Raw genomic sequence first — 72,089 nt, 5'->3', positions numbered from 1 at the left:
TTATCCTAACTGGGCATTTGTCAAAGCCAGGAAGATGCCCAAACAGAGCACCAGCCGATCAGAGAGGACAACAGCTGTCTAAGCGTAAACCAGTGGTGATTCCGTATATGGCGGGATTGTCAGAAAAGTTGAGATGTGTATTTGTCTCAGTTGTTTTCAAACCCCAAAAAACGCTGCACCAAAACTGGTCCACCCCAAGGATCGGGTCCCCCAGCACAAACAGAGCAATATAGTGTACGCTGTTAAATGCCAGGAGGGCTGCCGTGACTTGCACATCGGGGAAACCAAACAGACGCTGGCCAAGAGAATGGCACAGCACAGGAGAGCTAACACGTCAGGCCAGGACTCCACAGTCTACACCCATCTACAGGCCAGTGGCCGCTCTTTCAATGATGAGGATGTGTACATCCTTGATAGGGAGGAACGCTGGTTTGAACAGGGAGTCAAAGAGGTGATCTATGTGAAGTGGGAACGACCATCCCTGAACGGGGAGGGGGGGGCTACAAGTACATCTGTGGCCATCTTACAATGCTCTGATTGCAAACATTCCCAAATCCTCTGTGAATAGTACGCATGGCCATTGAAACACTATGGTCACGCCTATTTGCATATGAAACTGATCGTTGGGTTTGGTCGTTATGCCACTGTGTTGTTTATAAGGGTGGGGATACCTGCACTCAGTTGAGACTGAAGAGGTCACTTAGATGAGCAATGAAATATTCCGCTCAATAAACGTGTCCAGATTAACTGATTCAGCTTTCTTTGACACTAAGGAAGGAGAGAAGGACTTGTGCGATTGGCTAGACAGAGGGACCGAGCTGGGAAGGATGTACAGCAGGTTAGGGCGATCAAGGATAGAGATGGAAATGTGCTGACGAGCGAGGAGAGTGTGTTGAGAAAGTGGAAGGAGTACTTTGAGGGGCTGATGAATGAAGAAAATGAGAGAGAGAAGGTTGGATGGTGTGGGGATAGTGAATCAGGAAGTGTGATGGATTAACAAGGAGGAGGTGAGGGCAGCTATGTAGAGGACAAACAGTGGAAAGGCAGTTGGTCCTGATGGCTTACCTGTGGAGGCATGGAGATGTTTAGCAGAGATGACAGTGGAGTTTTTAACTAGATTGTTTGACACAATCTTGGAAAGTGAGAGGATGCCTGAGGAGTGGAGAAGAAGCATACTGTTACTGATTTTCAAGAATAAGGGTGATATGCAGACCTGTAGCAACTACAGAGGTATAAAGTTGATCAGCCACAGCATGAAGATATGGGAAAGAGTAATAGAAGCTAGGATAAGAGGAGAGGTGATGATCAGCGAGCAGCAGTATGGTTTCATGTCACAAAAGAGCACTACAGATGTGATGTTTACTTTAAGAATGTTGATGGAGAAGTATAGAGAAGGCCAGAAGGTCTTTCTGACCTTCTCTATTGTGTCTTTATGGATTTAGAAAAAGCATATGACAGGATGCCGAGAGAGGAAGTGTGGTATTGTATGACGAAGTTGGGAGTGGCAGAGAAGTAACACTTTGTAACTGCTTTTTTGAAAAGCACTATATAAATAAAGTTTGCTAAAGTTATTTAAATATTTATGCCCCACCAATACATCCTCCTAATTTCCATACTAAAGTCTTCTTTCTCCCTGTTTTCAGACTGGATTATGGACTCCTCCGTGATTGCAGGCATTTTAACTGCTGTCTCAATGGTCGCATGGATAAATCGCATATAGGGTCATAATCTAATGTGGGAATTAATCAGTCTTTTTAAGCTGCTATAGAGACTTAAAGACTTAGGTTTCATTGACACATGGGGGACCCTCCATCCTACAGACAATACACTTTCTATTCTAAGGTCCACAAATCCTCCTTAAGGATTGATTATTACTTTATACCTGAACGTGCCCTCAAAAAAGTTATCTCATCCTGAATTGGTAAAATTGTTATTTCAGATCATTCCCCATTGTTTTTGGTTATGTCTAGTAAAGAACAGCAACCTTCAGGACAGTGGTGGTTAAAATGTTCTTTTCTTAAATCCCTGATTTCATCCAATATTTTACAGAGTCGTTTAAGGTCTTTATGACTGAGAATGATAGTCCAGCTGTTTCTCCTAATGTGCTATGAGGGACTGCTAAGGCTGTTTCCCCTGCTATTGTGATATCTTTTTCTGCTTGTCTAAAGCGTAAGAAGGGGACAGAACAGCAAAATCTTGAACAACAATTAAATAACCTTCAGGGAGAATTTGATATCAATCCCTCGGATGACTTGAGATCTCAAATCGAGACCACAAAAGCAGCCCTGATACACTCATGTCATCAGAGGCTCAGAAATCTCTTTTCTTTGCTAAACACAGAATGTATGAGTTTGGGGAAAAGCCTAGTAAATACTTGGCTAACCTAGTTAGGAAAAAGGCAGTTTCACAGGCTATTCCAGTGATAAAAGATGACAGACAAGAGTACATCATAGTAAAGATATCAAGAGAGGTCTTTATGCATGCTCAGTAATCCAGGTAAGGAAATCACAGAAAGGTGAATCACAGTGGACACAACGTTTATGTATAAATGTTGTCCAGATGAACTGATGCACCTTTCTGTGATATCAAGAGATGCTTTCAGGCATTTATGAATAATTATATAAATCAAAAGCTAAGTCTCAGTTTGAGGCCCTGATGCAAACATTTTTGCTATCCATTGAGCTTCCTCAAGCTTCCCAGATTCAGAAAGACCTGTTAAACAAACCTATTTCACAAAAGGAACTTATAATGGCTATCAATGACCTGCAAAATAACAATGCCCTGGGGCCCGGTGGCCTGACTCCTGAGTTTTTTAAATCTTTTCGGAGTCTTATTAGCTGACCCCCTGCTTAAAATGTTGTCCCATTCATTTGATTATGGCCATCTCCCAGGCACTATGATGGATATTAATATCTAACTGATCCTGAAGAAGGGCAGACCACCAGAAGATTGTTCCTCATACAGATCAATAACTCTGCTTGAATTTATAGCTAAAATTCTGGCTGAAAGATTAGAATGTATTCTTCCAGACCTTACCTCAGCAGACCAGATGGGCTTTATTTTAGGACGCAATTCCTGCAACAATGTTAGGCTACTGCTGAATATTATGGTACAAAATTGAAAGCCAAGGCTGTCATAGTCAGTCTTGATGCAGAGAAGGACTTCAACAGAGCTGAGTGGTCATACTTACTGAGTGTTCATTCCAAATTTAATCTGGGAGATACGTAACTTAATTAAGTGGATCTCTCTCCTGTACGATACCCCTCTTGTATCCATTCTCACAAATGGTTAGAAGTCCCCTACATTTTCGGGAGGGTGTGGCACTCGTCGGGGGGTGCCCAATCCCTCCTTTTTTGTTTGTGCTGACTATAGAGCTCCTGGCAGAGGCGATAAGGAGTGATTCTTTGGTAACAGGTATTGATGTGGGTTCCCAAAAGCAAAAAAAAAATTCTCTTTATGTTGATGACGTTCTGCTTTTTTAAGCAACCCTGAGGTCTTTAAGACCAGAGTTCTTTGACTAGTTCTCAGGCTATAAAATCAGTAACTCAGTCAGAGACTATGACCCTAACCCTTAACACCTCCTCGACCTCATCTATCTTTGCCCCTTTTCGATGATCACCTTGTGGGTTTGTTTACCTTGGTGTATCACTCCTTCCCTTTCTGGTCTTTATAAAGCCAATTTTATACCTGTAATCCGTAAAATTAAAGAGGATCAGGCATGCTGGAATAATCTCCCATTATCTCTTCTAGGTAGAGTAAACAATTTTAAAATAAGCATACTTCCTTAACAAGAGAACTGGTCCCAGTTCTCTTGACTAGGAAATCACTCTCTGTTTTAAATAACTCAATATCTTCTGTTTTATGAAAAAACAAACGGGCTAGATTGAAATTACAAAAGCTGAAACTCCATCTTGGAGAGGGTTGTAGGCCTTGCTGAATATTAAATAATACCAATGCTTGCCTCTGTCGGTATCTCTGGGAACGGTTTAGAAATGACCCTCAATCCACATGGCTTAGCTTGGAGGCTGCTCCTTTAGATCCAATTCCTCATCATTATATTATATATTTCTAAAAAGTGGATGTCAGACTATGTAAAGGGCAATTTTCTCCTCCACAATATTAAACGTATGGAAAATTAGTAGGAGGACAGGGACTCAGGAGGACTCTATCTCGCTTCTCACTCCCATTAATTTAAATCCAGATTTCGCCCCTGGCCTGGAGGACCATGGGTTTCTTTTCTGGTGTGGGAATAGTATCTGTACTATAGAGGACCTAGTGGGTAATGGTATTGTTAAATCTTTTAACCAGCTCAAGGACCAGTATGACCTTCCCATAAGTCACTTTTTAGGTACATGCAGATCTGTAGCTTTGTCTTCTCAAAAGTAAGGTTACACCCAAGTGGGTTGCCTCGCTCCTCTGTAGAAGAGGTCTTGCAAGATCCTGAGCCCTGAAAACTGACTACCAGGTTTTACAATGCTCTGCTTCCCCCAGCAGAGGGCATAGGTCATCTTGACTTGCTTTGGGAGGCTGACTTGGGGGAAGATGTATGTTTAAACTCATCTGGTTGCTTGTTCACCAACAAAGTCAAGGAGCTGCAATTCAAAATTATTCACAAGCTCCAGATCACACCAGTGCTATGGAATACGTTTAAGTCTATATTTTCCAAATATTTTAATAGATGCAAGGTTTCAGAGGGGTCATACTTCCATTGTATTTTTGATTTTTCCTTTATTAAAAATTTCTGGGGAAATGTTCGTAAAGAAATGAAGTGTTGATAGATAGATAGATAGATAGATAGATAGATAGATAGATAGATAGATAGATAGATAGATAGATAGATAGATAGATAGATAGATAGATAGATAGATAGATAGATAGATAGATAGATAGATAGATAGATAGATAACACCACAATGGAAGCAGAAAAGCTTTTCAGAAGAAATTCAATACACACACACACATTATAATGTGTGTGTGTGTGTGAATGTGTGTGTGCGTATGGGGGGGGGTGTTGGCACAACAGGTGTAGTTCTTCCAGGCGGAGGGGGCAAGGGGGTTCCGGGGGGTTGTGTTTGTTAAGGAGCCTAATAGCAGAGGTGATGAAACTGGCCCTGCCACTGGTTTGTTATGGATACAGGTGCAACATATCTCCTACCAGAGGGCATGAGCTGAAAGCAGGTGCTGAGGTTAGCAGGTGAGTCCCTCGCGAACTTAGAGCTTGAACCTCAAGGTGATCCCACTCCACAGCTTGGCCTTGTTGGTCTCTGAGAGCCCCACATACCAAGCCACAAAACAAAATGTGAGGAGGCTCACTATAAGGCTGATGTAAAAGCTACGGAGGGTGGGAGAAGCTACATCCAGATGCCTCAGCATGTGCAGGAGGTAAGGCCACTGCTGGCACTTTTTGAAGATGGTTTGTGTGTTGTCGTTGAAGCCCGCTGTCAGTGATGGTCCCGAGGTACTTGTAATTGCTAGCCCTCTCCACAACCTCTCCTTTGAGTGTCAGCTGTGGAGACAGTGTCAGCCTTCCTCTTGGAAGTCTATGAGGAGCTCCTTTGTCTTCCTCATGTTTATCTGGAGGAAGTGCTCCTTGCACCACTGGTGCAGCTTTTCTGCCTCCTCCTCAAAATGGGCAGGGCTGTCAGAGCTGTCGACCAGTGCCGTGTCATCTACAAACTTCATGGTCATGCTCACGCTATCTGAGCCCCTCAGGTTGTTGGTGTATAGTGATAACAGGACGGGCAAAATCGCTGTACCCTGGGGGGCGCTGTTGGACATGACGATGACAGGAGAGGTGGAGCTGTTGACCCTGAAAAACTGCTCCCTTTTGAGGAGGAAATCCAGTATTCAGAGGATACTGCAGCTCTTGCAGTTTGGCGTAGAGGATGTGGGGCTGCATGCAGTTGAATGAATGTTCGATAAAAACAAAAGCTAGATTTTAGACCTCTGTCCTGTATTGTTGGATTACAATCTACTGTGAATCTTTGACCTCATATGTTAAAAAAAAATGCTTGATGTTCTTTTGTTTGGTGCTAGGTGCGTCTTGCTTCAGTGGATTTGTAACAAACCTCCCAAGTGCTCATAGTGGTTACAAGGTATAACAGAGCTCATCCCTCTGGAAGCCATGACCCACTGGCTCAAGGACAAACTTTAATGTTCTGTAAAATGTGGGACCCCGTCTTCGGAACAGAGAGTGCACAGACTTTGCAGAGAGGCCTATATGGACTTATCTGGACAGACAATCCTAGAGAGGCTCATACATGAGTCTTAATCAAGCAGCATATCGTAACACTTCACTTCCTGGATATCTGGTTATGTACTCGTCCATTTGTCAACATGTTTTTTGTATTGTTGTTGCATATCTATTTCTTTTCTCCTTTCCGTCTGCATTTTTTTCTATTTACTTATTTAGTTTTACCATTGCGCGGGAGCTCTTTTTCAGTGTGTTTTGTGTAGTATAAGGTGCTCTTGTGTTTCCTTATAACATGTTTGTCTTCCTTACGACTAAAACCAATAAAGATATCTTGGTGGAAAAAAAATCCGCCTTGAGAGCATCAAACTGGCTTCTGGCCAGTCGGCTTAATAAATTCTGCTGTTAGAACCTGAGAGAGAACAAACTCCCTCCCTTCCTTGTTGACAGTGACAACATACCTTGTTTCATTGCTTATTTATGTGTCCAACAAAAAGTGAAGTGACACATTCATGGATTCATAACAAGCAGATTCCTATGTTACGACCTTGGAATTTGCTGCAAGCGTCCTGGAAGCATGTGCATTTCATTACAGATAGATTTAAGATCCTGGCATAATCGACATCCGTGTAGGCAGTGAAACTGAAACCTCCGAGAATGCAGGTTACACTGCAAGATGAAGATGAACATAGTGTTCCCCGAAGGATGACACTGAATTGCGTTCATGGCGTTTGAGAGTTGATATTACTGTGATGCAAATTTTATTGCCTACTTGTGTTAGCTGACAATTATTAAGGCCACCAGGACATAGGAAGTGGAAAAGTTGTTCCCAGAGCTTCAAAACGGGTTGGAACAAGCTTTGTCCATTCAACGTATCCACTAATGCACAAAAAAAGAAAAAGAAAAAAGAAGACGTCAGTGGTTAAAATACTGCTAAACCTGTGCAATTTAGCAGTATGGGATGCAAATGGACCTGCACTATTGTAATGTTAGAGGAACGTTTTTCTTTTTTTCTTTTTCTACCCAATTGCACCCGGCCACTTACCCCACTCTTCCAAGCCATCCCGGTCGCTGCCCCACCCCCTCTGCCGATCCGGGAGGGCTGCAGACTACCACGTGCCTCCTCTGACACACGTGGAGTCGCCAGCCGCTTCTTTTCACCTGACAGTGAGGAGTTTCACCAGCTGCTTCTTTTCACCTGACAGTGAGGAGTTTCACCAGCTGCTTCTTTTCACCTGACAGTTAGGAGTTTCACCATCTGCTTCTTTTCACCTGACAGTGAGGAGTTTCACCAGCTGCTTCTTTTCACCTGACAGTGAGGACTTTCGCCAGTGGGACGTAGCACGTGGGAGGATCACGCTTTCCCCCCCAGTCCCCCGCCCCAACCGACCAGAGGAGGAGCTAGTGCAGTGACCAGGACAAATACCCACATCCGGCTTCCCACCCACAGACACGGCCAATTGTGTCTGTAGGGATGCCCGACCAAGCCGGAGGTAACACGGGGAACTGGCGATACCTGTGTTGATAGGCAATGGAATAGATCGCTACGCTACCCTGATGCCCAAGAGGAACCTTTTTCATTCCTAAGTCCTAAACCACTAGGGGAAAAGAAAAAAAAACCTCTACAATATGTACACAATTGTGTGAATAACTCAGTGAAAACAACAGTGAAATAGAGGTACATATTTTCAACCTTCGCTGAATTGTAACTGTGACTTCTTTTGATCCAGATATAATAAGGCAGCGAATACAGGTTTTGGCACTGAAGCTGTTAGTATTTCTCCTGTGTGTCTATGGTAACTTTGTTAAACATGGCAATTGCCCATTCTCCAGACAGACACACATACAAAACAGTATGCTTGGAGTCTTGTAGGCTGTGTCCGCCAGCTTTTGGCTGCTGTCCTTGGTTGGAGTGCAGATGAGTCCCAAGCCACTATGTCTGCCAATCCAATAAATGTAACTGATTCTGCTTAGCATTGAAACACAGGCATATTAGGTTCATATCCACATTATTATTCCTGCGTCAAGTAATACCATTATGCTGAACCTTTTTAATTAGCCTGATTACCATTAATAGATCCCAAGCTTTAATGGGATTGGGCAAATCTTTGAGGGTCGTGCCAGATAACAAATGCTGGTATTTGTTTGATACAGTGTAATGCTCAAGTGGATTTACGTTTATTTGCTAGCAAAAGGTCAAAGGGAGAAATTGAGTTTAGACATGCTTTATTTAATTTGTGAGGCATGTTCATAAGCAGGGAACAGCTGATCCTGTTACATCATATACTGTTTTCATTGAGATTTGCATGTACGTAACACTAATAAGTACGGCACAATAGTATCAGCAGCTTTTCTTTTTTTTCTTTTTTTTTTTCTTTTGCAATGGCCAGACACATTCTCACTGTCTGTTGACTCAGATCCCATGTTAAATTACTCCACTTGCCATTAGCATTTCTAAAGAAGAGACAAACAAAGGGAATAGAATTGCAGCTGGTGACTAAACAGGATACCAAGAGGGAGTATGTTTGTGTGTTCTTTTAAGACTTGAAAAGTGGTGCTCAACCATATGCCATTAACGCAGAAAATTTTGCTAGTTTTCACTCCAACCAACACAACTTCTGCCAGCCAGGAGCAAAGTAAGCAGTGGATAAGCTGATGTAATTGGTTCGAGTTAAAACCTGTGTACTGTCAGTCAATGACACATCAGCTGTGGGCCATCGATGTCTGAGAGTATTAGTGCTCACCATTGTAGATTAAAAGGATATAAATGTTGCTTGCTGTCGATGTAGCATAGCGGTCTATTCCATTGCCTACCAACACGTGGCTCGCCAGGTTGAATCCCTGTGTTAATCTGGCTTGGTCAGGGTGTCCCTACAGACACAATTGGTCGTGTCTGCGGGTGGGAAGCCGGATGTGGGTAGGTGTCCTGGTCGCTGCACTGGCGCCTCCTCTGGTCGGTCGGGGTACCTGTTTGGGGGGGGGGGCTGGGGGGAATAGCGTGATCCTCCCACATGCTTAGTCCCCCTGGCAAAACTCCTCACTTTCAGGTGAAAAGAAGCGGCTGGCAACTCCACACGTATCGGAGGAGGCATGTGGTAGTCTGCAGCCCTCCCCGGATCAGCAGAGAGGGCTCAGCGACCACAATGGCTCAGAAAACAGGGTAATTGGCCAAGTACAATTGGGGAGTAAAAGTGGGGGGGAGTAATAAATAAATAAATAAATAAATAAAAATAAGACAAAGACATGGTGCTTGCTCGCCAGCCAGTGGCTTGTCCTTTTTAGGCTGGACCAGTGCAAAATTTTCATCAGACTGTGTTAGGGAAGGAATATGTTCATATACTAGTACATTATGATGGCAGAAGGGATAAATACCGAAACCAAATACCCCGAGTAGGCTGGCATACACAATTCTTGAGCCTCTTTCCCGAATAAATGCTGAAAATGTTGAAAGCCACCAGATTAGATGTTGCTTAATATTTCATTAACTTGTAAGTCATCATAACCTTCTGGTTAGCGAAGTCAACCCCATGCAGAGGGTCCGTGTTGGACCATGCAAGATACTTTACCCCCTACTTGCACTACCGTGCTGACCATACAACCAGAGCGTGGATAGAGACATTTTCCCTTTGGAGATGAATAAGTATCAGTGCCAAATCCAAATGACATTCTTACCCCTCAGAAAATACAACAATGCTAATGTTGAAATGCACTTTACTCTACACAGACTTACAGTCCTTGGCCCCTCGCCACAGGCAGACCTGTAGTGATTGAGCAGAAATCATATTTCTGATAAATTATTAAAGTTTTTATCGCATTGCTATCTGCAAAAGCTATTGCAAACGTTATGGTCAGAAAGTTTCTTAACTTTTATTGCTATTTGCGGTTTTAAGGGGTTTCTTAAAAACACCTGTGCGCCGTTCATGTTTCCCCCTTTAGAGAACTATAATTTTTTCCTGATGAATTTATCACAGTGTTTAAGTTTGGGGCTAATCGTTCATGCTGTCGCTTCCACAAGGGGCCGGTCTGGATCCCTGCCTCCCATTTCCTCCTTGAAAGTAAGCCTTTCCTGAACGCCTGGGCTTCTCATTCCTTGTCCAGATTGAGGACGCCTGGGACAAATTCCAGCTGGATATGACCAAAATCAACCAGATGTGTACAGTTAATGATAGCCTCCCAATTGAATGACAAAAGAATCTCGGTGGAATAGTGTCTTCTCCAATTTGCGCCGCCGGATTTAATTAAAGACGATGCCGCATTATTTGTCAGTCACACAACTGAGTCATTGGTGTCCAGCCAAAGCATGGTATTCTGAGTTTTGCTCTGTATATTTTAATAGAGCAGTTAAGTCTCTTCTCCAATTGAGATTGTCGAACACAAATGCTATCTTCAATTCAGAGGAAATGATTATCAAGCCCAGAACTATGTCAACGCATTAAAACTTCCTTGTAAAATGGCAAAAGGGCGCTGGCATCTGTGTGTAAATCACCATGTATTTGGGTGTCCTTGACAACCTGAAATATTAGGAAATACAGTGCTTATACAGGATGCTGATGATATGGGGACATCGATGAGAGGCGGTGATTGTGAGCTCCATGACCCAGGGGCCGTCTGACATGGTACATCTGGCAGTTTTTTTGTGAAGCGGAGATTGTTCACTGAGGTACAGATGCAGCCACATTAGCATTCTGTAAAGTCCTTGTTGTGAAATGCTTAGCTGAAGTCTGAAGTGAGAGCTGATGAGGAGCAATGACCGTTTATGCCTTGCGTCTCACACAACAGGAGGCTAACTGCACGGGAACAAGAGGCCTACAGGGGACACAATGGCTGAGCAAGGTCACATTTGGATTGGCCCATGGGAATTAGACCAATAAGAATAGCTGAAATAAAACTGTTTAAAATATCCAGCCTATGGAGACCCACTGACAGCTTGACAGAACCATCTGTGTAGACAAATAAGTAATATGCAAATATATGTGGAAAGTAAACAAGCTCTTGAAGGTGCAAAATGTAGTTCTGAATATTTCTGTTTCAGCTTTAGTATCAAAGTATAGCCTTTAAAGACCGCATGAAATGGCTAGCAAAGTGCTATTTGTTCCACATATTAGCATGTTTCCTGTGAAAACAGGAAGATAGGGAGGTACTTGTCATGGCTATTGACTGGTGTTTACAGTAGCCAATAGCGCTGAATGTGCTGCAGAAGGAAGGGGGCCCCGCGAGATGGTGTCCAACACCATGCCAGAAGGCGGGCTGGTGGAGCTCATAGGTCCTGTACGTCGGTCGGTAACTGGCAGAATTTATAGTCATGTGGGAGGGACATAAAAATTCAAGAAAGCTTTTCATTGGACGCAAAAGTAGTATACGCCCCCAATGAGGTGTCAACATTTTTTATCATTTTCCAGGAAATGACAAACTCTAACATATCATTAAGAATACCCACAAAACAACTTTTTTTCTTTTTTGGTCATTGTTGGGCCAGATACTGGCATATAGGTGACGATCAGTGCAAGACATATGTGATAAAAAGTACTCAAAACATCTATTTTGATGTCACGGGAACTTTAAAAGTCCCTTAAAGCTAACCTTTAAATGTCCTGCTGGAGCCTTGACAGTGACAACAAAAACTTGGAATATGCTCAATGACTGAGACATAAACAACTGCTGAAACTTGCTCGACAGTGTTGTCACAAATGACTTTTTAGTACCAATATAGTGGAAAGAAATAAGTAGGGCAAGCTCTGATTCCTCAGCCTTGCCAGAGATCCTTACAGTTCTGCATTTGTCCGGAGCAGATAACAATTGCATGACATTGTTTATCATAAACACATGTTTTGGGCTGAACCCTTCAAGTCCTACAAATCTTAGACAGACTGAAATGTCAAAGGCCCTTTGGGACTGTTCATTCTTAATTTTTCCGAGTCGAGAGTGTATAATTCGACCAAACAAGCAAATCCCACACCGCATTTCTGTTATGAAACCAAAAATGAACTGGCGGAGGGTACAGTTTTTACAAGTTTCTGTCTTTTATTTTTTCCGCACAGAAGTGGCCTGCATTCCTTGCTAGCTTCATCATCGATGGGCACTACTGAGGCCCACGCAAGCCTTTCAAATACAGCTGGCAGGTTATCTGAGGACTCAATCACCATGATGACTTGCAAATGTTTGTTGCATAAACTTGTTTATGCAGACCCCCCCCCTCCATGTTTTTGAGGTTTCAGGAAAATCAGTACTCATCAGTGACAACACTTTGACACATTGCAATGATCTAAAGTAGGAGTTTTTCTTTTTCACTTGCACGTCATCGCAAAGGATTTGAGGATTGAGATGAGACTCTGAAGTTAAGTTAAAGTCCACCCGAAATCAGAAATCAGATTTGAATTTTCATGTCTAAACACCTTGAACACGGCACATTCAACGACATTTTTGCTTTGGTAGATGACAAATATTTTGGGGTTTTTTATACCATTATGCATTGGTTCTCAATTTTCTCAAGAGCTGGTGAAGGCGTGGTGTAGTCCTCATTAATATTCATGACCTGACCTTTGAGTGACAAGTACAAGCAAGGGTTGGTGGTAAGCGTGGGCGGGGTTTCAAATTTTGACAATTTGGTCTAATAGGCCGTGTGTAAATGAAGGTGCCTGGTGACATCATGATTATCAGAAAAAAAAGACTGGCTGAGGGAAGCTGAACTAGGAGATGCTCCTCTAAAAAGAGACAAAAACTCAAATTCTGCCTTTTGTACTTATATTTTCTTCTCAGTAGAAAGACAGTACAAAAAAACGACAATCTAAAGTAATCAATGATGTCAGAAAATATTGATGCTTCAATTTTGGTTGTGTTAAATTAAGTTAAGCTAAGTTAAGATAGGTTAAGTTACACTTCATCAATCCCCAGTGGGGGGACGGAGGGTACAAGGGACAAAGAGTGAAAGTTCAACATAATAAAGCCTCCTGATGCTGAGAGTATCCAAACAGACCAGGGCAGAGATGAAAATAGGGAGAGGCCCGCCACATCCACCATTATGCAGAGAATCCTACAATTCAAAACAGCTTCACAAATCTGTGTCAAGGCTTCAGGGATCCTGTCCCAACACTGCTGCCATCAACAGTTCTCCTCTGTCATGCAGGAAAGCATCGTATGCCGTAATGAAGGCAGCAGAGAGCTGAGAAAGGGGTAGCCGCCACGTTAGAGAGGTGTGCTTATGTGACCAGACTGCTGCAGCTTGAAGTCCCAGACTGGCCTCGATGCAGAAAATAAAAGGAAAATCATGCTCCCCTTTACAAAACATCCTCTATCAGGTTGCCCTGAAGCAAGGCACTGAGGCGTCCAGTAAAGCAAGTTTTCCAGGAGGGCTGTTCAATGTCCAACAGTAGAAAAGAGAGCTGGAAAACCAAGAAAGGGGTGGGGGGGGGGGTACACACATCACTGAATTGGCTGAAATATTGTTCTTACAAATTTTACTTTTTTTTTTTACTTCTCTGCTAATGTTGCATAAAGTTGATTTTAGGCCATGTGAATAAAGAATAAAGACATTGTTTATTTTACAAAAATATCTGAACCAAATTCTCTAATTTGTTATGTTATGGGATATCTAGGCCAGAAGCAGGCTCGTGCTGAATTGTGTGAAATACTGGGGAAATTAAAGTTTGCTGGTTGGAAAGATTACTGGAGCAAATCTACAGCCAGCTAGTCAACCCAAAACGAAATATACAAATTCAATATAGGCACTTTTTTTCCCAACCATATTTTCCACTTTAAAATCAGGGGGATGTTGGGAGAGCAGTCTTCTATTATTATGATGTCCAACTATTAATACTCAAACGATCTTCTAATTGGGTAAATGCTTGGGTTAGTTGTGGAGGTTGTGGTATGAGGTAAAGCCTCTAGAGCTGCAACGTAATCCTTGTCTGTCAGGCAGAGAGATTGCATGTAAGACAGGTAAAATTAAATGCTACTCAATCCATCATTATCTTAATCCAGAGATGATTCCCACTGATTATGACACTTGTGTGTTTTCCCAAATATTGTGTGTTCACTGGCTGTGGGCTGAAAACCCAGGCAGGCAGATGTTGATGCAAGTCTGTATGGTTTAGATGTACTGCCCTCTGGTGTAGAGAAAGACTCCTCTTCATATTGTTTCAGGATTATTTTGTGAATACATCCAACAAAACAACTCCATGCTCTAAATTAGGTGAGACAATAACAGTCAGCTGTTAAATTGGTTGTTTTATAGAAGATCTTGGAAGAATTCTTACCGTTTTATATGCAAAACTGTAGCAACTACAGGGGTATAAAGTTGATCAGCCGCAGCATGAAGATATTGGAAAGAGTAATAGAAGCTAGGTTAAGAGGAGAGGTGATGATTAGCAAGCAGCAGTATGGTTTCATGACAGGAAAGAGCACCACAGATGTGATGCTTTGAGAATGTTGATGGAGAAGTATAGAGAAGGCCAGAAGGAGTTACACTGTGTGTTTGTGGATTTAGAGAAAGCATATGACAGGTTGCCGAGAGAGGAGGTGTGGTATTGTATGAAGAAGTCGGGAGTGGCAGAGAAGTATGTAGGAGTGGTGCAGGATATGTATGAAGGCAGTGTGACAGTGGTGAGGTGTGTGGTAGGAATGACGGATGGGTTCAAGGTGGAGATGGGATTACATCAAGGATCAACTCTGAACCCTTTCTTGTTTGAAATGGTGATGGACAGGTTGATGGATGAAATCAGGCAGGAGTCGCCGTGGACTATGATGTTTGCGGATGACATTGTGATCTGTAGTGAGAGTACGGTGCAGGTTGAGGAGAGCCTGGAGAGGTGGAGGTATGCACTGGAGAGAAGAGGAATGAAAGTCAGTAGGAGCAAGACAGAATAGATATATGTGTGAATGAGAGGGAGGACAGTGGAATGGTGAGGAGTAGAGGTGATGAAGGTGTATGAGTTTAAATACTTGGGGTCAACTGTCCAATGTAACGGGGCGTGCAGGAGAGAGGTGAAGAAGAGAGTGCAAGCAGGGTGGAGTGGGTGGAGAAGAGTGTCAGGAGTGGTTTGCAACAGAAGAGTAAAAGCAAGGGTTAAAAGGAAGGTTTACAAGATGGTAGTGAGACCAGTTATGTTGTATGGTTTGGAGACAGTGGCACTGACCAAAAGACAGGAGGCGGAGCTGGAGGTGGCATAGATGAAGATGCTAAGATTTTCATTGGGAGTGACGAAGAAGGACAGGATTAGGAACGAGTATATTAGAGGGACAGCTCAGGTTCAACAGTTTGGAGACAAAGCAAGAGAGGCAAGATTGAGATAGTTTGGACATGCGTGGAGGAGAGATGTTGGGTATATTGGGAGAAGGATGCTGAATATGGAGCTGCCAGGCAAGAGGAAAAGAGGTAGGCCAAAGAGGAGGTTTATGGATGTAGTGAGGGAGGACATGCAGGTGGCTGGTGTGACAGAGGAAGATGCAGAGGACAGGAAGAGATGGAAACGGATGATCCGCTGTGACGGAAGCAGCCAAAAGTAGTAGTAGTAGTTAGAAGAATTCTTACGATATTTGCTTCAAGGAAGAATTCTCCCTAACTGAACTATTTTATGCTTGTGAAAGACGTTCCTTAAAGATAAAGGAAGTTATGGAGGATTGGGGCAGCACAGTGGCACAGTGGTTAGCACTGTTGCATCACAGCAAGAAGGTCCTGGGTTCGAACCCCAGGCCCTCCCAGGTCCTTTCTGTGTGGAGTTTGCATAGTCTCCCCGTGCCTGCGTGGCTTCCCTCCGGTTTCCTCCCACCATCAAAAATACATGTTCTATGTTAGGGTTAATACCCCTGTCTGTGTCCCTGACCAAGGCAATTGAAAGAAGAACTGGAGTTGGTCCCGAGTCTTGCAGCTGTCCACTGCTCCTATACAGAGGATGGGTTAAACGCAGAGAACAAATTTGACTGTAACCTGTACAATGACAAAATAAAGTGGCTTTCTTCTTGATGGCCTTTATCTGACTAAGAAGTCAGCTTTTCAATTCAAGGACACAATTTCATTCTGTACAAACAAAACCAAAAATCACATGTTCTTCACATTGAATAGATTATAACAAGACTACCATAAAGTATCCCAAGGCAGTAACCATAGTACACATGAGGAGGACTGATTGTATTTTTGTATTTATTGTATTGTATTGTATTGTATAGCATTGTATAGCATTGTATTCATTATACAAAACATAGAATCCGACATATTTTTCACATTGAATAAATTATCATACACAAAGGCAGTAACCATAGTACACTTTGGGGAGGGCTGGTTGTAGTATTGTATTGTACTGAATTGTATTATATTTTATTGTATTGTCTACTACTACTACTACTACTTTTGGCTGTTCCCGTTAGGGGTCGCCACAGCGGATCATTCGTTTCCATCTCTTCCTATCCTCTGCATCTTCCTCTGTCACACCAGCCACCTGCATGTCCTCCCTCACCACATCCATAAACCTCCTCTTTGGCCTTCCTCTTTTCCTCTTCCCTGGCAGCTCCATATTCGGCATCCTCCTCCCAATATACCCAGCATCTCTCCTCCACACAGGTAAAAACCATCCCAATCTCACCTCTCTTGCTTTGTCTCCGAACAGCCCAACCTGAGCTGTCCCTCTAATATATTCATTCCTAATTCTGTCGTTCTTCGTCACTCTCAAAGAAAATTTTAGCATCCTCAACTCTGCCGTCTCCAGCTCCACTTCCTGTCTTTTCATCAGTGCCACTGTCTCCAAACCATATAACATAGCTGGGCTCACTACCATCTTGTAAACCTTCCCTTTAACTCTTGCTGTTACCCTTCTGTCACAAATCACTCCTGACACTATTCTCCACCCACTACAGCCTGCTACTACATCTACTACTACTATGGTATTGTATTGTATTGTATTGTATTGTATTATATTGTATTGTATGTTTTTCTTGCCAACTCCACAGTAATCAACCATGGCCCACTGCTCAAAGCAGTCAATATCATTCATACTTAAAATAAATCATAATCATTACTTCCATCCACCATTCATTTGAATACAGAAAGCCTAAAAGTTGGGAATAACGCACCAGTGTGTTGGTGAATTATTACAAATATACTTCAATCAGAAGACATTTTGAAATGAATACTGTGGATGTGTGTTAATTAAAAAACAAACTAACTCAAAATGTACAAAAATATAATCCATTGTTGTTTTATAAAATATCTTTAAGTTGCAGGAAATTAGATATTGAAAACTTTGAAAATATTGTGGTGAATACACCCCAGACCCCTCCACCCTTTTGTTAACGTACATGGTGACATGGTTACAGCCTCGTTGCTTACATCATGCCAACTTTGTGTTACGATACAATGAGTTTCACTCGTGCTTTTCATGTGTTGCCGTAATCCATTTGCTGTATGGACTTTTTCCAATCTTTGTCCAGAATATCAAACTGTCAACAGATCCATTCAGTGTTGTCTTGAGATGTGTTTCACTTTTATTCATGTGCTCCCACCTAACACACGATTTTTCCACTGTCCTCGCTTTTTCTTTTTCTCTTCTTGTACTCATATTTGAAGTCTAAACAATCATGGCAGTGAACCAGGGTAAGACGCCTCCCCGAGGTAAGACCCCCCCCTGTAATTCCCCTCCTGACCACTAGATAGTGTTGCCATTTCAGCTCTTTTCTTGGATGGTAGTGTACCTTGCTAATATTTGAATACCATCGAAATCATTTTACCGGTGGCAGCAGAACAAGGGAAGTGGTTTTGCGGTAAGTTGACGTAATATTTTGACTGTATAAAATAACCCTCTCAGTTTTTTATTAGGATATACATATGCTAACTTTTTTCACTGTTAATATGAGAATCATATGGACAAAAGTACAAGTACTTTTTTTGTAATATGTGAATATGTACAATAGCTAACCGATGGTAAGAAATGTATTATTATCAGTCTAAAAGACTAACTAGCTGACTTTAAGTTACGATAATAACATTATAGCTAGCGATATTAGCTCGCTGTTAGCACTTTCTTGCTAGCTAGCTTGAATTCTTCGCTAGTTTTGGCTAAATATCCGTGGTGATGTGACAAATTGTAACCTGTGTACACGTGTGTGTTGGGGGTGGGGGCAATAGTGTGGTACCTGTGTTTGTGCCCAGCTCATGCGGTGTGTAATTGACAGGTTGTAGTCTAGGGTTAGTGTATGTGTTTTTGGGGGTAAATTCTGTGTATGTGAAGTGTATGTGTGCGCGTGCGCGGAGCAATGTCAAATTCTGAAAATACAGTTAATCTTATGCATAAGTACCAAGTTTATATAGATCAACATGACTCATGAGGGCAAGCTGGCCCTGGGGGCTTCTGTCTCCGGTAGGGGGGGGCTCTTTCCCGGGTTGTGAGGCAAGATGCCCCTTTACAAGATTTTACATTTAGTTTTATAATAACAAAGTTGTAAAATACACATTTGATGATGATGGTGATTGTTCCAAAGGGGGGGGGGTTTACCCCGGTTTACCCTATACGGTGGGATAAGCTTGGGTAGATCTGATATACATTCATGGATCTTTTTTATTGTAGCTATTCAGTAGAATTTTGAACCTGGAATAAAAGAATTAATAAATAAACAAATAGAAAAAAGTACACATTTGGTTTGTGAATATCAATTTTTGCATTGTGCATTCGGATGAGTACACCAGTAGAGGGCAATGTTGTTCTACTTATAGTTCCCGTCATGACGGCGAAGACCTGTGTGTTCACATGCAAACAGAGATAAAGCATTTAGATTAATACAGTGTAGGCTTATGCCTTTCATTAGTGTTGATATATTAAAACTTTTATGGAGGAGGAAAAATCTCATCAGTTTAAATCAATTCTGTGTGGAATACATGGAGAATTTTCGACCAAACAACTAAAAGCAGAACAAACCCCACAAGATGCCATGAGTCTGTTTCATTAGTCCACTGTTTAATTTTGTACATCAAGAGGATCAAGATTTGCCAAGCCCTCAAACACACACACACACACACACACACACACACACACACACACACACACACACACACACACACACACAAAAATAATCAGAACAAACTCTTGTGCTATTTTCTATCTTTGATTCACCTCTGTGTTTATAACTTAAAAAATAATTTAAATAAAAACATTGATTTTCATGGGCACTTGAGAGAGATGAAACAAAAACAAAAAGGGACTGGTTGACGTGCCAGTGGTTAGTCTGAGCCAAGGAATCATTTACATCAGCTTAGAACGGCTCTCCCAGAGGAAGGAGTCATTCCTCAGCACTTTGGCCAGTTTCTCGTTGAACGGCATGTAGAAATCCTGCAGGATCTCCTTGGTAATAGGGAGCATGGGTCCAAGGTTTTTGTCGGCCGGCCTCCTGGTGTTGGAGGCTGGGCTTCTAGTAATCTCAGCCTCCTTCTGCTCTGTCAGTGGCCCTGTAACACACATTAATACACCGTACGTACACACACACACACACACAAAATTGTATGTTTATATTTCATCATGGGGACAAAAAAAAAAGTCAAAGTCCCATGTCCCTTACCGCACCCCACCCCACCCCAAATCTTAACCCTTTCCCAAACATTAGCCCTAACCCCTACCATAACCAGTGCTTAATTTGTAAATCAGGAGGTCCCAGAACACAGAGAGGGGGCTGTTCCGGGGGGTCAGGGGGAGATAAAAAAATGACGGAACGCATCAAAAAATCCAGTGCCTGGAGCGCATTGGACAACATGCTACCTAACTAAACAAAACTGTCATCACAAATGTAAATAAATAAGCATTATTTATTTACATTTATTAATCTCTCTCTCTCTCTCTCTCTCTCTCTCTCTCTCTCTCTCTCTCTCTCTCTCTCTCTCTCTCTCTCTCTCTCTCTCGTTGACTGTCCCTTCACTTCCCTGTTGTTTCCCTTCTATGTGTGGGTTGCTACAGTGTGGCGGAAATGGAATCAGGGCTCAACGCTTTATTTACAACCACGAAAAGCAAACTGAACTAATAAGTGACGTGCTTTCTGTCTGTCTGTCTCTCTCACTCACTCTGTCTGTCTGTATGTGTCTCTCACTGTCTGTCTCTCTCTCACTCTGTCTCTCACTCTCTGTATCTCGCTCTCTCTCTGTCTGTCTGTCTCACTGTCTGTCTGTCTGTCTCTCTCTCTCACTCTGTCTGTGTCTCTCACTCTGTCTGTCTGTCTCTCTCCCACTCACTCACTGTGTGTCTCTCTCACACTGTCTATCTCTCTCTTTGTCTGTGTCTCTCACTCTGTCTGTCTGTCTGTCTCTCTCTCACTCACTCTCTCTGTGTGTCTCTCTCACACTATCGCTCTCTCTGTCTGTCTCTGTCTCTCATTCTCTGTGTCTCGCTCTCTGTCTGTCTGTCTCTCACTGTTAGTCTGTCTGTCTCTCTTACTCTGTCTGTCTGTCTCTCTTACTCTGTCTGTCTGCCTTTCTCTGTCTGTTTCTCTGTCTGTCTGTCTATCGACCTTCTTTCACTCCATTTCAGTACTATCGACAGCACCATTATCGTCACCCTGTTGATCCGCTGAAACAACTTTGGCCTGCTTCAGGTCTGATGAAATTCAACAAATTTGACTGTCTGTTTGACATTTTTACCAGTTTCCTCCGTGTAGCTGAGGGTATTGAAATTCACATCGCAGTAACATTAGCTCATGTGACGTGCACACAACTCACGCACTTCAGCGTCACTGAGTGGCCTGACGTCTGTCTTTTTTTAATCAGATTTAAAATGCATCCAAAATAGACAAGCAATTCACTGGGAAAAGAATGACAGAACAGATAACATGAATACACAACATTTATTTACAGATTTTGATAGTGACAATGGAGGTGCCGGATCCAATCAAATAGGTGCCGATCCCAATCTGGGAGGTCCCGGATGCTGTTCCGGCAGGATCCGGCACAAATTAAGCCCTGGCCATAACCCCAAACTCAAACCATAACCCGAACTGTTTTCTTATCCGTAAACCTAATCCTTAGCCCAAAAATACACATCTCCTGATGGGGACCAAAAATGTCCCCTCTAGGTAGGTGGTTAGTGTGTCCTTATAAGGGCATTTGGTTCTTATGACTCGTTAGGACCAAAAGTCTATTTGTATTTATCTACTCTCATTAGTAACGAGTGTAGATAAACACAAATAGACATTTGCCACACAAACACACACTCCCTAGTAATCGCAAAAGAGGTATCCCACACCCTGTTTTTTTACTCTGGGAAACTTTTCTGCCTCTCGTCTTGCTCAGACTCTAGCTACAAGTGTAAACAAGTGAAACAGACACAATCAGCCCCTCTGAAATTTCCCTGTGTATCGGCCCTGCCCAGAGTGCTATTCTTTGCACTTTGCTTCGGCTCTTGTGGAGGTAATCACACCTTGGTTTGTGTTGGCAGCCCTTTGAAGAGAGAGCTAAGCCTGAGCTTCGGGGCAATTAAACTGTGGGATGAACAACCGTGACAGAAGGGAAAGGGCACCATCAGCATCTACACTACAGGGCAGAACTGTACCTGACTCGAAGCCTACACACACACACACACACACACACACACACACCAGCCCCTTACTGACAGCCGTCTCCATCCCCATTTAAACCCTGAAACCTCTCCTGCTGAGAGAGTGCAGTGTGTGTGAATGAAAGCTAAGGAATTGCTCGGGGACTGTGCTAACCCAATGTTCATTTAACTAGGGGAGCACACACACCGGCGCTCGGCACCACAAATGGCATTATTGTTTGACACCTGGTGTGCAGTTCAAGTTAAACCAATCAAATCACGCTCTTTGTTCTGCTCGTTGCCTGGGAGGAAAACTGCGAAACTTCTCTTATTTGCTCACTTGAGGATTTCAACCACAGCACACCGTCCGCAATCACTGTAAAACCATGATGCATGCAGTAAGCAACTCAAACGGCTGATTATTGCCTTGCCTCATATTATTATTATCGATCGATGCCCAGAGGGTATGATTACTGACCAGGACGTTGGTTGGTAACGGCTGTACACTTACCCAGGTTAAGGAAATTGAAGACTTTGTGCATCGTGTATTTCCTGTTGGAGGCATGGTCTTCCAACCGCAGGACCAGAATCTGATCCCTCCTGAAGACGGTTAGCCAGTCCATTATGTACACAATGTACAGGCCAACCTGCAATCTGACCTGCAGACACAAAAAGAGGGAATGCAGGGTTTTTACTGGCACTAAATCAGGCTTAGGTGGTAAATTTGCGTGACAGTGACTGCTGTTGGTCCGGCTTTACGGCTCTTCTCCGTCCATTTATATTTGTAATGTAACTTCAGGTCTTAAAGAGTCTACTGCAATGTATTGAAATGCTTGGCAAGCATAAAAATTGGAACATTTATATATTTTATATATATTTTTATATATTCTATATTTTGAATATGTTTTATAATACATTTGAATATTTATTGAAGGATTTGTAAACAACTGAAACCGCTTTAAAGTGCCACTGAAATAACAAAGTGCCACACTTAAAAAGCCACAAAGTGCCTTTTAAAAGGAAAATAAATATTTGTGCTTGTGACTATGTTAAATTTACTTTTCTAATGACAGCAGATGTCACTTCCAGTGACCGAGCAGTTTACCCTCCCAATTTCGTTTGCTCTGTAAAACCTTTGAACAAGGCCCGTGAGGGGAAAAAAAAATTGTATAAAACTGCGGTCAATTTTTTTTTACCTTACCTATGTCCCATAAAGGGCTCTGTCCAAATAAATTAGACAAATGTGAAATTTTTTTAAGGTAGAATGAGTAGAATTTTCCTTAAAAAAAACCAATGTATAGACTCATACAAAAATAATCCCTCTCAATCATCACTTGTGACCCACTAGACATGTGTGGCAGTGTCTGTATCTGCAGAGAACCTGTCCTCTGCCTGTATTTATTTTTCTTATTTTGCTGTGTGTGGCACTTTTCTGGGCATTAACCTTTGAGCAGTGGGGCTCTATAAAAATGTTGTGACCAGGTGCCAGCTTGAGATCGTAAGCACGCATCCAAGAGGAAGCTACGACAATGGAGGGTACAGCGCTGAAAAGATGCAAATATTGCAAGGTGAGATGGATGTATGGAGAACAAGGAGGAATGTGTATCTGTGTGTGTATGGGGGGGGGGGGTATATGAGATGGTGGTGTTCGTTCGGGTTCGGTTTTTTTTTTTTTTTTTTTTTCCCATCTCTACCCCAGATTTATCTGGGTCTTGCCAGGGACAGTGTGCCCACGTAGAATTGCACTGATGGCTGATGGAGTCATCGTTCTTGGAGGCAAGCAAAAGAGAGGAACCTGTTGAGTCAGGATGACCGGGCTGTCCACTGAAATCAATTATTGTTTGCCAGACCTTGATGTAGGTGCTGTTGTTGCCGTTTCTTTGATTATCCCAGACACAGACCTGGGGCAGTTAAACTGTGAAGTGGGATGGTGTAGTCCTCCAGAATCTCTGCCCTCTGGCGTGGGAGCCATTGTCGGATTATACTGCTATCCCAGTCAAACCAGCTCTGTTCAACATGAGATCCTTATCCAATAAGACTTTTATTCTCAATGACTTTTTCACCGCCCATGGACTGGATTTCCTACTGGTGACGGAAACCTGGCTGAACACTGGTGAGCTTGCTCCGCTTGTTGAACTCTGTCCAGATGACTGTAGCTTTTTTAGCATGCTTAGACCCTCCAGGCACGGCGGGGGTTTGGCTGCTGTGTTTAAGAAACATTTTAATTGCCGCCTACTGAACTCCCAGCTTCAAGGTGCAATTAATTAAAATGGACCTGGTCAATCCCCTCTTAATTGCTCTTGTGTATTGTCCACCAAAAATACATAAAGACTTTATCACTCAATTTGCAAACTTCCTTTCAAAACACTATGCCCAACTTTGATCGAATGCTGATTCTTGGTGGTTTTAATATTCAGGTTTGCTGTCTTGCGAAGCCTCTCGTAAGTGATTTTAAACATCTGATTGAGTCTTTTGATCTTGCTCTACTTACCACTGGTCCCACTCACAAGCTAGGCCATACATTCGACCTAGTCCTATTGTTTGGTTTTCCAATCTGCAACATGGATATTGATGCTTCTCTTTCAGATCATAGTGCTGTTATATTTGATGCATCTCTGCCTTTCTCTTCTTCTAAATTTTATCCCCCTATACGTTGCTCTCGCTACATTAACTCTTCGACTGCCAATAATTTCTCTGAGGCTCTTATAGCTGATCCCAATACATGCACTATTGAGGCTTCTCTCCATCTCAGTACTGAGTAAATCACTTCCTTATTTAATACCATCTGCTTTTCTATTCTGAATACTGTTGCGCCCCTTAAATTGAAAAAAACCTAAGCCTAAAAGTCTGCCTTGGCTTAATGGCACCACCAGGGCCGAAGGAGGGAGTGCAGAATATCCGAACGAAAGTGGAAGAATGATAAGCTTCAAATTTCCTTCGAAATTTTGAGAAAAAAGTCTTCACAAACATCAAGAAGCAGTTAAGGCTGCGAGAGCAAAATACTTCTCTGACCTAATTTCCAACAACTCTCATAATCCCAGTCTTGTTCAGCACCATAAATTCTGTCATCTGACCCGCCCCCAGTACCAGCTTCGATGTGTCCCCAGCTAAGTCGGATGAATTTTTAAAAATTTTCATTAGCAAAGTTGAGGATATTACAATGACCACCCCACCCCCACCCCCACCCCCCATTCCCAAGACTTAACTGTCTCACTGGTCAGTTCTTCACGCTACCTACCCTCACATTGGACTGCTTCCAACTTACCATGCTACCCATCCTCACAAAGATTGTTTCCTTCATGAAACCTATAACCTGACCCCATGACATTGTCCCTACTGCCCTTCTGAAGGATGGTTTTGAAATAGCCGGTCCGAGTATCCTCTCCATTATCAACAACTCTCTGACCACTGGTACTGTTCAAATCTGTTTCAAACATGCAGTGGTCCAGCCCCTCCTAAAAAAAACCCAACTTAGACCCCACCTTACCTAGTAACTACAGACCTATTTCTAAACTTCCATTCCTGTCAAAGGGTCTCAAAAAGGTTATTCTCAGTCAATTGTTGCCCTAGCTACACCAAAACACCATCTTGGAAATATTTCAGTCAGGCTTTAAGACTTATCATAGCCCAGAGTCTGCCTTGCTGAAAGTGTACAATGACCTGCTCCCTTCTGTCCCCTGTGCCATTCTAATTTTTCTTGTCCTCAGTGTGGCGTTCATTACTGTGCATCATGATATAGGACATTTTTCCTCTCCCGCCGCTAGTCTCTCCTTTGGAGTGCCACAAGGTTCTATCCTAGGTCCCATTCTTTTCTCTATATACATGCTTGCCCCTTGATCAAATCATTCAAACATATAAAATTTCCTTCCACTGTTATGCTGATGACACTCAGGTTTATCTCCCCCTGAAATCAAATGACCAGTCCAATCTTGTCAGCCTCTTGAACTGCCTTGAGGACAAAGTGCTGGATGGCACAAGACTTCCTAAAGCTGAATGAAGGCAAATCTGAAGTTGTCCTATTTGGCCCCCCTGACTCCATTAAAGTGTTTACCAACAGTCTTGGCAACTTGTCACTCTTGTCATCATGTCAAAAACCTTGGTGTGATATTTGATTCTGCCTTCAAGTTTAACAAGCAAGTTAGTGCAGTAGTGAAAGCCAGTTTTTTTTCAGCTCCGTACTATTGCCAAAATCAAGCCATTTTTCTCTTTTAAAGACCTCGAGAAAGTCATCTACACTTTTATATCCTCCCAGTTGGACTACTGCAACTCCATGTATATTGGGATTAATCAGTTGTCCCTGTCCTGCTGGCAACTGGTCCAGAACACTGCAGCAGGACTCCTGACAGGTAACCAGAAGGGGGACCATATTACCCCTATACTGGTCTCTCTGCACTGGCTGGCTGTGCAGAATTGATTTTAAGGTTCTACTATTTGTTTATAAAGCCTAAATGGGCTGACTCCTCCTATATCTCAGACCTTTTAACCCTCTATTCCACCTCCAGGTCCCTCAGGTCGGCTGACTTGGGACTCCTGGGTGTCCCGCGATCTAAACTTAAGTTCAGGGGTGACCGCACCTTTGTGGTTGCAGGCCCTAAGACCTAGACTGTGGAACAGCATTCCCCTCCCTATCAGATCTGCCCCCTCCATCGACTCTTTTAAGTCCCAGCTCAAAACCTACTTTTATTCTCTAGCATTTGAATCCCCCTGATGTGGCCTATGCCCATGTGTTGTTTATTCGTGCCTACGAGCCATGTGCCTTGTTGTTTATGTCGGTGTTTCTTGTATTTGTGTTTTAGCTTCCTGCTCTGGTCTGTACAGCACTTTGGTCAATGTGGGTTATTTTTAAATGTGCTTTATAAATAAATTTGGCTTAACTTGACTTTGCTTAAATTTTTCCAACTCGTTCAAAATTAGCCATAGCTGTTTAATGAGAATGCAACGTAGCAGTTGAAGGTATAGTGTTGATATGTATTATTAAAATTATGTATTATTAAGATTATTCTGAAAGAATGTTTTTTGCAAGGTTAGCAACAATGTATTTATTAATAATTCACTTCATTAAAACCAAAATTTAACATGCGAAAGAAACAAAGGTAATCATAAGCAGGTAAAAAAAAGGGAAGAAAAAATGGCTAATAAGGCTAAACGGTGTCAGGCCAATTACTTCAACACAGAAAATGCCTTTTTTAGTCTACCATGTAAGGTGCCCTCAGACTACCATGTGCCATTGCGGGGCAGGAGTGCAGTACTAAAATGCCTGTAGTGATCATAGACACTGAAGCATGATTGACTATGATTAGGACAAAATACTGGGTCACTGGGAATGGGCTTCTCTTTGCACCCTCTCGCTCTTTTGGTAAAACTGAAAGGCTATTCAGAATAGATCATCACCAGACAGCCAAACAGCTCTTCCTTTGTTGAGACAAATTGGCACAGCACGGCAGACTAATAATGTTCTCATACTGTTGTTGATTTGTCTCCTGTTGACCATCGCTCTTGCATCTCATTTCTGTTGTAAGACCTTTATCGGGGTGCCAGAGGCATTAGAGATCGCTATATGGTCAGCTACAATGCATCTCACATGGCCTAATAAATCTGAGGATATATTAGCGGACGGTCAATCAGGCCAGGACGAGAGAATGAGTGTGCTTCTGAAGGAGACGTGTAACTCTTCGTCGGCAGTCAGAGAGGACAAGAGCAGGGGAGGGGTGGATTTATGAATACGAGTCTGCCTGGAAGGGGAAGCCAAGAGAAAACGGGCCACTTGTCTCCCCCCTTTCAGCCAGTCAGCCCCAGGGCACTGTGGGAAAAGCCTGGCCGAGGGCCCAAATAATAGAGACCAGCACTGGCTGACACTGAGCGTTGGTCTGTGTGCGAGCATGAAAGAGCATAGGAAGCAGTTTTAAGCTCCCGGTGCTGATAGACCAGTCTTTTACTGCAAAGAGGGACTCTAGATAATACATTGGTCTTTGAGTCAACGTGGCTGCCAGTCCTATTCATGGAGTACACTCTGCAAGCTGTAGGATGTGCTAATGAGGTGTGGATTAGAGCCCCCCCAGTCCTTCTCTTCTCACTCCAGTCCCCCCCCCCCCTCCATCTGTCTTTCTGCAGGCTAAAGCACCGTTTGGTAAATGATGTTCTCTTTGCAGGGTTGCTAAATAAAACAAAGGCAGAAGCAAGGCACACTTACTGGCATGGCATTGTTGAGAGTAGTGTTGTACACACAGGAGCGCATCGTGTACTCTGTAAGGCACCCCTCAAATAGCTGCAGCGACTCAGACACCTTCTCATGGAAATCCTCCACAGACTTATTGGCAATACCGAAGTAAAGGTAGTCGGAATAGAGCCTGTAAAAAAAAAAAGATGCTCTGTGAAGACACTTCATAGACCCTGCTGTTGTACCAATCATTTTACTACTCTGTCGAAATCACCGTGGTTTTCAGATATTTGCGACATCTGCAAATAATCTTTAGCATTCGTTTTAGTTGGAAGGACTTTTTGCAATGTAGGGAAAACATTTTGCAATATCAGCAAAGTTAGACTGAATATTTAACTGAATTGTGCTTAGCCCAGTCTATATTGTTCTTGGGGTAGGATCAAACAAAGAAATACCATTTCACTGGTATTTCACTTACATTACTTTAGGTGTGACCAAACATAAAGGAATCCTAAAAATGCATGAGCCAAACAAACAATCCATTGCAGATTTATGTATGGCAGCTGTACTGAAGAGATGGTACGATGCAACAACAAAAAAACAAGTCTGACATAATAAAATTGCACCGTTAGTCTTACTTAGCATGCAATTCATTTCATGCAATTCCCTTTCAGGCAAGGTTGCGCAGGCTGCGATTTGATAGACAAAAGCAATTAAAGGAAGCATGTTCAGACAAGTAAGACTCCATGCTAATGGTGTGGACTAATCCCAGTTTGGGGGGAATGCCCCGCAGTCATTCAGCAGTAAGCTTTGCATCTGTGGCGACAGAGGCATCATAATGAAACTTCTGTGACAACAAGACTGAGTTAGGGGGCAACAAAATCTTTATGCAACAACGGGTCTTTGTTTCCCTCTTAACAGGGGAGAATGCAGAGCCCTCTGGGCCTCAGTAAGGGGCATCGATACCGTTTTGCTTCATGCAAAAGCAAGGGTTACATAAGGGGGTGGCAGGGTGGGAGGATGGCGACCTAGCTGGGTATGGAGATGGAAGCGAAAGAGCGAGAGACAGCGGGCGAGAGAGGGCTTCCCACCTCTCTACTGGATCCCGGAGCATGACAATGAAGCGCGCGTCAGGCTGCAGGGCATGGACGAAGTCCTGGATGAGGAAAGGCGGCTCTCCCTCTGTGGTGTTATCGTAGAAATACACCCAGGCGTTGTTGTCCCACATGGTGGATGCGCTGGCTTCCCCTGGAACAACAACAAACACACAAAAGTATACTTAATAGTCCGTACAGGGCAGATACTATGTGGCCGCATGTGTACACGCACACACACATGCAGAAACACACACTCAAACACTCAGGTAATTACAATCAGCTTGTTTTGGATGGATGGATTTTAATGCTTTTGTGTACACAAACACTTTGGCACGGCGTTCAGATTACATGTGTACGTTGATGCAATCAGTTTCAACTTGTTTCTACAACAGCCTCTGGAATGTAGACAGGAACTGACAGACACGCCACGATGAACGGAGAAAACAAACACAGAACGAGACTAGTCAATTAAAAAAAAAAGATTCAAACACAAACACGCACAGAAAACCCAGCTGCAAGCAAAACCGCACGTTAGCTGCAATTTGCCATGACAAAGCCTTGGATTATAATGAGTCAGAGGGGGTCATTTCTCAAAATTTTTAGAAGCAGAACTTTGGCCGAACTGCGAAGTGATATTCAAGATTCATTGTGGCCATCACTGCCTTCATTATCCTCTTATCTCTGAAGTGGAGTGGTGATGAATTTGGAAAAGACGCAACACAAGCCTTATCTGCTTGTCCCTCCTTGGAGAAGGACGATGGCCAGAACCTATTTTCTGTGATGACAACAGCGAGAGTGAAACCGGAACACTGCTGACGCTGTGACGCTTAAAATGAAGTAAACATACCAACACGTCCTCCATTATGATGACTTGTTTGCCTTGGATCCCTGTGTTGTTCTGTGATCAAGTCTATTTAAAGGGGTCTGTGTCCATTAAAAGGGCTTATTTTGCTCCATGGAGAGAGACTGTAATAGGGCAAACAAATGTGGGAGTCAGGCCGGCATGCCTCTGGTGTTTCACAGTGGCTCGGACTTTTGGCTGGGGGTAAAAAGGGTGTCCAAATCTCAAGATCCTGGCCATAGGCCTGCACCTTGCTGGGCTCTCCCCAGGCATGGAGTGAATACTGAGAGGGGCTTTGGCACGCTCTCCCTTGCATGGATTATTTATTTAAAGTGGGAAACAAAACAGCGAGGCGGCATGCTAAGCTGCGTTCAATGCACCAACTCAGTCCAGTGTGAAAAGGCTATTGTTGCAAACTTAAATCAGTTTTTCTCCCCAGCCAGGCGGTTCTTTCAAACTGCGTTCGGGTGATGGGAAAAGGACGGCGGCAGATGGATGCAGAGGGGCTGGAGCAGGATGCAGAAGCAGAGGAAGGAAGTTTGTGCGACATCTCCACCCCATCACGGATATTATTGCTATCCTGACATTTAAAACAAAGATTCCTTTCTGAGCAACTTTTTCAAAGTGGCTAAAGCGAAGCGGAGCGAAGTCCAGTATTAATAGGCTCACTTTGAGACTGGCTCACTGGCTCTTTAAAAATGATCATCCCAAGCTCAAGTGACTGCTGCCAGGGCAGAGTAGCTCTGAGTACTTCTTCCATGGCTATCAGCTGGTTTAATAGCAGCTCTGTGATTTCAAGTTAAGCTCCAGTCAAGTGTCAGGTCACCCTAAGTCATAAGGAACTGGCTGCCGCCTGGTGAGTGCGTACTTCCCTGTCATTTTAATGCCACCTCCCTTGCCCTTTCTCCACACAGCGCTCACAAGACTGACACTTGACCTTTGTTACCAACACAATACACACTGAAACTGTCATCTGAAGTGATGTGACACACACGCTGCTGCAAAACAGGAAGGCACAGATAAAACTTAAAAGGAAATGATTGTGCAAGCAAGGCTGGATTTGTTGAATAAGGTGTTCTAGTATAGGCCAAGATTAATGATAACTGTTCCTGTCGTTCATTTTAAAGCTACTAAAATTAGTATTTGAGCACAGTAGTGTTGAAGATGTGTACGCTGAATGTTCTTTGTAATGATGGCAATCTCACCACTGCAGAACTGTCAGCTATCATTGCAATCTCCTCTTCTCACCTCACCTCACCCATCCTGTAACCTCTCAAGAAGTCGTTGTGGCACCGCTGTTGACTCTGCAACCGGTCCTCGCCATCTCTGTCTGTCCTCAACTGCCTTCTGTAAGCTGGCAAAGTCAAGGCCTTTCCACTCTCTGATGTTACATAGCCATCGCTTCTTCTGTCTTCCTCGTCTTCACCCGCCCCTCACTGTGCCTTGCAGGATGGTCTTGGCAAGGCCGGAACTTCTCGAGATGTGACCATACCTTTTCAGTTTTCTCTTCATGACGATTGTCAACAAGTCTTCATGTGTTCCGATGGCTTGTGCAATCCTTCTTTTCACCTCTTCATTCGTAATGTGGTCTCTATATGAGATGCCTAGAATCGTTCTGTAGCACCTCATCTCCATTGCACTTATTCTTTGGAGATCTGCTGTGAGTGTCTTAAGTTTCACACGCATATAATAAGATGGAGATGACTAGTGAGCGCATCAGTCTGACTTTAGACCCGGTACTAATGTTTTTGTCTTTCGAGATTGGTTTTAACCTTGCGAGTGCCGCGGTCGCTTGTGTAATGCAGGAAAGGACTTCTGGTTTGGACCCTTCATCTGTGACGATGGCCCCAAAATATTTAAATTAAATTAAATGTAATATCTAATTTAATTTCATCTAATTTAATAGCTCATTTAATATATAATTTAATATTTAATTTTATTTAAATTAAATTTGAAATTAAAAAAAATTAAATCTGCATAAGGCAAAGAGTTAAATGCTTTGATAAAACAGTGTCAATAAAAGCAGACAGAGAGAAACACCCCCTCCGCTTTTTTTCCCCCCAGTTGTATCTGGCTAATTACCCCACTCTTCTGAGCCATCCTGGTCCACCCCCCCTCTGCCGATCTGGAGAGAGCTGCAGACTACCACCTGCCTCCGCTGATACATGTGGAGACCCCAGCCGCTTCTTTTCACCTGACAGTGAGGAGTTTCGCCAGGGGGACGTAGCGCGTGGGAGGATCACACTATTCCTCCCAGTTCCCTCTCCCCCACAAACAGGCACCCCGACCAACCAGAGGAGGCGCTAGTGCAGCGACCAGGACACATACCCACATCCGACTTCCCACCCACAGACACGGCCAATTGTGTCTGTAGGGACGTCCGACCAAGCTGGAGGTAACATGGGAATTCGAACCGACGATCCCCGTGCTGGCAGGCAACGGAATAGACTGCCAAGCCACCCGGACGCCCCTTGAAAGAGAGAAGCCTTTTGGGGGTCAAACCACCTCTTGCGTCTTAAAAAAAAGGGAGGGGGGAATCCATGGAAAAGCAAACATTTGACAAAAGCTTTCTAGAACAAAACATCACTTTGTTTACCGATGATGATATTATGTTGGTTGGGCGTGCCGCTGGCATTTGCTTTCAGGATGTCCTGAATTTGGTAAGCTGCCAGGTCAAAGAGGTCCAGGTAGTCCTCCACTGGGTAGCGGTCATGGAAGCCCTCACTCAAACGAATGATACCTGGTTAAGAACAGAGAAGAAGACAGGTATACATATTACCATCTGGCGACCAGTGAGGTATGGGCAATCTCTGTCATGACATTTACAATTTATGTCCACAAGCACTTGCACCAGCATCACATCTTACAGACTGCAGACAGTGAAGGCCGGTTTTCTGTTCACAGACAACCTTAAAATACATTGAGAGGTGAGATGTCTATAACAGTGGGCTGATAGTGACGCCGCATTTTTTTTTTTTGTCCAATTTCATTCTATTCAATCCCACTGCTCCATGTGGACCAGCAATCACTCTCAAAGATGTCGATGGAGAGTTATGAGCGCCGACATGGCAGCCTCCAATATAGGATGACATGGGAAGATTTAAGGCCGGCACAGAACAAATGCCGTCCCAGCTCACTTCCTTTTCGAATGTCTCCAATTAAGGACCGCTGTCAATTCAACGCATTAGACCGAGGAGTGCTGAATGTGTTTTCCATCTGAGCTGTTGTGGTTCACAGTACAATTACAATTTACAAGGCAACTGTGGACGTGAAGCATCGGTATGGGACTTGAAAAGTATCCATGCGGCTTAGGATAATGAGGCAAAGCTTAAGTGTCTATTACTTCGAATCATGCTTTGATGGTGCTGCAGTAAACTGCCTTTCTCTAGTTAGCAGGAAAACATGATTAGAAACTGCTCATAAAGTCTCCCTGTGCCCTGGCTGCTTCATTAGGGTGCATTTCACAGGAAACGTCACACTGCTATTGGATTGCAGTGGCATTTGTCCAGTGTGTCTCGCTTAGCATACTGCACCTTAGCACCGCCAAACCCGCACACACCTCCGCCCCCGGCCACCCACTCACACATTTTGATACGTCTATAGTGCCACAAAGCAAAACTCGTTTTCGAGTAGCTTGATGTGCCTTTCTCGGCGTGTTAAACATTTACTGTACGTATCTTTGCAGGCACATCTTTTCGAGATTCAGGGATAGTCGCGGTGTGGGGACTTTGTTGTAAATAAATATTAAACAAGGCCACTTCAATTCTGCATGCTCTCTGGGGACGTGTGAAGAACGAGACGCTGATTACCTGTGTGTAGCCCTAAATCAGGGGTCCCCAATAGGCGGCCCGCGGGCCACGTCCGGCCCATGACGGGTTGATTTAGGGTCTGCGAGAATTTTTGGAGAAGTGCCAGAAGGAAGAATTTTTGTTTATTTCCCTACCAAAAAAAAAACCTTTTAATTTTTTTTGGAAATAAAAAATTGTTTCTTCCTTCTGGTATTTCTACACATTTTGTTTGGGAACACTATTCCAAACATAATTTCAGCAATCAATCCAACAAGAAATGCTACCTTGTAACTATCAATTCCATCCCGCATTTCCCCTTGTGGGCTAGTCCAGCCCCCCTCACTTAGGCGTCACATGACCTTATCAGCATTACTGGAAATACTTCAGTTATGGTGGGCTAGAATGCTGCTGGAGGTTGAGTGGCCCGTGGTTTTAAAAGTGGCCCTAAAAGTGGCCCACTATGAAAAGTAATTGGGGACCCCTGCCCTAAATGCAAGACAAGAAGGGAGAGAAAGGCAGAGTGTGTGTTTGTGAGAGAGAGAGAGAATGACAGAGAGAATGATAGTGTGTGCATGTGTGTGCGTGCATGTGTGCATGAGAGAGAGAATGATAGAATGAGAGAGTGCGCATGAGAGACAGCGAGAGAGAGAGAATGATAGAGTTGTGTGCATGTGCGTGCGTGCATGTGTGTGCATGAGAGACAGAATGATAGAGAGAGAGTACGCATGAGAGAGAATGATAGAGTGTGTGTGCATGTGCATGCATGCATGTGTGTGCATGAGAGACAGAATGAGAAAGAGAGAGAGTGAGAGAGAATGATAGAGAGAGTGTGTGTGCATGAGAGACCGAGAGAGAGAGCACGGAGATGAAAGGATGGGGAACGGGGAACGAGCGGTACAATAACAGAGTCTCAGGCAGGGGAGCACACAGCCTTGGGTTACAGCTCTCACTGATACGTACACTACATCACAAGAATCAGAAAACACCGGCATCTGGCGGAAAAGAGCCAGGGAGCAATTTAAGGAAAAAGGCCCATCCAAACGCAGCCTTTTTATGAAGTTCCAAATCCTCATCAACCAACATCTATCCACGCCTGTTACCACAGCGCGTCGAAAACAAGCACCGAGCGCAGCGTGATCAATCAACCAATTAAAGCAGCTTTTGTGATCTTGCGGTCAATAGGATTAGAAAAACACTGCTTGGCAATTGGACCAGCTTCAAAGGGACTGCCATGACAGATAGGCATACTCCGACGCTTGTGGTGAACATTCCTATGAAATATTCAAAAGACCAAGATAACGCGTAGCACCTTCAAACGATGATATCATCCAACCAAAATATTCGAGTTATTCAAAGTCATTATAAAAACATTGGACTTGAATATTCAAATCATTAATTCATCTTTATATATGGATGGCTCTAGGCAGAGCACAATGTCCTACGCAGTAGACCAGTACGTATCGGCAATAAGAAAACCACTTTTATTTGACGTTGTATTAATCTTACAATGAATGTGTTCTCTGTATTTAATCCATCCTATTGTATAGGAGCAGTGGGCAGCTGCGGCGCCCGGGGACCAACTCCAGCTCTTCTTTCCACTGCCTTGCTCAGGGGCACAGACAGGAGTATTAACACTAACATGCATGTTTTTTTTGATGGTGGGAGGAAACCGGAGCACCCGGCGGAAACCCACACGGACACGGGGAGAACATGCAAACTCCACATAGAAAGGACCTGGGACAGCCTGGGGTTCGAACCCACAGCCCTCTTGCTGTGATGCAACATTGCTAACTACTGGGCCACCGTGCCACCACTACTGTGATAAGACATCGCAGTAATATTCTTTTGCATTGTTTTTACTGTTTCAGAATTTACACACTGGATATGAAGAGCGATGGTGCGTAACAAAGGTCGGTAAACTATGACCCTCGGTCGGTGATCATCAACCTGAAGAATCACAACAATTAACTGCAAAGCATATTTAGTTTCCCCTTAAAAGATGCAATTTTCCCCAAACGTCCACCACATCTCCAGTAGATTTGTGTCACCACAAAGGTGATATGCTCTTCTACAACTGAAAACGTTGCTTCACTACCATATGTTGAGGTTAGCCACCTTCCCCACGTATTCTGATATATGATACTACAACTGTTATCATTAAGGGAAATTATGAGGATGTCTACATATGCATATGTTGGACTTTGGAGTAGTCTCTTTGTACTCGGTATAGAACAATTATCCAGCTCTCACTCATCGGGGATGACTTTGAACACAGCCACCAAAGGAGAGGCAGAGATCTGCACTACGGTAATGTAATGGGTGGGCCTATCAATGCTGGGCTTTACATTAGTCCTTCCACATACATTCTCATCAGAATGACACACACACACACACACACACACACACACACTCCTTTGCCTGCCTCATACACTGAAGATGTTTCATTATAACATGAGCTAAATCACTGCTTCGGTTAAAAGGGAAACAGAAATGATGCATTTATTGGAAATGGTATCGATGCTTTGTCCTCTTGTACTCATCTTAGAAAGAAAACAACAACAAAATCTGAACTTTAGCCTATACCGCACTCTGCCTCTGGTCTGCGTAATTATAAACTAAACTTGACACACAAAAAAACCAGAGTGGCCACGGAGCAAACAGGCTCCATGTATGTTTTAGCGGGAGGAAAAAGTCGTCGAAACAAATAAATAATAAAAATTAAACAAAAAAACAGCCATGTGAGCATCTGCATCTAATTGAGGTTTGGGTAAGGTTTTGAGTTCCTTCTGGGCCAAACAGGGTCTCGCTCCCAGATCTCGCAGATTTGACTTGTAGTCCCATCTGGAAAGGCCACACTTATTCCTTTTTAACATCACAGATGCCCACAGAGAGCGAGGGGGAGGGAGAGAGAGAGAGAGAAAGCCTCCACACGTAGCCCACGCCATCAGCCATCAAAGGCTTTCTGCCTGCCCAGCCGATTCAAACACCTCTCAGTACACAGTGTGGGAGTTTATCACTCGTTTATAGTGAACGACAATTACCGCCAGTTCAAACTCCATTAAAGTCGGCTGTGTGAGTGAAGATATTAGCGGCAGGCTGTGCGATTCTGATAACACTCATTTGAAACAAACCGATAATTTGCGGGGAAGAAAGAAAGCGCCGGTGTCCTGTCGATATGAGCTACCTATCCAGATGTGCTGTTTAGCAGCTTTGCACATGGTTAGGCGAGCTTGGGGGGAGGGGCAGACTGCTATCGGTTCGCGCTACGGGAGCCCTTCTCAACAAGGTAGCATAAATGATCAGAACACCAGTCCCTCACGAATGATCTCCGAGTACATCCGTGAAGGCCAAGGTGGGAAAAGTGTAGGTTAAAACATTTCCTTTAGGGGCGTCCAGGTGGCGTGGTGGTCTATTCCTACCAACATGGGGATCGCCAGTTTGAACCCCCACGTTACCTCCGGCTTGGTTGGGCGTCCCTACAGACACAACTGGCCATGTCTGCGGGTGGGAAGCTGTATGTGGGTATGTGTCCTGGTGGCTGCACTAGTGCCTCCTCCGGTCGGTCGGGGCACCTGTTCGGGGTGGGGGGGACTGGGGGGGGGGGGATAGTGTGATCTTCCCACGCGCTACATCCCCCTGGTGAAACCCCTCACTGTAAGGTGAAAAGGAGCGGCTGGTGACACGTGTCGGAGGAGGCATGTGGTAGTCTGCAGCCCTCCCCGGATCGGCAAAGGGGGTGGAGCAGCGACCGGGATGGCTCAGAAGAGTGGGGTAATTGGGCAGGTACAATTGGGGAGAAATGGGGGGGGGGGGTCCCAAAAAGAAATCCTTTATCAGTCTGAATGAAAGATGTGTTACACCTTAAACATAATGGAATGATTTGTTGTTTTGCTTTTGAATGAGAAAATTAAACACATTGTATCTGAACAGGAAGAAAGTGAAGGGCTGTAAACAAGTGTTAAATGCTGAGCTGGAGATATGGGGGGAGAAATGTATCTTAAGAGATTTCCCTTCAACACGAGTGTTTCTGGAGAAGTGCAACAAAAACAAATGTGTGGACTCACTGAGCCAAGAGTTTTCAGAGACCGTATAGTCTATATCCTTTTTTCCCACGTGGCTTTTACCACAGCGGCAAAACCATGTCACTTATGGTGAAGTACATCCCTCTACAACACATGTGCAGTAGATGAACTGTTAATGAGCGCCGTTGCCACATGGAGAGGTTGCTAAGGAAGCTAATTATGGGGGGGGCACATTTACAGGGAATAAAATCGTGACGATTAGCATTCAAAAATGGTGAATGCAGCCAGAATAACTAGAGCTGCAAATTCGGAGCTAACAACTCTAAGGTAGAAAATTAGCTTGAGGTTTATTGCCCTTCACACCGTAACATGGTTGATGAATATTTAAAATCTGGCAGGTTGGACCGCACAGAGAATGCTTAATCGAGTCACATTGATGAGTCTAGTTAGTTTAAGGGTAAGCTAGGGTCTTTGTTTGCCGTTCTTTTTGGTGTTCTTTATGATTCCCTCAAACCTGTTTTTTAATTAAACTGGTAAGTCAAGTCAGTTGTAAGTCAAGTCAAGGTATTGTCTCTGACATTTACGGTCTTGGCTGAGTGTGGGGTTGGTATTCAACACCTATCCGGATACCTCCTACCCTTTGAAAAATTCCCTCACATATCTGAGTCAATTTAAGGTCTCCCCGTGCTTCAAACGAACTAGTTCATAAAACATCTCAGACCACGTCGGACCGCAAAGTCATTCATACTTTTTCCAAAGTAGATGTGTGAAGAAGGAACAGAATAGGATTTGCAGACCCCCCTTGAAACTCTGCCCATTTTCGTGCCAAAGCACGCCTGGCCTATCGCTGCAGTGTACGCTTCAGAACGCCAGTTTCAGAAGGACACAAAAAAAAAATGTCAAGAATACATAAAGGTCCTCCCTCTCCCAATTTGAACATCAGAAATCTCTTTTCCGATGCTATCTGACGTTCAGACCAGCATTTCAATTGCAGCCTGCAATAGGCCTCACAGTGGCCTCTCCCGATAACCACAGATTACCACCTGGGGGAAGCAAATTTGATGATACTGATGCTACAGATATACCAACCCAACATCTGAGGTTAGCCGCCGTTTGAAATTGCTGGTGCTGGGTGCTTATTTCTTTATTTCTATTGCCCACTGGCCTAGCATGGCTCCAGTCATATAATTCAGAGGGTCACATTCAACACTGTTTATGCTCTTAGGCACTCATTATAGTGTGCTATCAGAAATATATTTCCAAGTGAGTATCTATGGATGAACAAGGGGAATTTTTCAAACTCACCAAACCTCTTGCGGGTCCACCAATGTGGCTCTTTGAAAGTGGTGAAGCGGACATCTGGATGCAGTCTCAGTCTGTCATACAGGTCTGTTGTGCCGCACTTTGGCTGGCCAATGATGTAGAAGTAAGGCAGGCACCGCATGCGATAAAGTTTCCCGTCGCGGTGAAACAAGTGTTCTCGGAAAGTGCTCCTCAGGTACTCGAACACGGTTCGGAAGCGCCTGGAGTAGCGCGCGTACAAATTTGTCCTGTAAGGATCTGAAGTGATATTCCCAGTGTACTCCTCATACCAGCATGGGTTCTTGACACCGGGAAGGAATTTGCGAGGGATAACAGAAAACATCTGCAAAGTAAAAAAAAAATTTTTTTTTTTAAATATCAGGCGGTTAAAGCTCCAAAAGTCTGTTGAGTCACCGTCTTTACTTTCCAGATAAAATAAAGCCATTACAGAGGAATTGAGTCAAAAGCCTGCTGTGAACCTTTTGAGCCCTTTTTATTGCTTATGTTGATGTGCATACATAATGAAAGATAAACTGGTTCTTCTCTGTTCTCACATTAATTTCAGAGTCGAGATTTGTTTGAAACTTTTTTGGGGGGGGATGGGACTGTTGTGTCAAGTATAGGTAAACATTGTCTGGGTGGGAGCCAAGTGTACGTTCACTAGACCGTAAATGAATGAGTTAATGCATAATGTGTGTATGTCCAGAATTAATTTTTTTTTAAAAGAGATGCACCAAGACATGCACGCAGACAAGGCATGCAATACTCAATTTGCATGAAGTCTGGAGTCTGATTCACCTACAGGTCTCTGAGGTGTGTGTGTGTGTGTGGGGGGGGCATCCCTGACACATCCTACATTCATGTCCCCCTTAACATTTTAAACACTGTTTTAGCAGATAAAACACCACAAGTCCCCCCTGTTACACAACGGCTCACACACTGCCTCGGAGACAGAGCCAGTCAAGGGACAATTACCACCAGATCTATATGGAGATGTGTTATCGATTGTCCCGAAGCCACATTCTCATTCATTAGCTCATTCAATAAGAAATTAGGTGTGTCGCAAATAGCCCTTGCAGAAGCTATAATCATTAGGATTAACAATTAATTGAACCGGGCCTCGAGGTAAGATAGGCAGCTGGAAGGAAGCCACAGGGCCAGTCAGCGGGATGACTGCGAGATGACTTTGAGCTTTAAATCCCTCATGTAACTCGTGAGACTGGACAACATTAGGCTGGCCCGTATGCAATTAGCTGGTGTAACATGAATTGTTTTACAAGGTTTTCAGCCCAGTCTTATCTCTACATAAATGAAATTGGAAATTTCAATGACGGGGGAATTATATCAGTGTAGCGGTGCTGAACCTGATGAGCATAACCTGGAGGCAAGATTAGTGAATTGAATCGCCCTTTCAAACTTTTTCAACTTTATGTTGTTCTGTTTTAATGCACTGTCAATTGGAATATGGAGATATCAACTGAATACTGCGGTATTATTCATTAGCCCAATGGATCACATTAAAAAGTATTTTCTGGCAGACAATTTGGTGCCCCAACATCCCCATGTTGTACAATTAAAGTCAGACTGAAATAAAATCTGTTTACTAACCGATTTAATGATTCATACTTAAAAACCTTAATGAAGGCAAAATAAAACATTCAGCAACAATTTCTTTATAGGTTAATGAATTTTATTTTTTTATATGTTTATCCATAACTGTTCTGAATTATCTCAAGAACTGTGGGGGTGTGGTCTAGTCCTCATTAATATTCATGAGTTGACATTTGAGTCACTAGTACCAGCCCGGGTGGGTGGGGTTTCACATGCTGATGGTTTGATCTGATAAGCTATATGTAAATGAGTGTTGTCTGATGACATCATCAGAAAAATAGATCGGCTGAGAGAAGCTTAACAGGGAGCTCTTTTAAAAAGAGAAAAACATGAATTCTACTTTTTTGTAGGTCCTTTTTTTCAACAGAAATTGACATTACAAAATGCTGTAGCTGTAATATAGATTTAGGGCTTGGCTACTCACATGCGGCTCGCTGTTCACCAGTGCCTTGGGGTCCGGAAGCTGCCGACTGCCGCTGAACTCTACCTTGGATGCGATGGTCTTCACAACCTGTTTGATGTGGGCGTAGTCCTTGGCAGAGGAAAGGTTGAAGGGAAAGGGCCCTGGGCTGACCAGACTGCTGAAGTGGTAAGGGGATGGTGTGAGCAGGAGGCCTTTCTTGTCCCCCGTTAGGACGTATGACGCCATGATGAGAAACATGATGACCAGGCCGAACAAGATGCTGTAGAGCTTGACCTTGCGGAGGCAGCCAAGGGTGCTCCAGCGCCTCGGCAAATCCCGCTTCACCTCCAAGACCGCAAAAAGGTTCATTGGAGTGTCGTCCACCTGCAGCAGCAGTGGCCTCTTCCGGTAGTCGTCCACTGAAGAGCCCAGCAGACTGTATTTGTAGTCCATCTGTGTCATGGTGCGAGTGGCCAGCGGCCGCAGCTGTCTGCGGCTCAGACGCTGGGAGGTGATGTGAGACAGGAGTGCGTGAGACGGAGGAGCAACCCAGGGCTTTCATCCATGCTGGGTTCCTGGGAGCAGCCCACCTCATCCACTGACGTCTTCCTGACGTAAGAAAGGGGGGGGAAGGTTTGTTAAGAATACGTGCTGTCAACATTGCCACAGTTTTCCCATCCTGTTCACCCCGAGCTGAAGCTGAAGTAGCGCCTCCTTTGAAATGCTTCAAATAATCCATTGTGCCCACCCACAATTTTCGACGCAACGCTGGCTTCAGAGCCATAAGTGAACAGCATGAATACTGTACGTGTGTTGTCTGAGTCACACCAGAGAGGCATCTCTAGTGGCATCTAAGTCCCTGGAGTTTTAACAGATGCAATGCTGTGACAGAGAGTGGTGCTTAACAATGTTAGTCACATCCTCTTCAAGTGCTGACTTGCATTTACATGTCTACTCTGGACCAGGTCGTAACCGGAGCTGGACACGAAGACGGCCAATTAAGTTTCTATTTATTTCCACTTACGCATACGCTTTACACCTGGAGCCCATGCGGTCTCTTGCGGAGCAAAAGCCTACCTCTTGGTTGCAGACAGCATTACGCCTGTGCCTTGTCAAAAGTAAGTAGATGTTGTTTGACGAGGGCCATAAAGTGATTTGATAGCTGTGTGGAGCAGCACTTAGATGTTTGTGCAATTTAAATTGTGCTGGCATTACGACTTCCAGATGTACGAGAACAAAACAAAATAATTGAAAGAAGAGTTTGGTGCCTTGTAGAACAAAAAAAACGAGGAAGATGTGGCGATGGTGACAAATTTACTAGCTAAACGTGCAGAAATCAGTTTAAACTGTGCGGTTACCAAAAAGGAAAAAAAGAGCAACACATTCGTTTTACTTACAAACAAGCCTTAATCATAACATGGTACGTTTATAAATAAGTCCATTAAGTGGCCTGGCGGTCTATACTGTTGCCTACCAACACGGGGATCGCCGGTTCGAATCCCCGCTACCTCCGGCTTGGTCAGGCATCCCCACAGACACAATTAGCCGTGTCTGCAGGTGGGAAGCCGGATGTGGGTATGCGTCCTTGTCGCTGCACTAGCGCCTCCTCTGGTCGATCGGGGCACCTGTTCTGGGGGAGAGGGGGAACTGGGGGGGTTAGTGTGATCCTCCCACGCGCTACGTCCCCCTGGCGAAACTCCTCACTGTCAGGTGAAAAGAAGTGGCTGGCGACTCCACATTTATCGGAGGGAGCATGTGGTGGTCTGCAGCCCTCCCCGGATCGGCAGAGGGGGTGGAGCAGCGACCGGGACGGTTCGGAAGAGTGGGGTAATTTGCCGGATACAATTGGGGAGAAAAAGGGGTTAAAAAGAATCCCCCCAAAAAAAGTCCATTAAAGATTTCTCCAGTAAATGTCAACGGCAGCATTAGTAGATACGAAGGAGGTTGTACGCATACACACACGCCTGACGCATACACACACGCTCGACGCACATGCTTGACGCATACACACACGCTTGACGCACATGCTTGACGCATACACACACTGCTGACACTCTGGAAATCACTTTCAGTTGATTAAGCGGTTCACCAAAAATTGAGCAATACTCAGCCTGAGAAGGGTTAACGTCATTTTGGAGTCAGACTGACTTCCTCTTGCACTTCCGTAATTCACAGCAGAGCAACGCTCCACTATGGCTCCATCCTACCCATCCGCCCAATACACCGAGTCACAACATTGACGGAGTGATAAGAGGGAGGTGTGGAGATGCTCTCAGCCCTGAAACCATGAGGCTGCACATCGCAGCTCGTTTCCTGGGAAGAGATACGGCTACGTGAGATACCTGGGCCAGACCGGAGACGGGATTATATTATCAGAAAATGGTGTCCCTACCTAGCTGTGGAGTAATATGGCTTGGCAGTAACGGAAGCATGAAAGACGAGAGCAGTGTGTTGAGTTGAAAGAAACGGGGGCGTCTTTAATAACAATGCCTCCGCAGCGTCCGCGTCAAGTTTATCCTCGAGCCCTTCTTTGTACGTGGAGCTGGACCAGCGTCCAGCCATGCTTTACAGCATCACTACAAAGGTCAGCTGAGCTCGAGGTTGAAAAACAAAGTCTTCGATGGCTGTGGGACACTTTTCCAAAAAAAGGAGGAGTGTAACGTTCAGGGATAACTCTCGGTAGTGTGCACGCATGGGAAAACATCCCCTTCTCACACATACACGTTGCATGTGTCCTGCCCATGGGGTTGTCATCGGGAATACCTGTAACCTGGTCTTCCTCACGTGCAGCATGAGATAAGGCCGGCGTGGGGGAGTGAGTCATCGCTCTTCCTCACCACTGCTGATAGTGTCCCCCGCCACCGCCCGTATTCTTACAGCTCGGGGGAGAGCTGATAAGAGGACGAACGGAGAGCGCTTGCTTCGCTGCCCAAGTAATGTCATTTACCTCCAGCCGGGGCCTCGGTAACCCAGCGGCAACAGTCCCCCCCCCCCCCCCCAGTCTCTCCCGGCGACAGGCACCAAGATAATGAGCCACACTCCAAAAAAGACCAATTTCCAACCCTTATAAAGTTTGCCTGAGCGAAACTTCAGTGAGGAGGAGAAGCTAAAAGAATGAGCGAGTTCAAGGCAAGAGCCTGCTGTGCTCAACCGAAGCCAAAGTCAGATGTAATTATGCCTTCACGTTTAGCCTGAAAATGAACCCACCTCTCGCAGTGAAATTGTTATTATCATTTTCACCCCCCCACAAAAAATGTGCAGTGAGAGTAATGGATTTCAAATGATGATAGCGAGTTCAAGTTTTCTTATGGTGCACTTGTACGTATGTCTGACACAAACACTGAGTGGCTGTTCCACTGAGTATGGTATACTTGCATGAACATGAGGGCTGTTTTTTCTTTTTTGACAATGTTCAGATTTTTTTTGCAAAGTGATCGAAAGCTGTGGATAGACCCAGACACATCTTAACCTGCAGAAATGAAATTCAATATGAAGCAAACAACGCGTGGTCCAGTCCATCTTAGAGATGAGCGGTGCGACACCGTGTAATCAAAGCGCTCCAAGTGTGGCCAGACAGTTTCAGGATTGCAGCTTGGTAACTAGCCTACCGCTGGTGATGCTGATGACAAGCTCCTTCTCATCTGGACTCCTCTTGCCATTGGCGCTTATTGACTGCCCGTGTCCTTCATCAGGGCTGAAGTCAATGGGCAGCCTGAGGCCTAGGCTATTTCAGCGGAATACCGATCCAAAGAAATGAGTAATTTCAACAGGTGAAGACTGAACGTTTGACAGATTTGCTCTATTTGCACAGCGAATATTTGTCTCCCGGGGTGTCTTGGTGGCGTGGCCAACACAGTCGATCGCCTGTTCGAATCCCCGTGTTACCTCTGGCTTGGTCAGGCGTCCCTACAGACACAATTGGCCGTGTCTGTGGGTGGGAAGCCAGATGTCGGTATGTTTCCTGGTTGCTGCACTATCGCCTCCTCGGGTCGGTCGGGTTGCCTGTTCGGGGGGGGGGACTGGGGGGAATAGCGTGATCCTCCCATGTGCTACGTCCCCCCGGCGAAATTCCTCACTGTCAGGTGAAAAGAAGCGGCTGGCGCCTCCACATGTATAGGAGGAGGCAGGTGGTAGTCTGCAGCCCTCCCCGGATCGGCAGAAGAAGCGGAGCAGTGACCGGGACGGCTCGGAAGAGTGGGGTAATTGGATAGGTAGAATTGGACGGATATAAAAAAAAAAAGGGGGGGGATCCACAAAAAAATTAAAATAAAATAAAAATGTGTCCCCCATCTATCACACTGGGATGAAACGGACTCGTTACATAAAGTAACTGGAGGACAGAGTACACTGAGTAATGTGTGAGTTTCCACATGGAACGCACTCAAACCAAGGTATCGCTCGCTGGAAATGGATATTCATTGCCATTTATCGCTGCACATTAAACATGAATTAGCATTCTGCACAGCTGCCTGAGAAAAATGATATATCACTCACCCGAGGGAGCATGAAAAATCGGGACTGGAAGTCAAATGTTCCCCGTCTAACTGCCTACTGACTGCAAAGATCAAAAATCTCAACAACACGGACAGCTTATATTCATAATGACATCCATATGATTATAAATAACTTCAGAAACACTGGCTTCAACAGTAATGGCAGACACGCTGAGCCGAGGCCTCCCTCTCTGTGTGGCTCAAATGCATTGCCATGGCATTAAATAACTCATTAGAGAGACCTCTCCGTGCCGTCTAACCTGTCATTCGAGGGCCGACCGGGGGAACAGGCAATCAGGCAGCGTTATATTAAGTCTCCCCTCAATTCTGTGACTAGCCGTCCATCTCTCTTAAAGAAGAAATGCATTTAAAAAGGACATGCGTATCTCAAATTACCCGCCTGGGCTGCAGGGGGGTGTTCGCCAGAAGCGTTTTTCTTATGCTCGCACCCACGTGAGTCATAGTTGTTCAGCAGCATTAGCTGCAATGTAACTGAGTTTGGGAGCAAACGAATGTCTCTTTCGCTAAATCGTACCATTTTTGGGACTAGAAAAGCCTCACCGGGTTAAAAAAAAAAATGAAATAAAAAAACTGAACTCAGTGCAAGAAAGGCCTTGTTTTCTTGTTTCCCATACATGAAAACAGACGTGTAAGTTCTACGGGCGTCCGGGTAGCGTAGCGGTCTATTCCGTTGCCTACAAACTGGGGGGTCGCCGGATTGAATCCCCGTGTTACCTCTGGTTTGGTCGGGCGTCCCTACAGACACCCGACCATGGCTGCGGGTGGGAAGCCGGATGTGTGTATGTGTCCTGGTTCCTGCACTAGCGCCTCCTCTGGTCGATCGGGGCACCCGTTCAGTGGGGGGAACTGGGGGGAATAGCGTGATCCTCCCACGTGCTACATCCCCCTGGCGAAACTCCTCATTGTCAGGTGAAAAGAAGAGGCTGGTGAATCCACATGTATCGGAGGAGGCACGTGGTAGTCTGCAGCCCTCCCCGGATCAGCAGAGAGGGTGGAGCAGCGACCGTGATGGCTCGGGAGAGTGGGGTAATTGGACTGGTACAATTGGGGAGGGGGAAAAAAAGGGGGGGGACAAAAAACCCAGACATGCAAGTTCTGCTGCAACAGGCGTGGTACCGAGCATCATCCTGTTAAATGCTGTCTCAAGAGAAATAATGCTGAGTTATGTGTAGTAGGATTTCAACAACTTTTTTGCTTTTTAATCATGCAAAAGGGGTCATTCTGCTACTTTTATGATTTGCATAAATGTGTTATGCATAAACGGCAAGCGAAGACATTGTCAGGCTGGTCGACAAACGCATGCCTCTCTAGTGTCATTATGCAAAAATGAACAGTGACAATGCACTTACATTGTGTATTTCTGCGATATCTAGGTGAAGGAAAAGCAGCGTCTGGCCTCGCTCGGGTCAGAGTCAGTCATAATCACTGACTGCTGAGTTCCGCTCTTTTGCATGCCTTCTCCATCACGGACAATTATTTCCGGTGCATCTATTGTTGTTAATGCACACATCTTGTTTGTGTGAAGAAGAAAAAAAAAAGTCCTGATGTCAAGGCTGAGTTTTCTTTTTACTCTTGTTTTAGAGGGCATCTGTCCCAGCTATTGCTGTTACCGCTACCCATCTCTGCTGTGCCCAGGCAGAGATGGGTGTAGCAGCTCACACCTGTATTTTTGGGTCTACGAAAAGGAAAAATTTGTTAGATCTCTGGCGTTATCTGTTTAAAAAACAGTGACGTGAACACATCTAGTCAAACGGTGCCATTGCAGGCAAGCTGTTAGCAGCAGGGTTAGAACTTGTCTGACTGTATTACCGGTGACATATTTAAGCGCGCCAGAGCAACAGCCTTCTGGAAATAGCAATTGCAAACTGCTTCCCAAGTGTTTTAACTAACCCCATAACCACAATAATGATTACTGTACCTGACCATGGTAGCAGTCTGAAAACGGGGAAAGAACGAGCGCGCCATCCTAGTTCCTTTTTGTTTGTTTTTTTTGTTCTTGTTTTTTCAAATGAATAATTGCATTAGCTCCTGGCTGCCCCCAAAACACCATTTTCTTTCCTTAGTCAAAGCAAAGCACCAGCTGGGCAAGGCCTGCATCTCGACAGAGAACACGCTGTGACGTATCACAGAAAAGGACTAAAACATCCCTAGAGAGTGTTTTAAATCTTCTTTTTTCTTTCTTTTTTCGGTTGGACATTCACAGTAACCCATTTAAAGCGAGAGCCCGTTTCCTAATTGTTTTCTCTTTGCGTGAAAACGCTGCTAAAACCTCATGAAAAAGTATGAGTATATGCCTCCGTATGTGTGTCCGTCCTCACAGGGACAGAGGAGGAGGAGGTCTTCTCTCCAATCAGCAAGTGGATCTATTTTTTTGATTATTTAGTGCAGTTTACAGAGCGTGACAGCTCAAATTCCACTTATCTGCAGGTGCAACAGGCAGATTAGGAGACCGTGTCAGAGATCGAGACGTGCCGGAATGCTATACACAGGGTTTTGCCCGGCGCAAGTCAATAAACCCGAGTGACCCTAATCCATATTACCGCAGCCAAAATGGTTAAGTCCTTCATGACTTGTCGCCGGGCGCCCAACGACGGTGTCAGAGATAACAAGTGCCAAATCACAGAAATCTTGATTGGTGACGTAGCAGGCTGAAATTCTTACTGGCATACTGAACAGTGATGTTACGACGAGCTTTTTAGTCTCTCGAGAAAACACATGACAAATACAAGACATTACGCACCGCAATGAGGGCTATATACGCTGAGGGATAAGTAAGACTGAGACAGCGGGCAGAGCGGGGGACTCTCCTCTGAAATTGGTGTATATCCTGACTTTTAGAGAGAGAAAAAGACAAAAAGAGAAACCCTAGAGACTTTGAAACGGTCTACAAGCTGGCGAGGCTTGCACAGGGCACCTTTTACTCGGCTGTCAGTGTTGCAGCCACGGTGCAGACAGCCCCCGGACTGTCCTACAAGCCCTGTGTTGTTTGGAAGAGCGGAGCAAGGAAGAAAAAAATTAATCAATAAACTCGGCATGTGCATCACATAAACAACAATCAGCCATTTCTGAAGTCTCTCCTGTGTAACCAACTGAACTGGAGAAAGACAGCATACCAAGCGACATTCGGTTACTGGCCATCTCTGCTTTAGGTGCAGAGGAAAGGCGGGGATGACGGAAATCCTGTGCTGACGAGACGTGGAAGACCTTGAAAACAGAAAAACATATCATGGCCACAATCCTTTGGTTACCAATGAGGACAATTTAAGCCACTTTCTACTCTGCCAGATAGCCCTTTAAACCACCCTCCCATCGCACTAAACTTTATTTTGTTGCTCAAACAACAAGGCTGTCGGCACAGAAATATGGAGGCATTTGCTTTCGCTGTTCACTCACACAAACAAGCACGTCCAAACAATAAAGACGGCTGCAAATGGCACCGTTTTTTGTAAGCAGAATATCTGTGCCGTTTGCAGTCAGGCAGTTTTCTGTTACAGCTTCATCTGCCAATAAAGGCTGATGAGTGGACCATAACGGCAAAGGCTGGCTCGAGGGCAGTAAAACCTGCATTTCTGCCTCCAACAATACAATCCGCCATCCCTGCTCATCCTCGCTACTGTGACCTGTTGACATTTCCGGGGGACGGAAGTTGATTTTGGTTCAACTCCACAAAAAACACAGGAAGCACCATCCGGCAGAGCAGGGGGCTGAGATCGTGACAGGAGTACTTACAACAACAAGCGGGTGTCTAGTTTCCACCGGACCACTCACAGTAATTAAAGTTCAGCATGAGGCCACGGCGAGGGTGGCACATCCGCGAGACCATGCCTTACACGTGACGCTGCACAAACACTGCCATTGGTGGAGCGAGGCTGTCGATAAATAGCGAGCGAGGACATTGACACGCCCCAGTGTTGCTGCCTCCTCCAATTTAAAGGCTAGCTTAAATTGCCCGAAGCGTTTTAAAAGGGCAAATTCATTCTTCACAAACTGCGGTACATCAGCCCATCTAATTAAAACAAAGATTCTAATGGAGTAAGCATCATTCGACGGAGGACATATATCCTGAAGGAAGAACCAAAGAGCGCCACTGAGGCATGAAATTAATGCTCACAATGGTAAGAGTAAGGCAGAGAAGCATCCGGAAATGGGAACGCAATGAGCTATTCCCTCACAACATACAATCGAAGCTAAAACTGATCATCTGAGCAAAGTGGACCCCAGTGACCCGTCAAATGTGTCACTTCCCACCTCGCCCACCCTGGAGGCTCCGTCAAGTCGCGGGGACCGAATCCAATAATGTAAATCATAGCCTTGTAACACAAGCAAGACAGAGAAGATCAATATTCATTGTGGCTCAGAAAACACTCATTCTTCATAATACCCAGAGAGGTCATCCATCATGTTTCCCTGGCTCAGAATCTAATCTCCAGGAAGTCAAGATGTTGGCTGAACATCAGAAGAAGGACAACCCTGATCCTGCCGAGGAGCAGCCAGCGCGAATTATCTACAGCACTTTGACATTCTCATACCATTTGAGGAGGGTCGGCGAGGATCTTGCCCCTACCCTGGGCTCATAAAAGCCCCCAGGCCAGGTTTGGATGCTGGGACCTAGTTCAGCACTTTCTTCCATCTTATATTTTATTCATTATTATAATTTACTTGGCTGACTCCCAAAGTGAGGTTCTCATCTAAGGTACATAGGTACTTACTGTGGTGTCATAAAAAGTGCAGAAAGACAATGGCTACATTGTAAATTATTGATTGTATTAATGTGGATGTTGTGGGTACTCCTGGGCACCCTGGATGGCATGCAAAATACCTACACGGTGATGGAAAATTAGAAATTAAAATGAAGATTCAAAAGAGAGGGAGGGAAAAGCAAACGGTTGTCTGACTAATAGACATAGACTACTTTAGAGGTAGTCTAACGTCACCTTTAAATATAGATACTGGGACTATCTCCTTTGAAGAAGAGCACCTCTAATATAATGAAAAGTCAAGGGGTTTCCTGAGTGAATGACGAGGGGTATCCGGTTTGAGGGGCATATGCAAAACAGTGCTGTGTTTGCACATTGGCTTCCATGAATAATTTATTGGGATGAATTCAGAAGTGATGTGTCCATAACTTATCTATTTAATTTAAATTCTTAAGCCCCTCTTGTGTATATTTCAGTTTTTATAAGTTTGCCTTTTTTTTCTTTTATTTTTTTAATTAGACCTTTGCACCAGTGGTCTGTACACTACTGTAACTCTGTTCATCTACTGCTACTACACTGCTACTCTACTGCTACTACACCGCTACTCTACTGCTTTTACACTGCTACTCTACTGTATGACTCTGTATAACTTTAAAGTGTAGTAGCAGTGTAGTTGCAGTGTAGCAGTAGGAGTGTAGCATTGTTGTAGCAGTAAATTAGCAGTGTGGTAGCAGTAAAGTAGTGGTGTAGTAGCAGTAGAGTAGCAGTGTAGTAGTAATAGAGTAGCAGGGTAGTAGCAATAGAGTAGCGGTGTAGTAGTGTAGTATTAGTAAAGTCACAGTGAAGTAGCAGTGTAGTAACAGTATCATAGCAGTGGAGTAGCAATAGAGTAGCAGTGTGGTTGCAGTGGAGTAGCAGTGTGGTAGCAGTAGAGTAGCAGTGTAGTAGTAGTAGAGTAGCAGTGTGGTAGCAGTAGAGTAGCAGTGTAGTAGTAGTCAAGTAGCAGTGTAGTAGTAGTAGCAGTGTGGTAGCAGTAGAGTAGCAGTGTGGTAGTAGTAGAGTAGCAGTGTGGTAGCAGTAGAGTAGCAGTCTAGTAGCTAATTAGATGTGGGTTTAAAAGGTGGCTAGTGGTGACTGGTGAATAGTGAATAATGAAATATCAAATATACAACGATATACAATTTAAAATACAACAAACAACGTAAAATGAAAAAGAAGCATTGTTAAGAAAAGCTTAAAAACATCCAATACGCTACACTACTATGTTAATAGACAAAGAGAGAAACAATAGTGACATCGTGATTCATGAGTAGTCGGTGGTGTGTGGGATGATTGGATCTTGTTTAGGTTTGTGAAGTATGCGCCAATCAGTTGTGTCTCACCCCCCAAAAGGCCCAAACACTTAAGCAGTCGGGGAACGCCAACAACGTGGGCGGCAACAGATGAGACCACAACTGAAATTTCCATCCGGCACCATTTGTAAGTCTACACTAGATGTTTTCTTCAAAGATGGGAGATAAAGCATTCCTCAGTGCAAATGTGACCTTTAATGTGAAAAGTCTTGGAATATTGAGTATAGGTCTGCTCGGCCAAGATGTCGTTTTGCCTACCGATGTGATGATTAACAAAAAAGAAAAGATCATCCATTACCTTCCACGACGCAGCAGCTTGTTGTCAACAACATAGTATAACAACAGCGAGTTCTTAAATGCGTCAACGGATGCAGACGTTTGGACTCGATTCCACTGTACTTCATCTGACCATCTCATTACCACGTCCACCATGCCATTTGCTCGACGCTCACCCAACACCTGTTCCGACTCATACCCTAAACCTCCTCATTGGACATGACACACAGGCAACCTACATGGACTGAGGTTCAATCTACTGTTAATCTTCCATTTTGACAGGCAGTAGACAGACCTGGGGGAATGTAGCTGGCAATTAATCCAATAGGAATGTTTACTGTTTCCAGTGGAATGTCTCTGAACCCATGGTGCACCATAAATGGCCCCGGCCCAAACCAGCTCGCAGAAAAATGAGGCTAAGACGGGAAAAGAGCACGAAGGAAAGAAATTAATACTGGCCAAGAAAAAGCAAAAACACTTGAGTTGGAATTGTTTCTTTTGAAGGGAAGCTCTTTTTTAAAGGAAAAGTCCATCCGCCCCCCCCACCCCAACCCTTGACATTCAGCCTCAATGCAAAACAAAAAAAAAATGTGCGAATTAACAAAAAAATGTACGACGAAGTCATTAGGGTTTACTGCACCGTGCTTAAGGAAGAGCTTGATGCAAAGAAATTTGTCGAACGGTTGAACAGCATATTTCCATTCACATCTTCCTGTCACTGGACACCCTGACCCATCTGTAAAAACACTCCTGCATACCCTATACTACTGTCGACAATCGACGTCAAGCTGGTAAACCACTAAAATGTAATCCTAAAATAATTTTTTTCCTCCCTGAAAATTAGCACAAAGGTTTTCGTTAAGCGAGAGGAACCAAAAGAAAACTCTGATCCAAATTCCACCGGAAAGTTTTAAAAAAAAAAAGGAAAAGAAAACACATGGAATAAATTGTCTGGACCCTGCAGAAGAAAAAAAACATTTAACATTGAAACCAAATTAACATACTGTACAACATCATGCAACAAAACATGATGCAGACTTGTCATGGCGCTGGTTTGATTATACAACATTGGCACGTGTTAACAATTTAGCTGATAGCTAGCTAAGAGACTGAGACCTGATCCCACAAAGCAACTATTTATTCAGCCACAACAGCAGTGAGAATTCAATCAAGGTTAATTGATCCATCTCTGGTGCTTTGCTTTGTTCTCAAGTCTAATGATCATACTCATCACAGCGGACTTGCAGTCCGCTCAGCAACTGCAGTGTATTGGCCGTGTCTGCAGGTGAGAAGCAGGATATGGGTGTGTGTCCTCATTTGGTCGATCAGGGCGCCTGTTTGGGGGGGGGATAGCCACGTCCCCCTGGTGAAACTCCTCACTGTCAGGTGAAAAGAAGCAGCTGGCGACTCCACATGTATCGGAGGAGGCATGTGGTAGTCTGCAGCCCTCCCCAGATCAGCAGAGGGGGTGGAGCAGCGACCGGGAGGCTCGGAAGAGTGGGGTAATTGGCCGAATACAACTGGGGGGAAAAGGCGGGGGGGGGTCCGAAATGGAGAAAAAAACAACTGCAATGTGCTACTACTATTGCAGCACATTATTTAATTGTATTATTATTTTTACTTATTTTATTATTGCAGCACAATATTGTAGCACATGTGCAAACAGCGAACACAATGTGATGTCGGATGTTACTACACCGCTGATGTTGTGAAAGTTCCATAACGGTTGTGTGATGATTTGTAATCTGATTTTCCTACTTACTAGGAAAATAATGAGTCGATTATAGTTTTGCTACCCAGCCCGAGCTCGGCTGGATCTGTGGCTAAAGGGTCAGATTTGGGCTTATGTTTGATTTACTAGATTGGGCTCTGGTCTCATTTCTGATTAATTAAATATTAGACTATGTGCTATTTTAAGGGGCAATATTTAAACAATCCTTGGAAGTTATTGCTGTGTCTTCAATGAGGGGCTGTTCTCCCATTTTTACCAAACGCCAGAAACCCTCCGCTTTGCTGACAGCTGCTAATTTGATGTTGATAAATTAGGGGTTCATTCATATCATTGCATTTTCTTTATTCTTTTACATTTGTTATTATTTATCTACTTTTAAGATTTTTGTCTTTATCCCATTTCCTTTATACTACGTTTTTGTTCTGTTTGTTTTCGTCTTTTCTCTTTACCTACTTTTTATCTGCACACTTTGACAACACAGAATACAGAACTCTTTATTAGCCATTTTGTACATACATACAAATGAAATTTGCATTTAACCCATCCTAGCTGTGTTGCTAGGAGCAGTGGGCAGCCGCCGTGCAGCGCCTGGGGACCAACTCCAGTTCTTCTTTCCACTGCCTTGCTCAGGGGCACAGGCAGGAGTATTAACCCTAACATGCATGTCTTTTTGACAGTGGGAGGAAACCCGGAGCACCCGGAGGAAACCCACACAGACACGGGGAGAACATGCAGACTCCACACAGAATGGACCTGGGACAACCTGGGGTTCGAACCCAGGACCTTCTTGCTGTGAGGCAACAGTGCTAACCACTGGGGCCACCGTGCCGCCCATGTTGAGTGCATCGCCTTTTAATGTACGTAATGATTGATTGGTTGGTTAATTGATTGATTGAGTGACTGATAAATTCATTAATTCACTGTCACTTTAAGGTTTGATTCATGTAGGGCCTGAATATCATGTTTAGGTAATTAAAGCCTACATACACACACACACACACACACACACACACGCACACACACACACACACACACACATACACAGAACAAAAAATATAAATATGAGCTGGCAGGAATGTGTCAAGTTGTCTTCGGTTTATTGACCTCACCAGATGCAGGTAAAACCACAACCTTTGGCCGACGGTTGCACACCGGAGACAAAGGGGCTTGTGATGGCACCCAGGGAGGATATGCCAGGTCTCTGCAGGGGAGACAAGACTACTGAGGCTGCTCCAAGTGTGTATTTGATTTTGTTGAGGGCTGGAAAAGAAAGTAGGAAGCGTTCATTTGGCAAATTAGATGAGGCATGAAGAAAAACTTTCTTTCTAGTGGAGTGATTAACCAACTTTTTTTTAAATCTTCCTTTAAATAAACTTGTTTACTTTATCAGGCGAGCTCACTGTGGAGACGACTGAGGCGAGGGGAAATGTGTATCCGACAAAAAAGAAAACAAAAAAATGGAGAAATGATGATCTTTCATAAATGCCTCAGCTCAAGCGTTTCCAGGACCAGGACCAGCTTGCAGCAACGGCAGTAAGTCAGATTTCCGTGGAATTCACCACAGAAAACAACTTGGAAGTTTTTTGAAGCATCGCTCGAGAGCCCAACAAGGCACCTTTTCCCCTGACTCAATTATCGTAGCGAAGTCAGCCAAAGGCCTCGCTATTAAACAGATCATTTTTCCATCTGTGGCTATGTCTTAGGGTGAAGAAAAGCCCCGCGTGCGGTGATGTTTTTAGAGGACTTTCAAATCACATCTCTTGACTCTCTGCCTTTTCAAGTCCTCCAGGGGACGAACAGTACGCCCCCTGTGCAGCTTGATTCAACCTCCGGTTAAAAGTCAGAGCCCCCTCTCAGCTCACAGAGCCTGCTGTCAGATAGCAGCACTGCCGAATTGAGGAATAAATGTGTGAATTAACAAAGTGTGCGACCGAGTCATTTGGCTCACTGCGCCTGTTCCCGGGAACGTGCCTGATACGGACAGATTTATGGGAGGCAGCACGACACATGGCAATAACTTGACCCGTGGATTTACAACTTATTAGAAGCCGCAGTTTATCCTTTACCCAATTCACTAGTCTTGTGACCCAGCACTAACAAAAGGCCTGAACAAAATACTTGGGATTAACAGAATGACAGGTTAATACTCAAAGCAAAGGGAGAGCATTGAGGATTTTCTCTTTAATGCGGAGGTTTAATTACAATGCTATCTCATTTTAGGGTTGCACACATGTTCCATTTCTCTCGCAGGAAGATCATTTACACTATAATTTCGGTGTGTAGTTGAGCACAAATCGCAACAGCGCATTCGTCCTTTTCAGTATGCTCTGAGAGTAGCTTGCAGCAAAGGCAATTTAATCACAACTGTATCGCCTTGGCAAAGTCAGGGCAAACCGAGAGAGGGGGGATAGACACTATGACTGCAATAGTACATCCATCTGGCCCAGTGTAAAATCCACACTGCTGCCTACTGCCCTGTACTGGTTTTCCAGGATTCATACTGGGGATTGCTGGGTGCCCAGACATGTGATTCCAAACGCAAATGAACTTGGATGCTAATATCCCACAAAATGATAGCTGCAGCATCTCGTCTCATCTCATTATTGGCTGATTCTCCGGGGTCGGGTCGTGGTGGCAGCAAGCTAAGTAGGGCACTCCAGACGTCCCTCTCCCCAGCAACGCCCTCAAGCTCCTCCTAGGGGATCCCAAGGTGTTCCCAGGCCAGATTGGACATGTAGTCCCTCCAGCGAGTTCTGGGTCTACCCTGGGGTCTCCTCACAGTTGGATGGCCTGGATAACTTCCAAAGGAAGGCGCCCAGGAGGCATCCTAATCAGATGCCCGAACCAACTCAACTGGCTCCTTTTGATGTGAAGGAGCAGCGGCTGTACTCCGAGCTCCCTCCGTCTGTCCGAGCTCCTCACCCTATCTCTAAGGCTGAGCCCAGACACCCTACGGAGGAAACTCATTTCAGCCGCTTGTATCCGCGATCTCACCCTTTCGGTCACTACCCAAAGCTCATGACCATAGGTAAGGGTTGGAACAAAGATTGACTGGTAAATTGAGAGCTCTGTAGCGCTCAATCTACTGCTCTATAGCTCTGTAGTTCAGCCCAGCTCTATAGCTGCAGCTAGAGCTGGGCTGGACTCTATAGCTACAGCAATGAAAACAAAATTTGCACAACTTCCTTTCCACTCTCAAATTAACCCAGGACAGTTTGGAGTGGTTTTCCAAGCTGCCAAAAAAACTGTGATATGCAAACAGCCCTGCAAGGCTGTCTGACACTAGAACAGGACATTTCAAACCTAACTGGTGAACAGAACACAGTGTTGACCTTTGACTCCTGTCAGACATACGACGCATCAGCAAGTGTGCACCGGGTTTTTGTTTACCGGTCTGAACTATGGAGAAATACCACGTAGAAACATCCTCCCTTATTAGGTTTGAAAACAGCCCGAGTCATTGATGATAAGATGACGTAAGATACACATTCATGTATATTACATAATAGACAAAATAATTACAAGTTGCACTTGTTTGTTGTTGCTCAAAGATGTGACGAGGTCCGATGAGTTTACGGCAAGGGTCAAAAGCAATCTTGTGGGTCCACCTAAGAACAGTTTAGTGAAAAGTGATGATGCTGAAGAGTTTCGCACTGGCTTGTTTGAAAAGAGCAGAAGTCGGTAATTGGAAAACGAACGCATCCTTTCCAAGTGATGTACAATGTCGGGATCCCCACAGGTCTGCGTTGAGGCCCATTAGAGTGACATCTGGAAGACAGATACTTCAGCCTAAGTTCCCACACAACCACTAATACTGGGTCTTTTTGCTAACCTAATGGGTTCCATGGCAATACATGAAAGCATCCATAACCCAATGTGAGGGTAAAAATAGAATGCTAAAGCTATCTGTGCAAAGAGAGTCCGGAGATACAATTCAAACAAAACTAGTAAAGCTAAAACTGATTCTGCCTGCTTTTAGCTTGCTTTTTTTTAGGTACTGGAGAATTTTTGTCTATCACATTAGTAATAGCACATCAGTAATAGAGACTTAGACAGCATCGGACATAATTGTTTATGTGCCATCAGTGAAGAGTATGCGATGAGTCATCAGCTTTTGAACATCGGCGCTAACCACTGTTTGGAATATTTAATAGGATAACCACAACTTGCCAGAAACAATGTTATTCCCCATGCAATCATACAGCATGATGAATCAAACTGACTGGAAGAGGGTGATCTCATTGCTATATTTGATCTATATGGCCCAACTGTGTGCAGTTAGTGATGGAAATGAAAGCCAGTTTATTTGGCATGCAGCCACTCCGCCAGAATGGCCTCCTTGCTCAGCAGTTACACCTCAAAGCCTCCTGGAGGCCACCTTGTACATATTGTCTTGTATTTCGCTATGAAAACAGCTCCTGTAAACATGTAAGGGCTGACTTTTGACAGAGAAATTCACAACATGGCGCTTGAAAATAGAAAATATTTGCTGTAACAAGGATAGGAACATTACTGGGTAGAACTGGGAGGAGATGGAAAGTTTTGAGGATGCCGTCACCCCCCCCCCTTCCTCCACCTCCTCCCCTGTCCCTTGTTTACTAGCTTTAATAACAATAGAAAAAGCCTTGAATTGAAGTCATTCGCAAGATAGACTAGGTTAATGTCTGTCAGCATGCTAAGTTTATCGCTGGAAACTCATCAGTCAAAACTGACAAATGGCCTTGGACTGCTGCTGCTGCTGCTTCAGACAGACAGCATCTCCTGGAGTGCTGGCCCCTCCAAAGCCACATAAATTCAAGGTGCTGATCCACCGCTCTCATCAGGAATACATAACGCAACTTCATTGAAAAATCAGTTATTTTGCCGGCAGTCACGGTCCAACTCCTCCACTTCACGACACTGCTGCCGAATGCTCTTCAAACACCGAGCGTTGACTGTGAAGCCGGCGCCTGGTGTCACATAGACGGAGGCACACAAAGCAGCTCGCTTGAAAACAGCAGAGCATGAAACATTTGTGCAACAAAGGGGTTAACGGTGACACACTTGACACTAACCGCAGCCCGTTTCAAAGATTGGCAGGTTTTGATAGGCCGCTGAATAACCTAGCACATTACTTTGGAATAGAGAAAACAGCATCTGACAGTCGGCATCTCTGTCTTGGTGCGATGCGAACGCCATCTGCATTATGATGAGTTATTTCTCAAGTACAGACTCGCCGATATATGCACTGTTGTGTATTTTACATCTTGGATAAACCAACGACAACAACATTAACTCTAGCCAGTCGAGCAGTACTGTGGATCTATTAAACTGAGTTGGGGGGGTCAACTAGAGAATGGACAGCAAGCCTACAACGCATCAGATGACTCATGCATATATCATAGCATCAAATGAGTTAGGCAGCAAAACTGATCATTATAACTAGTTTGCTAAGTGTAAGGGATGCATTAGGCAGGTACTTACAAGCACTGGGCATGAATTATTTTCACACGTCTAGGCTATGTGTGAGTTGTGGATAGGGTATTAATACGCCAATACAGGCAATAGCATTGCTGCAGGTGCATTATATGTCTCACGGTTGTTTCCGCTGATATGAATCGGGGAGTGGATAGTCTGCATGCTCCATGCCCATCAAGATGGACACAACTCCCCCCGATACACACTGGACACTAAGCTTCCTGCAGCACTCAGCGGCTTGTTAAAATAAAAGACCCCTGAAAAAGGAGGTCAAATGCTTCATTTGAGAAACACAGACTGCAGCTTCAGAATTTCAGACAGAGAAAGGACATTTTATCACAAAGAGCCAACCAAAAAGAAAAGAAAGGTGTTCGAGGTCAGAGCCGGGCCAGGATGTGAATGTCTTTGGGGAGAGGCCAAGGAATCTGGTATTTCCAAAGAAACTGGTCAGAAATATTGAAATGAGACGCTGCAGCTGTGGTCCTCGGGGAGACGTGTTTGGCAGCCTCGTGCACTTATTCTTACCCCTGCCCTGTCTGGTGCAGAGACTCTCAGGCCACCCTGTATTCTCTTGAAAGCCAGCTGGGGGACATGCCGCTATGGAATTTGGCAGCTACCTTTGGTTAATGGGGCGCAACACACCAGCCATCACAGGTTTCGATTTCTAGATAATCAGAATGACCCGCAGCACAGTTCAGGACTGTGGAAAATATGATTCCATTTTCAAATAATACACCAATTTCTAAAAAAAAAAAAAAAGGGGGGGGGTGAAGGCACCACTTCCCTTTGAACATCAACTTCTCCGCAGTGCTGTGAGCGGGCCCATCCATGCCTTCTCTGCTGAGAATTAACAGTTTGCCGACATGTTAAAGCCATGTGAGGCTAAATGAAGGATGGCAGAACACTCCACTTGAAAGTCTGCATTTGAAGCCCGAGTGTCTCGGGTGATAAAGGACGCTCCAGTGCACAAAGTATACCGCGAGCGCTTTGTTACAGGACACAATCCTCTAACAACACGGTATGAACACTGTACGAAATTAGATTTCATACAGAGCGCTTCCACGGAAAGGAAGGGGGGGGGGCTGCTGTTTCATCTCCCTAACTCCTACTAATCCACCCGGATGCATGTCACAAGTGTCAACATCTAATGACTTTAGGCCTTCAGACTAAAAGAGCCAACAAAACACTGCATATAAAACTTTCTTGATCCCTCACTCTTTCCTGTTTCCATCACTTAAGTGGAAAGAGGAAAAAAAAAGGCCATTTGAAATTAATTCTCTCCGTGATGAAATATCCAATGCATTTTCTGGCAGAAGACAAATCTCCATCCAAGACTCTTGATAACAAAAGCACCCCACCCACCCCCTCCCCATCTGTACTGTCACGATTAAAAATCTATGGTTCGAGCCATTACCAAGTGACGCATCATTACCACGCGGTTAATGGATGTCTGAGCGAATGCTAGAAGAGTCCACCCCGGTGCCACGCTGGCTAGAGTGATCACACTCACGAGTCCGGCCTAAAACATGGACATCTTGTTTTGCGCCGGTGATAAAGTGCCAATGCTTATGAATGTCGTTCATTCAGGGGGTCTCTCTGTTCTGAATGGCTGAGCGCTCGTGTACCGTGCTGGGGACAATTACAACGGCCCTGCTTTACATGCAGATGTTTGATAAGGTGTGGCGGGCACTGAGGGTGATTCATTGTTTATTTGCTTTAAAGCATTTTAAATGAGCACTTCATCGGCATTCTAATGAGAGCAAAATGATGCTTGGTTTAAATCAAAGGCGATAAACCAAAAACCGGCCTGACTTTCATCACCGACAGTGTCATTTGTCAAAGTGTTTGCCCTGCGTCACAGAACATAGAGATTGGGAGGGACGAAATAACCTGCAATAAAACAGCACGCCTTTCAAGAGGCCGCGCACGCCGCACGCACCCAGTCGTGGCATTTAAATCATCCTAATCATCCTTCCCCACTCACTGCGTAATAATATAGCATCCAGAGAAAACGAATCCCATCAGTAGTTACGACGCCCACATCTCTCCCGTCTGAACAGGCTTCGTGTACCAACTAGTAAGCAGACAGCAAGATGCGGCGACATGGCGTAGACAAGAGTAGGCCGCACATCGACCTCGGTCGTGAACATCACATCTGTAGGGTGAGGAAACGTGCACCTCTGAAATGTCAGCTCACCTGCTCAAAAACAGGCCTGTTGCAGTCTGTGCTCCCTCCAAATCTCCACCTTCAGCATGCTTACCTGCCTAAGCTCACAATTAGACAACTTCTTTTCTTTCTTTCTTTTTCCCTCTAAAAATAACCCCCTTTCTCACTTAGAGTCTATCCTGGCCATGATTAAATGAAATGCCTGGGTGATGAAAACAATCCTTTATTCCTACACAATCACCACATCTATACCCTGAAGGTAAACGTGGGAATAAGGTACAACATACATCCTAGTGTTGTAAGTGACATGATGCACCCTTTCGGACACGCCTCCGTCACCGACCGAAACATCTTATCCCCGTCGCCCAGTGAAACCTGCCACAATTCAGCAGCAACATCTGTCAAACGCCGCACACACTGGGAGAGGTTACCAAGTCCATTGAGTTTATTATCATGTCAGCGCCGGTTAAACTGGGCCATCGAGGGTGGTGCCGGCCACCTCCATATCAGCCACAATGCTATCCTCACACTGATCTAAAAGGAAATGTACTGAAGGAGGGAGAGTATGAGCAATCTCATCTGTGTGCGTGAGTGTGTTGTGTACAACCCCCTCGGTCTGCTGATCACCTCCCTACATCCCTCATCCATAACAACAAGGGCTCCTCTTGCCTGAAAGCACGGTTTTAACAATGCAGGAGTAGAAAATATTAATGACAAATTAACTCAATAAATAATCTGCTTTACTCATAGCCATCCTTTCATTAGCATGGAGTCTCCACTGGCCTGGAAGAGAACGGTCTATTTTATTTTATTTTTTTCTACTTCAGGTGTAGGACAAAGAGGGTGAGGGACCACTCCATCCATTCATTCATCCTCGAGCCGTGCGTGGCTCCCATTGGTCAGCTTCTTGTTTTGAAATCCCTTTGTTATGGTTCCTCCTTGGCTTTAACAACGCAGCCTCGGGGCGAAAGGCAAGTATTCGTTCAGAGTTGTGCAAAAAAGAAAGAAAAAAAAACAACAACAGCAACAACACGCCCTACTGAGTGCCGTTGGTATATTTCGCGTCTTTTTGAGATAACGACCGGACACCCCGGCGCAATGACGAGGCAAGTGTCCGGCGTTATAACGCGGATGCCGTTTTTTAAAGGATTCTCTTGTCTCGCCGGAGACGAGAGCGCGTTACTTCTGCAGCCGGTTTCTTTTTATTTTTTTTACCACTTTCATTTCGAAGAAAACTGCCTTAACTCTTGAGTTACAGAAGGGTGGGGGGTGGGGGTGGGGGGATAAGACCCACATAGAAACCCATTCATTCTTATGCGAGCAGCGGGTGCCTTATTTCTGCTGAAAGGAGCCCGTTATGTCGCTTATGAGGGCTTTATGTAGGATGCACAGAGGATTCACTCAAACTTTGCCGTTCACGCGTGGAGCGTTTTTTCTTAAAAGCCTCACAACCCAAAAAAATAAAACTGGCAGTACATAAAGGTCGCGTCTTCTACTCCGCTGTAATGGGACATTATATTCAGTATCGCTTCTCAAGTAGCCCGCAGGAAGGACGGAAACGATGACGGAAATAACAACAGAACTAGTTTTCGATTTTACAGAAAAAAAATAATAAATAACGTTCAAATACAATAGCTAAGATAACTCAGGAATATATATATGTGTGTGTGTGTGTGTGTGTATATATATATATATATATATATATATATACGTATGCGTACCATGAGTTTCTGCTTGAAGTCGACAGCTCTACCCGACCACGCGTATCAAACAACTTCTGCTTGCCGGTCGGTATGCATCCACATGGTTTACCGATAGCGTCCTAAAATGCGCCAGCGCAGGTGAATCTGCTTGTTGGAGTCTGATTGTTGTTGTTGTTGTTGCTGTTGTTGTTTTTCATCCGCCGGCAACACACGTGCAAAAAGTTAAAAGTATCTTCTGGACGTCTGGCCGTGTTGTGACACTTCGTACCTCCCTGTCCCTCAATCTGCAGACTAGGAACCCTCTGAATCAACGTGCCTGCCTCTGCCTCTCTCTCTCTCTCTCTCTCTCTCTCTCTCTCTCTCTCTCTCTCTCTCTCTCTCTCTCTCTCTCTCTCTCTCCTCTCTCTCTCTCTCTCTCTCTCTCTCTCTCTCTCTCTCTCTCTCTCTACCTCTCTCTCTCTCTCTCTCTCTCTCTCTCTCTCTCTGTCTGCCTCTACCTCTCTCTCTCTACCTCTCTCTCTACCTCTCTCTCTCTCTCTCTCTCTCTCTCTCTCTCTCTCAATCTGTCTCCCTCCCTCACTATGACTGCTTTTGTCTCTGTCTGTCTGTCTGTCTCTCACTATGTCTGTCTGTCTCTATCGGTCTGATTTTCTATCTGTCTGTCTGTCTGTCTCTCAGTCTGTCTCTCACTATGTCTGTCTGTCTCTCTCGGTCTGATTTTCTATCTATTTGTCTGTCTGTCTGTCTGTCTGTCTGTCTGTCTGTCTGTCTGTCTGTCTGTCCGTCTCTGTCTGTCTCTCTCACTTTGACTGTTTTTGTCTCTGTCTGTCTGTCTGTCTGTCTCTCACTATGTCTGTCTCTCGGTCTGGTTTTCTATCTGTCTGTCTGTCTGTCTGTCTGTCTGTCTGTCTGTCTGTCTGTCTGTCTGTCTGTCTGTCTGTCTGTCTCGTCTGTATCTGTCTGTCCGTCTGTCTATGTCTGTTTGAGTCAGTCTGTCTCTTTCTGTCTGTCTGTCTGTCTCTCACTATGTCTGTCTGTCTGCCTGTCTGTCTGTCTGTCTCTCTCTCTTTCTCACACACACACATTGTGTCTGTCTGTCTGTCTCTGTTTGGCTCTCTGTCTGTCTGTCTATCTCTCTCTATGTCTGTTTGTGTCTGTCTGTCTCTTTCTGTCTGTCTGTCTGTCTGTCTGTCTGTCTCTCACTGTCTGTCTCTCTCACTATGGCTGTCTGTCTGTCTGCCTGCCTGTCTGTCTGGCTGTCTGTCTGTCTCTCTCTCACACATACACACAGTCTGTCTGTCTGTCTGTCTGTCTGTCTGTCTGTCTGTCTGTCTGTCTGTCTGTCTGTCTGTCTCTGTTTGGCTCTCTGTCTGTCTGTCTGTCTGTCTGTCTGTCTGTCTGTCTGCCCGTCTGTCTGTCTGTCTGTCTGTCTGTCTGTCTGTCTGTCTGTCTGTCTGTCTCTCTCCCCGTGTTTCTGAGTCGAAGGCAGACAGGGCTGTTGGGGGATCCGTGGGGGAGGGGGCAAGGGGAAGCGGAGCAGCCGCTTGTCGGCGGTCTATTCAGGCCATTATGGCATATTAACCTGTATCGGGGGTTAAAGTTAAGGATGCATTTCACGTATGCTTTTACTGGAATAACAAATAGAATACGTTGTCAAGCCCAATCAATCAATCAATTAGACTTTATATAGCACATTTTGCACATTGCATTAAAATGCTATGCCATGCCCTTTGCATTAAGTGGACAGATTTAAAAAAAAAAGGTAGTGACAAAGAAGGAAACATGCTTAATGATTAAAAAAGCAAATAAATGAATAAATAAGTTGGATGAAACCTAGAGCCATAATAAAAGAGAGAGAAGCTGTAAAAGAATGATAAGGTAGAGTGGCATGAATCAAAGTAAAACTGATTAAATTAAAACAGACAGAACCCATGATTGACGAGCGGTCGTTATGCACATTAATTTTTCGGTGGTGGGGAATCAAGATTACTGCTTCAAAAGCGGGCAGAAAAGAAATCAGCGGCTCACGGACCTGCTGTTTGGGGAACTCCAACTGAGAGATGTTGATGACTGAGGTGAAACAAGACACTTAACCAAGCATGGGACAAAGCGTGACCACCACAGACCGGACATTGAACTGTTTGCCGCGGGTCGTTCGAGTAGTTCAAAAGAAAATGGCGATCTTTGTTGGTCGTTATGGTGACAGCACACGTCAGTGGGGGCCGTTGCCAACCCTCACGCGTCTGGCGTGAGTCTCGTGCTTTCAGGTTCAGTCTCAGTCTCACGCTGTCACGACACCAAGGCAAATCTCACGCCAAAACACTGCGACAGCAACAGGGATGAACAGGCGACCGCGCAAGTCTTTCTGGTGTAGTAATGGTTAAACCAAGCGAACGACTTTGACTCTAGAAGACAGCTGAGCATTCGAAAACTCGGTATTTTAAGTGAGTATTTCCATGGAGACGCATCTTAAATTACTCTCTGATTGGTGCGCGATGCTTATCTCCGTGTTGAGTGAATGTTCTGTAAACTGCACGGAAGAGAAGTAGGAAAGCAACGGAGAGATCGCGCATGCGCAAAACCTCACTGGCCAGGTTACCGGAGTTTTTGGCAACTTGGCGTTTGGTCGTCGTCGTTACTGCAAAACCTCACCTCACTGCGATTTATTTTTTTTTTTTTTAAAGTCTGCAACTTGCCACAAGCCAGTTTATACGAAAAATATCCCGTTGCAACGGTAACATTTCTGTGCAATGGCAGCAGTTCAAATAAAAATGGCCGCCGCTCTGACAAGCCTGCTACTCTGGCCACACACACACAACTAAATGCATGTGTATGTGGCCACAATTACACCCACAAGAGGTCCAAACAAACGCTAGTCACCAGAGAAACATGCTGCTACCATCTTGAAGAGATTTTCCGTCGCCTACACAGATCAGCAGTATGTAATGTCCCCGACTTACTCAGCAAACACGGTCAGCTTGAGCTGCCACCCATGACCACCACGATGACCCATCATTTTTATTGTTATCATCGTCATCATCAGCAATTTCCTAATTTATCATTTCAAGGACCTACATTAAGCTAACGGTTTCCATTTTGCACGTTTTGGGAAAGCATCCAAAAAATCTAATTCTGATAGTCTGCTCTACCATTTGTAGCAATAAACAACAGATTTTTTATATAGATTTCTAAGGATTTAATCTTCCCCTCCAACATTCTCAATTATTGTGTTCATTTTACAGTAGCGTTGGTGGATCAGCTGGTAACACACTTATGGTACTGTGTATAGCTACTGTATTTTCTCTCAAAGAGAAAGATGGCAACAGTAATGATGATCATAATGATGATGAGGATGGTGATGATGAGGATGTGATTGCATGATGCCTGGTTGTAGTCTCTGCAGGCAGTGGATATGACTCACACTGCCTTGGGCCTGCCTCGTGCCTCCAGTCAGTAATGCCCCAAAGCCCGAGCCTGCCTCGGTTTCTGTAGAAAGCGTATTGAAAACGAGTTAAAAACAAGCCTCTGTGAAAACTAATGTTCCCTTCACCCTGGTCCGACACTGTCTGCCTTTTCTTGATTGTTTTTGCCTGGTATGGGACGTAAGCTTGAAAACAACATCTACCATGCCAGCTAACCCAGATGAGATGACATAGTGTGCTTTATACATGCATGCCATTATACCAGGTGTGACTCTACATGTGTACGCATATTCTTAAGACCTGTTGTCTTTCCTCATTTTCTTTCTCTTTGTCAAATTCAGAGAAGTAAACCACCAGATGGGTGAATCAAAATCACAGGTACGTCTATTTGGCCAAGGCCACCTCTGTTGAAAGATGAGCGTGCCGATGTTTTATTATCAGCTCGTTTATTATGTTATAGCTGAAGACCTCTTTAATTGTGTTTTTGTCATGAAGAAACATCCTATCACTCAGGCTCGTGTCTTATTTCTCCATATTAGCCTTTTGTATGAGTTCAGATTTAATCATAGAACCTCATATGATTTCTATCAAGTCTTTATATACTCTGTTGCTCATAGTTATACGATTTTAGAAACCTAGAGAATTACAATCAAGAGGTTTCGATTCTTTAAACATTTTTTGTTTAGAATTTTTTGAAAGCATAAATTTGAACTTTGCTTATTGATCGAGCTGAGAGCACTCTTAGGTTAGATTGATTTCCCCAGAAACTCAACTCTTTACTTCAGAAATATCTACTTCAAGACATGAGTGATGTTCCAATCTTCCAGTCCTAAATCTTACCCAGACCCGGAAATTATCTTCATCCCGGCCTAAATCATGAGAAATAAAGCTTAAAGTAGCATAGAGTCTCGGGGCCAAAAGGTGGTTCTTTGCTGTTCCTCTTTCCAGAGCCCCTCCTCTAAGCTCCCCATCCAGGAACACTTTTTATGAACAATCGTCTGCAGCCTGAGTGCTTTGTGTGCTCCACAATAGTTAAAGTTACATCAGATACTACCAATAGCCTCTCCCAATGCTTGTTAATAGAAGAGGCTGGGAAAGTTGTCTGATAAAGTCTCCATGGTTGGATTTGGGGGGAAGGCGTGCCTCATGGCTGAAATTTTTTTTCACTTTTTCCAGTGAACACATTTCCAACATATGTGGTCATTTCAAGTGGAGCAAATGCATTTATTATGTTCACTGGGCAAATACCTTTGTTGCTAAGCTCGGTCTTACATCCCATGTACTAAGCATGCTTCTTTGCAGTATGGACGTCACTCATCTCCCTCATTTCATGTTGTGCACATCTAGGCATGAAAGAATGTATATCATAAGCCATAAAGAAGGTTTTCTGAGTTATCCTATGACACCATCAGGCCTAAACAAAGACCTGTTGAGACTTTATTTGATATGAATAACATGATAAGCCTAGTGTATACTATATTATGGTATTAAAATGAAGTGGTAATTAGTTGTGTTGTACTGTAATGATAGAGAATGAATATTGTGTATTGGTGGTCAAGTAATGGAGCAAATATAATGTTGTGTCTTAGAAATAATCATGTCTAATCTGTTCATATCCCTCATCTTGCTTGTTATTAACTGTAATAGAAGAGACATGGGGTTACAAAGAGGGTAAAGAAACTCATGTTTCCCTTTTCCCTGTTGTGTGTGTGTGTGTGTGTGTGAGAGAGAGAGAGAGAGAGAGAGAGAGAGAGAGAGAGAGAGAGAGAGAGAGAGAGAGAGAGAGAGAGAGAGAGAGAGAGAGAGAGAGAGAGAGAGAGAGAGAGAGAGAGAGAGAGAGAGAGATATGTGGGCGTTGGTTCCTTCCCTGGCACTCTCCGGCTCCCTCCTGGTTTGCGGTTTATTCACCTTACCCACCCAGCCTTCACACCTGCCTTCCATCCACTCAATACTCCATCTACTCCGGTTTTCCATCCACCCATCTCCAGGTCATTGTTTCAACTACTGTGGTAGTCTGTTGCTCTCGGCCGCTCCGCAATTATATATTCAGAGTTATTCCTCGTGTTGTTTGCGCTACCTGTATTTACCATGTCTCCATGTGCTTCCTGGATCCCTACTCTCCAGTTCCCCTGTCTGCTCACTTATCCTCTGCCAGCCACGTTCACTTCCTCATCCATCTGTCCTGCTAAGCTCAGCTTTGCCATTCCTCGTCCATCTGTCCTATTCAGTCCAGCTCTGCCTTTGCCTCTATACTTTCTGCCTTGCCTGCCATCCCCATTCCCCTTTATTACTACAACAACCCCCCTTTACATTACTTAAGTGCATTGTCTGGGTCTGCGTTTGGATCTGCCTCTACTGATCATAACAGTTTTTTTAAGCCCAGCGTCACATGGATTTGCATCATGTAATTGAACTATGCAGAAACTCCCCACAAGCTAAATTTACCACCATTAATGGGGGATATTGCTTTCCGATTACACCGTTGATCAGAATTCCCCGAGCTTCCCTCGAGCAATGGTGATGTTTGGCCTGTGCCCCAGTCAAAAAGGGAAAATCTTATTCTCATTGTTAATGTGGTTTGATCTCTCACCAGACTGTGTAAAATATCCCACCGAGAATTGGAAAGAGACATTTCGAAGCCGACTTCCTCATGATCAGTGTGCTGCCTCAGCAGTTCACCTCAGTGCAACTTTCTGTTGAGGCTGCCATACTCCATTGTCTTTGTCATAGTTCTTGTTGCGTTGAGGGCTGCCCCTTTTTCTCTCCTTTTTAAGATCAAAATATGGAAGGGATGACTGAACGACTCGCTTGCGATATGTTGAGCCAATCAACTGCATTGTGCATCTGACAGCACTTGCAGGCAGAAGAGCTCAAAGGGAAGTGGGGGGGGGGGTGCTGAATTCTGAACAACCATATGAAATACCCATTTGATTTATGTGGTTGTTCTTGCATTTGGAGTCGCCTCTTGTGGAAAACGCTTCCTGAAGAGGTTCTGTCTCTGGAGGGAGCCAATGGAGGAGAATTCAGTGAAACCAGACAGGCTGCCATACATCAGTTTACCATGTCTCGGTTTCCCATAACACCAGAAATACACAGAATTATCCCTCTCCCTACACACACACACACGCAAAAACACACATACACACACACACACACACTAAAGGATTTTTTTCCCTCTCTTTAAAAAATGATGTGCCAAAAAACAGCCATTATCTCACGAGGTGGGAGGGGAGTGTGTGGATTTTTGCGAACCATTTGTAATGTCGATGTCACACAGAAACTCAGAGCCCCATTGATTCATTTGTCCATTCAGACAGCTCCACCTAATAGGCCTCAGAAGTGTCGTAAAAGGCACCATCTAATTGTCCATGACTTAACCTCGACTTTACTGTCGGCTGAGATTTGAATTTTTACGTGTGGTTGTCCTTTCAAAAAAGAGTGAAACGGATTTTATTGCACGAGGATATATATATACCTATAACAGACCCAATGACAGCCAGGCAAATGGAAACCCAGTGATGTCCAAATGTGTTGTTTAGCGCGTACACTGTCTCAGTTTCTTGGTGTGCACTAATCATACTATGAATATGAGATGATAGACCAACCAAACCCAATTTTACTTTGACAATATACATGTACTTTATATACTGTCAACCTTTATATACTGTACTTTATATGCTGTCAGGCTTGATGTTTCCTCAGCGTCAGATCTACAACTCTCTGTAACGAGCACAATTCTGTTTTATCTCGTACATTTTAATTGCCTGGGGTCCAGACCTTTGAATCCTCCCACTCCACCGAGTTGACATGACATGTTTATGACATGAACTGCGGTTTCTCGGTTGAAAAAGTGATTATCCAATGAGTGCCGTGGGGGGACTAACAATTAGCCAATCAGCTCCATAGGCGGGACTAATGCCGTTGTCAGGCAGTTGTCAAGCGTTAAGGTATGTTTTAACCGAATCGAAAATATGTTTAAAGTGTAATGCTTTCAAGATAAGAGTTCATATACTATTCACTGTGGAAGTTTTTTTTATTGTCAGTTCTATGAGGGCGGCACGGTGGCACAGTGGTTAGCGCGGTCGCCTCACAGCAAGAAGGTCCTGGGTTCGAGCCCCAGGGTAGTCCAGCCTTGGGGGTTGTCCCGGGTCGTCCTCTATGTGGAGTTTGCATGTTCTCCCCGTGTCTGCGTGGGTTTCCTCCAGGGGCTCCGGTTTCCTCCCACAGTCCAAAGACATGTAGGTCAGGTGAATCGGCAGTACTAAATTGTCCCTCGGTATGAGTGTGTATGGGTGGGTGTGTATGTATGTCAGCCCTGTGTGATGGTCTCGCGGCCAGTCCAGGGTGTCTCCCCGCCTGCCACCCAATGACTGCTGGGATAGGCTCCAGCATCCCCGTGACCCTAAGAGCAGGATAAGCGGTTCAGATAATGAATGGATGAATGCGAAGCGACATTTACAAGCGGCGCTAATGCATGAAAAGTCAATGGTAGGCGGCGAATGGGCGGAGTTAATCACTGCGAAACTGCAAGCGTTGCGAAATGAGTGAAATGAGCGTTCACTTGTGTTAGAAAATGTTCAGCTCGAGCAAACATTTCGCCTGCCGAAAGCCATCCATCCATCCATCCATCCATTATCTGAACCGCTTATCCTGCTCTCAGGGTCACGGGGATGCTGGAGCCTACTCCACCAGTCATTGGGCGGCAGGCAGGGAGACACCCTGGGCAGGCCGCCAGGCCATCACAGGGCCGACACACACACAATCGCCTTCAAATAGGGCTAGAAGCCACACCCCCTTTACAAAGCTCTCTTCAGTGAAGATGGGGGACGAGCTGATCACATCTCCAGCCGATACTGTAGAGAATTCAGGGGGCAGCTGGGAACCGCTGCAGCCGGGCATCCCGCACCACGGGCAACTACGTTAACCAGTCGACTAAAGGGTCCAACCCTTTAGTTGTTGGAAGTGGTTTTAGTGGAGGCTAAAAAAAAAGCGCACTGAGACATCTTCTCACCACCTAAAGGCCGCTGTGCTTTGCTGTTTTTTAAATGAATAGTGCAGTGCCCATTCAAAACGTGCCTGTTCCGAAGGGGCCGGTTGGTTGGCCTCCGGTATGCTTCTTATTGCTTTCTTGAGAACATCCAAACAACTTCACACTGGACACTGCGCTTTCTTGGGCCCTCAGCAATACACCCGCCAAGTGTGAAGTCGATCGGATGAACGGTTGTCAAGAAAATTGAAGGACAGACAGACAGAGACTCCTTCTATTCCAGTTAGATTAGATGTCAAGGCGAGACTGTTATTATGGCTCAGCTGATTAGTCACTCTGGGTCCACTCCAATAGGGTGCAGGCATGCTGCTTGTCACAGCTTGACAACAGCAGTGAATGAACCCATTTAGAAAGTGTCAGTAGCATGAAATCCTGACTGTTAAGCCTGATATGTGAATTGCATCAGATCAAATGTGAACACAATGTCAGAAGATTGACTATAAATAGAGCACTGTTAATTAACGTCTAGTTTCACACACATTTCCAGATCAGCATTAGGCTAGGCCTACATTAAAGAAAGCTTTTGTCCGGTGTGAAAATTGAGTTTGGCTATTTTGTTTCATGATGACAGCATTGCACTTTGTCATAAACCACGTTCATGATATATGATTATGGCATATTTGTTTTATTTAAGTGAGGGATTGTAGCATAAGTGTGCCGAGAGTTTGGTTGCCCATTGTCCATTGGTGAAAAAAGGGGTCGGTCCAGACGAAAATTGCTTGGGCCGAATTTTGTCCCCAGTCCGACCCTGGTCTCTAGTGATTGGTGAAGGAAAATTGAATCCCCCTCCCCCACGGAAATTGGTTAGAGTGGA

At 44.4% G+C, this 72,089-nt stretch overlaps 1 protein-coding gene across 4 annotated transcripts; it reads right to left on the bottom strand.

The window, feature by feature from the left end:
* Positions 1-19,107: 19,107 nt before the first annotated feature.
* LOC130127673 (carbohydrate sulfotransferase 15-like) lies at positions 19,108-63,078 on the bottom strand. Of its 4 annotated transcripts, none has more exons than XM_056297382.1 (8): positions 62,825-63,078; positions 40,930-41,517; positions 38,898-39,237; positions 32,379-32,522; positions 28,936-29,092; positions 27,878-28,034; positions 22,199-22,346; positions 19,108-19,616 (listed from the first exon to the last, which is right to left on the bottom strand). In XM_056297382.1, exons 2-8 carry the CDS (start codon positions 41,368-41,370, stop codon positions 19,414-19,416), a joined length of 1,590 nt encoding a protein of 529 aa, XP_056153357.1. In that variant the 5' UTR covers positions 41,371-41,517; positions 62,825-63,078; the 3' UTR covers positions 19,108-19,413. The 4 variants fall into 4 exon arrangements, with proteins under 4 accessions (XP_056153357.1, XP_056153359.1, XP_056153360.1 ...); XM_056297384.1 differs by having other exon boundaries at positions 40,930-41,513; XM_056297385.1 differs by lacking the exon at positions 62,825-63,078 and adding an exon at positions 54,589-54,607.
* Between the last annotated feature and the right edge of the window lie 9,011 nt (positions 63,079-72,089).

This window comes from Lampris incognitus, chromosome 17 (genome assembly GCF_029633865.1).
Source record: "Lampris incognitus isolate fLamInc1 chromosome 17, fLamInc1.hap2, whole genome shotgun sequence".
NCBI classification, from domain to species: Eukaryota; Metazoa; Chordata; class Actinopteri; order Lampriformes; family Lampridae; genus Lampris; species Lampris incognitus.
This window is presented reverse-complemented; position numbering and strand designations above follow the sequence as displayed.

Excerpts from the sequence above, each read along its gene's own strand:
- LOC130127673 (XM_056297382.1), bottom strand. The coding sequence starts at position 41,370 with ATGACACAGATGGACTACAAATACAGTCTGCTGGGCTCTTCAGTGGAC. Across the intron at positions 32,523-38,897 it reads GTGGACCCGCAAGAGGTTTG|GTATCATTCGTTTGAGTGAG; the intron begins GTGAGTTTGAAA and ends GTTCTTAACCAG. Across the intron at positions 28,035-28,935 it reads CTCCGGGATCCAGTAGAGAG|GCTCTATTCCGACTACCTTT; the intron begins GTGGGAAGCCCT and ends TTTTTTTTACAG.